Genomic DNA, 60948 nt, shown 5'->3' on the forward strand with positions numbered 1-60948 from the left:
AGCACCACAGGGAGTGTGGCGAAGCCAGGTAGGAGACCTGCGCCAACTCCCCGGAGAGCGAGAGGGACCGGGCAGGCACCGTGTTATGCTGTGGAGCGCACTGTGTCCCCGGTGCGGGTGCATAGCCCGGTGAGGTACATTCCAGCTCCTCGTATCGGCCCGGCTAGAGTGTGCATCGAGACAGGTGCCATAAAGCCGGCTCTACGCATCTGGTCCCCGGTGGGCCGGCGTACATGGTCCCCTTGGGCCGGCGTACATGGCACCAGCCTTACGCATGGTGTCCCCGGTTCACCAGCACAGCCCAGTGCGGGCTATTCCACCTCGCCGCACTGGCCTGGCTACCGGGAGCATGCAACCAGGTAAGGTTGGGCAGGCTCCGTGCTTAAGAGCTCCAGTGCGCCTGCACGGTCCGGTCTATCCAGTGCCACCTCCACGTACCAGCCCTCCTATGGCAGCCCCCCGCACCAGGCTGTCTCTCCGTCTTCTGCCTACAAGTGCTTCCTCCTCTCCAGTGCTGCCAGAGCCTTCCTCCTGTCCTGAGCCGCCAGAGCGTTCCTCCTGTCCTGAGCCACCAGAGCCTTCCTCCTCTCCAGCGCTGCCAGAGCCATCCTCCTCTCCAGAGCTGCCAGTCTCCCGTCTGTCCAGAGCTGCCAGTCTCCCGTCTGTCCAGAGCTGCTAGAGTCTCCCGTCTGTCCAGAGCTGCTAGAGTCTCCCGTCTGTCCAGAGCTGCTAGAGTCTCCTGTCTGTCCAGAGCTGCTAGAGTCTCCCGTCTGTCCTGAGCTGCTAGAGCCGCCAGTCTGTCCTGAGCCGTCAGTCAGCTAGGAGCTTCCAGAGCCGTCAGTCAGCCAGGAGCTGCCAGAGCCGTCAGTCAGCCAGGACCTGCCAGAGCCGTCAGTCAGCCAGGACCTGCCAGAGCCGTCAGCCAGCCAGGAGCTGCCAGATCCGCCAGCCAGCCAGGAGCTGCCAGAGCCGCCAGCCAGCCAGGAGCTGCCAGAGCCGCCAGCCAGTCCCGAGCTGCCCCTCAGTCCGAGCTGCCCCTCAGTCCCGAGCTGCCCCTCAGTCCCGAGCTGCCCCTCAGTCCAGTGGGGCCCTTTAGTAGGGTTGCCAGTCCTAGGTTGGCGGCGAGGGTCGCCGTTCCTAAGGGGCCACAGAAGCGGACTAAGACTATGGTGGAGTGGGGTCCACGTCCAGCGCCAGAGCCGCCACCGCGGACAGATGCCCACCCAGACCCGCCCCTATAGGTTCAGGTTTTGCGGCCGGAGTCCGCACCTTGGGGGTGGGGGGGTACTGTCACGCCCTGACCATAGTTTGCTTTGTGTGTTTATATGTTTTGTCATTGTGGGTTGAGGGTGATTGTCTATGTTATGTTGCTTGTTAGCACTGTGTTTCAGTAGCGTCACGGTTGTCACTTTGTTGTTTTGTTTTTTAAAGTGTTCAGCTTTTCTATTAAAAAATGACGAACACTTACCACGCCGCATCTTGATCCTCCTCTCTATCTCCAGACGACAACCGTGACAGACAGGCTCATGGTCAAGACAGGCAGAATGGTCAGGCAGGTGGGTACAGAGTCCAGAAACAGGCAAGGGTCAAAACCGGGAGGACTAGAAAAAGGAGAATAGCAAAAAGCAGGAGAACGGGGAAAACCGCTGGTTGACTTGGAACATACAAGACAAACTGGCACAGAAGGACAGGAAACACAGGGATAAATATACTGGGGAAAACAAGTGACACCTGGAGGGGTTGGAGACAATAACGAGAACAGGTGAAACAGATCAGGGTGTGACGAAAGAGATCAATTTTATATTAGGGACCCCCTGTACTTAGGTTACGCAGGGCTCTGGTACTTGGAGTACTGTTATCCTGTTTATTCCAATGGCACCTAACAGAAATATAGTAGGGTGAATTCAGAAGAAGTGGAACTTCTTAAATCCTCAATATTATCATCTATATTATTATCATATAACAAAGTGTAAATTACATTTTCAATTAGGTACAATTAGGACTATTTAGTATTTTGTTATTTTATTAGGATCCCTTTTAGCTGTTGCGAAAGCAGCAGCTACTCTGCACGCCCAATTTTTCAGTTTTTGATTTGTTAAAAAAGTTTGAAATATCCAATAAATGTCGTTCCACTTCATGATTGTGTCCCACTTGTTGTTAATTCTTCACAAAAAAATACAGTTTTATATCTTTATGTTTGAAGCCTGAAATGTGGCAAAAGGTCGCAAAGTTCAAGGGGGCCGAATACTTTCGCAAGGCACTGTATATAACTTGATAACCCTTCAGAAGGTAGATGATTTACCATAAACTAATGAACAATGTGACCACAGCGAGTCAGGATTTCAGGAGACATTAAACTCTTATTTACAATATGTTTGCCTTTTCTTTGCTTTCTCAGTGAAGTGGTGCACCAACATCAGTTATGTCTCTTACTCTCTAGGCTAGTTACCTCACACAACTTAACTGTAAATCAGACACAATGTCAAGTAAAATGGCAACCACTATCTTAGTGGAACAGGACCTCTTCAACTGTCCCATCTGTCTAGACATGAAGGATCCGGTGACTATGCCCTGTGGACAAAGACACTGTATGGGCCGTATCCAGGGATTATGGGAGAAGGAGGACCTTAGGGGAGGTCAGATCTGCCCCCATTGCAAAGAAAGCGTTACAAAACCTTGGCCCATTCTGAACCAAAATTATCTTGTGGTGGAAATGGTGGCCAAACTGAATAAGACAGAACTCTAAGCTGCTCCTCTTATGGAAGATATGGTTGCATGTGACTTCTCCTTTAGAGGAGAGAACAAAGCTGTCATCCTGCCTGGTGTGTCTGGCCTCTTACTGTGAGACTCACCTAAAGCCCCACTATGAAAACCCGTCAGTTGGTAGGCACAAGCTGTTGGATACCACCAAAATCACATTTTATTGGTCACATACACATGGTTAGCAGATGTTAATGCGAGTGTAGCGAAATGCTTGTGCTTCTAGTTTTGACACTGCAGTAATATCTAACAAGTAATCTAACAATTTCCCAACAACCTAATAAACACATCTAAAGGGATGAATGAGAATATGTACATATAAATATGGATGAATGATGGCCGAGCGGCATAGGCAAGGTGCAATAGATAGTATAAAATAAAGCATATACATATGAGTATGAGTAATGTCAGATATGATTAAAGTGGCATTATTTAAAGTGACTAGTGATTGGGTCTCAGTGTAGGCAGCAGCCTCTCTGAGTTAGTGATTGCTGTTTAGCAGTCTGATGGCCTTGAGATAGAAGCTGTTTTTCAGTCTCCCGGTCCCAGCTTTGATGCACCTGTACTGACCTCGCCTTCTGGATGGTAGCAGTGTGAACAGGCAGTGGCTCGGGTGGTTGGTGTCTTTGATCTTTTTGGCCTTCCTGTGACATTGGGTGCTGTAGGTGTCATGGAGGGCAGGTAGTTTGCCCCCGGTGATGCGTTGTGCAGACCGCACCACTCTCTGGAGAGCCCTGGGGTGCAGTTGCCGTACCAGGCGGTGGTATAGCTCAACAGGATACTCTCAATTGTGCATCTGTAAAAGTTTGTGAGGGTTTTGGGTGACAAGACAAATTTCTTCAGCATCCTGAGGTTGAAGAGGCGCTGTTGCGCCTTCTTTACAACACTGTCTGTGTGGGTGGACCATTTCAGGTTGTCAGTGATATGTACGCTGAGGGACTTAACTTTCCACCTTCTCCACTGCTGTCCCGTCGATGTGGATAGGGGATTGCTCCCTCTGCTGTTTCCTGAAGTCCACGATCATCTCCTTTGTTTTGTTGCCACACTCCAAGAGCCCTCACCTCCTCCCTGTAGGCTGTCTCGTCGTTGTTGGTAATCAAACCTACTACTGTTGTGTTGTCTGCAAACTTGATGATTGAGTTGGAGGCGTGCATGGCCACGCAGACATGGGTGAACAGGGAGTACAGGAGGGGGCTGAGCATGCACCATTGTGGGGCCCCAGTGTTGAGGATCAGTGAAGTGGAGATGTTGTTTTCCACCTTCTCCACCTGGGGGTGGCCCGTCAGGAAGTCTAGGACAAAATTGCACAGGGCGGGTTTCAGACCCAGGGCCTCAAGGTTAATGATGAGCTTGGAGTGCACTGTATATATACAAAAATACAACCAAGTATTAGACAAATCATTTTTCAAAGAAGAAGCAGGAAGGGTAATAGGAATATATACACATTAGGAATATGTTGAATATTTAAGTGGTAATGCCCTCGAAGGCGGTGTTTGGAGGATATAATTGGCACAGGTGTTGTTAGGCCCGAGACAAAGTTGGCGGCAAACCGTGCCAATATATCCTCCAAACACAGGCTTGTATTCATACTATTTCATCCTTCCACAAGATATAGTCCCGACACATCTAATGTTGCTACCCAAGCAGGCTGGTTGTTCGTTCTATCGGTTTGGTTGCTTGAGACATGACCTAGTCGTTCAGTCTTTTTCTTCTGTATCTATGGACGCGACCCTGTCATTTGTTCTAAATGTTCCATTGCCATACTGACTGGCAACATTCTTATCCCTTGCTTGCTAACTAGCCAACTACGGCTAACTTACAGTCACGTCAAAAAGTGCATCCAGAATAACAGCAAAGTAGCTACGTTTGCATTTGTTTAAGCTATTTTCTAGTGAGATTTATTTGGATACATCAATAACAATTAGCTAACGAGGTGCGATTTTGCTTGGCATAGAAAATGTGCTCACTCGTCAGAACACTGTTGTTCAGAGGAGCTAGCCAAAAACACATCTAATGCAATCACTTCAAACTGAAGATGGAAAGACTGCAAAACATTCACCTTATTCTAATTTAAATTTCTTTGTACATATGCATAAAAATTATGCCAGCTGATTCATGTTTTCGACTTGCTGAGAAACGCTGCCTGCCTGTCTGTCTCGTCCTGACTCCCGACACGTTCATTACTATGGGACAGCTGGAGATCGAATTTGAGTATTGAAACAATGTTGCAAATGTCGGAGAGACAGACAGCAAGGTTTATACAAATCCGTTGTTGAAAACTAAATGTTAGTCTAAAAGTAATGTGTGATAATGTCTAGATGCTTTTTATAGTAGAGATCAAGTTTATAAATTGCTGGGCTGATGAGACAGTGGATTGCGCAATCAGATGGAACAGAGTAAATAGGCATTTTATCAGATTAAGCCTGTGGTAACTTGTGGAATAGACACCTGCTGGAATGCAGTTTTAACCAATCAACATTCAGGATTAGACCCACCCGTTGTATAATCTTTGTATGAAATATACTATGACTACTACAGAAAATGCTGGGATGTGCAATAAAGTAAATAGTATTGACCGCGTGTGTGTGTCAGTGAGTGTGTCTCTCTCTCTCCGTGTTGTTGTCTTCCTACCTCCACTGCACTCTGCTGCAGCAGCTGAGCTGTCTGTACTACGTCTAGCATCACTGGGACCAGAAGATGAGGGGACCACACTGCCTGTACTGGGCCCAGCAACATCCTAGTTGTGAATGAATAAACACATACAGATTAGACAAATAAGAAAATTGCTGAAGGCATTTAGCCTTATAGATCAGTGGTTCTCACATGTGAAACTCAGCAGCATTGCTTAACACAAACCATTTTTTAACTTACCCTTTATTTAACTAGGCAAATCAGTTAGGAACAAATTCTTATTTTCAATGACAGCCTAGGCATAGTGGGTTCTATGGCCTTGTTCAGGGGTAGAACGACAGATTTTTTTAACCTTGTCAGCTCGGGGATTCGATCTTGCAACCTTTTGGCTACTGGTCCAACGCTCTAACCACTAGGCTACCTGTCACCAGCGTACCTGGCACCTACTAACATACCTCTTCAAAGACACTTAACCCTCCTGCTGTACTCTGGTCAAATTGGTCCGATTTTCAAGTTCTCTCTCTGAAAAATATAGTTAATTTATTCTGATTGTCATAAGGTTCCATGACTTTGTCCACACAGGGCATCTGAACACACAAAATACATTTGGATGATTTGCATTACATTTTGGGTGTTGTATTTAACTTTTGTACACCTGTGGTGTTCCTGGTCAAAAACGACCGGTCACTAGAAATGAATGGTTGAGACTACAATTAGTGTAGAAAATTGAGTTCAGGCACATGCCCATTCATCAGATGGACACACTTCCTCTCCCAGACCCCCACATGCAGGTGTGTTTGAACACACACACACACACACACACACACCTCACTCGCCTTCTTGGCTTCCATGGCAACCCCCACAGGAACCTTTCCCCAATAGAATCTTTCCCCCACGGGAACCACACCTGTCGGCATTCTCACAAGCAATCGCAACATTGTTTCAATAATATATATAACTTTTCTTGCATATAGAGCTTTTTTGGTATATAGAGCTTTTTTGAGGCCTTGCTCACAATTCATTCTGTGGCAGCACAATGACCAAATGATATACTGTATGTGAGGCTCTTGATCATATCTTTGATCATGATACTGGTGAGGAGAGAGGCCAGGAAACTGACAGTGAAGACGCATTAGAGGAGGAAGTGTCAGAAGTTGAAGATAACACAGAATATGATCCAGACCAAGAGACAACTGATATGGAACAATCCAGTAATGAGGAAGAGGGCCCTGCTGAGGTTGTTGTTACATTCCGGTCAAAGAATGGGAATTTGTCCTGGTCTTCATCCCCACCTGAGAGGAGAGGTCGGTTGTCGGCTGGAAATGTTATCAGGATGATCCCAGGGCTAACGAGATACCCCATATCCTGAGTTGATGACATAAAATCCTGCCACTATTTAAGCATTAGAAATGGTTTCAAAACGAACGTCCTTGTTAAACTTTGACACAAATTAGTCTGTGATAAATAACATATGTTTCATCTGAGTATTTGTTATAGTCAAAATAATCCATACATTATGCTTTTTTTACTCAAAAGCGAGTTGTATGAGCTCAGTTCAATGAGGCCTACAGGCCATAAATAGCAAATAAAGGTTCAGAACTTGTAATGTTCACAAGAAGTTAAGTTGATAAAAAGATCTAACACAACATTAGGTGATAATATATGTATTATTTTCGATTTATAATTTATAATGAATTAACATGAAACGAACACAACAGGAGAGTTAAATATTTTGTCTTGCCCATTCACCCTCTGAATGGCACACACACAATCCATGTCTCAATTGTCTCAAGGCTTAAAAACCTTCTTTAACCTGTTTCCTCCCCTTCATCTACGCTCATTGAAGTGGACATCGATAAGGGGTCATAGCTCTCACATGGATTCACCTGGTCGGTCTATGTCATGGAAAGAGCTGTTCCTAATGTTTTGTACACTCAGTGTTTATCTACTATATACTGTATATACTGCTGTTTTGGAGTTTGACTGACGGGGATGGAGTGCATATATATGTTCAGCTTACATTGAGGAACCCTATTGCGCTTGCCTGAGGGGAGAAGCTGAAGCTCTGGGTGGAGTACATGGGAGGGTTATGACATTATTTTCTTGGCCAGTCTCATGATTGTTTGTTCATAAGCACAGTCTGCAATGTAGAGCTACCTCACACCTACTGTATCACATTCATGGCAGTCTGGACCAGGTGATTGATTTGTTATTTTAAGGTAACTGACAAGTTGCCAAACCAGGCTGAAATGCCATAGGATAGAATGCTCTCTATGACAGCCTGGTAGAATAGGATCATGCCCTTCTGTTTGACTCCACAAACCCTGAACCTAGGCAGAAAATAAAGGTGTTTTTGGACACTAGAGCATTTGTAAGCGTGGAGTACTGAGTATTGTCCACATTATGGGGCGGCAGGGTAGCCTAGTGGTTAGAGCGTTGGACTAGTAACCGAAAGGTTGCAAGTTAGAATCCCTGAGCTGACAAGGTACAAATCTGTCGTTCTGCCCCTGAACAGGCAGTTAACCCACTGTTCTTAACTGACTTGCCTAGTAAAATAAAGGTGAAATTAAAAGTTGTCCACATTGTGGACCACCACAGGTGAGTGGTCACCAACAGATTTGCGGTCAAAAAAAGATTTACGCAGTTTGCTGGACATTTAGGATGAGGTGGTGTTCATCACATCACTACACAAACCTTTGTATCTCTGACATATACGTGTCAGTGTCTGTAAATTAGACAAAGAATGGCAATATTATCAGAAAACTGGACAATATAGTTATCAGGGTGTCTACTTGTACATTCATTTGTATACTGTGTGAATAGGATGGGTGAACTCTCAGCCTTGGGGGGCACCTCAATGACCTTGGGCTCCAGTTGGTCAGAAATGAGTGATACCACCTGATGGTATAGAGTTTGACTGACATCTGTCTGAGTTTACTGAAGAGGATGTGTGACTGCAAGATGTTAAATGCTGAACTAAAATTCACAAATAGCAGCCTTGGGGTTCTCCAGATGTTGCAGGATGAGATGCACTATGCTGAAAATTGCATCATCAGTGCCACGCTTGTATTTGTAAGAAAACTGATACAGGTCCAACAGTGTGTTTAGTCTGAGTGAAGCTTACACACCATGATCTTTTCAAGACAATTCATTACAATGGAGGACAGAGCAACAGGTAAACAGTCTTTGTTTTCTTTGGGAGAAGGCTTTTGGGAAAGAGGGGTGATGATTGTTTTCTTTCACAGAGGAGGAACCGTGTGGGAATGTACAGACCTCTGAAAGAGGTCTCAACTTTTTTTGTACATAATGCTTCTGTCATCATTTCCTATGACCGAAAAGAGCTCCTGGACATCAGAACAATGATCACTAACCTCGGCAGCGAAGGACATACTACTCAACCGGGACCAGGCCCTAATCCCTGACACTGAGAAGAGGAAAAGACGAGCTCCGTTCGAGATTATTCTATTAATGGGACCTGGATTACCATAACTCATGCGCTGACCAGCTGGCAAGTGTCTTCACTGGCATTTTCAAAGGATTATTCCACCAACTCCATGGGCCTTTTCTACAGACAGCATAGGTGTAATTTCCGCAGCCCCATCATTGGGCTCCTGAGTGACGCAGCGGTCTAAGACACTGCATCTCAGTGCTAGAGGTGTCACTACAGACCCTGGTCTGTACAGACCCTGATTCCAGGCTGTATCACAACCGGCCGTGATTGGGAGTCCCATAGGGCGGCGCACAATTGGCCAAAGCGTTGTTAGGTTTTGGCTGGGGTAGGCCGTTGGTTTAAATTTGAATTTGTTCTTAACTGACTTGCTTAGTTCAATAAAGGTTAAATACATTTACCTTATTGTAAACAAGGTGGAAGGAATGCTGAAATTACAGATTGTGCCTTTAAATGAACAAGATAACCTGAAAATACAAGGGGGCTGTCATTCATGGCATCGACAATATGTCTTCACATTAGGCTACTCATACAGCAGATAAACTCATACTCAGGGTTGTTGTTACTTGTGGCATCAAGTCAACAAGGTGAAAAGTTTATACACCAATAGATGTAGTCGGCCATAAAACTTTGAAGAAGAAAATTATTAATGGGAAACATGGGAAATGCAGTTTAGACGCGGAGTCTGGGGTCGCCATCATCATGCGTGGTTTCCCCCCGATGTTCAGCCAGTGACGATATCAGCAGGCATTAGGTGTTTGTTTTACGAATAAGTACTTGAAGTAGATTTCTTTTTGTTTCTGTTGTCGTTTTATTTAGGCTTTTGCCAGTGTATTTGCTTCCCTTCATCGTCTCCGTTCGCGGGGATCTCAGAGGTAACGTTCGCTATTTGGTTAAGTATGCTAAATTGGCTTAATAGTTATTGCCAGCTACCATGCGGGGATAACATATTTCGATGTCTAACGTTAGCTAGCTGACAAAAAAAGATACAATGACCTGACTGCTGTCCAAATAAAGTTAGATAACGTTACCTATATTGTTTTTGATGCATTCCACAAGTGTACAGCGCACGGTAGCTAGCTACGCTAGTTGCTAACTAGCCTATATAGAAGGCCGATTTGGGCCAAAGTTTGGCCCGTAAGGCAGGGGGCTCGTTAAGCCTCGGGTTCGATCACTGAGGGGTAGGGCTCGCACAAGAAGTGTGTGTCAACGTCGTCATCTTTATAAGTGCAGTAACAAGCTAGTCAGGTAACGTTAACAGTTTAATTTCGACGTAATGCCCGCTGACGTTAATTATTTCGCTAGATATTTCATTGTAGACGAACTACCGTAGCCGGTCATTTGTCCCTACTAATAGTTTAGTGCGTAGCTAAAGAAGCTAGCTAGCTATCTCCGTTTCTGACACATCTCATACTACTAACGTTAGCTAGCTAGGCTTGTTTCTCTTTCCTGCTGCGAAGTGTTGTGGGGTGGTACGTTATAGTAGCTAACTAGTTAGTTGGTTACCTAGAAATTGTTGGGTTCAAAGGCAGGTCACTTTTTTTTACCTTAGCTAGCTATCGGTGACTATATTCTGTTCTACTAAGGTAGCTGTTGCAACGTTAGCTAGCAATCTGTTTTATTTAAGAAGTAAACACAATTTCAAATCCCAAATGTTTATCATAGATAAGCATTTGGGAGAATTGAAATTGTCATTGTCGTTTACTTCCTGAATTAAAACATTATTGACCCCAACCTTGCCAACTAGTTTATTTATTTATAAGCTGTGTTTGACAGTGTGGCCTAGTTTGGAATCTCTTCTATATCATCAATATGGTTTATAGGGGAGGGTTATTATAATTACCTATTTGTGCATTGTACCTACCCAATACACTCCCATTTTAGTATTTATTGGCATGCCTAACTCCATAGTGCATGGCTTAAGATACTATGACCAACATTTTTTTACAACAGCGTCGTGGTCAATTCATATTTTCAGTTTACTTCCTAAATTGACCCCAACCCTGGTCTGCCAGCCTAACGTGGTTGATTTTTGTGACCTGGTTGTAGGCTATGTTTGTTTTGTTCGGGTCTGACTAATAGGCCTACTACCCTCAACCATTCCAGTTCCAATCATTTTAATACTCACACTTATCTGACCTTTGTCCTTTTCCCTCCCGGTCCACAGAGGAGCTATGTACAACGGCATTGGCCTGACCACGCCGCGAGGCAGCGGCACTAACGGCTATGTGCAGCGTAACCTGTCGAGCGTGCGTGCAAAGCGTCCACGGGACGAGCGCGGTGGCGAGCGGGACGAGAAGGACCGTGAGAGGCTGGAGAGCCAGCTGAACCGTCAGCCCAACGCAGAGATCTTGGAGCACCAGAGAAAGAGGCAGCTGGAAGTCAAGTGTGCAGAGCTGCAGGACATGATGGAAGAGCAGGGGTGAGAGAGAGCGAGGGATGGGTGGATAGGTGTAGGAGGGAGGGATGGGCAGGCAGGGGGTGGGGTGGAAAGGAGAGAGGGGATTTAATTAAGCTGGCCCGGGTTGCACTGGGCTATGGCCCGTCACGTGACCGGACAAAGCCGGTGAGGTAGGTGTGCCCTGCCCAAATTGAATGGTAATCTGCACCACTCTGTCATATTGTCAACAATGCAGCATGTTGAGTTGTTTATAAATATAAAATATATGTTCACATTTTCAAACTAGCTTCCATTGGGAAGGCAGATGAAGCAATCACTTTCGTATGCGAACACAGAATCCTAAACATTACTCCACATGCTTAACCAACGTCACTTTTTTTGGGGAGGCGATGTTGGCCAGAGCGGGGCCCCTGGTTCAAGCCCGGGAAGCAGCCCGGTTCCAAAACGAATGCAATCACTTTTCGCCTAGTGCAAACTCCAGGCAGGTGGGCCATTTTAATCAAATCCCCTCAGAAGGGGATGTGAGGGACAGAGATTTGGAGAGAAAGGGTGAAGATATTGGGTGCTGAAGGAGAGCGTTCGGTGTCTTAACTGCTGAGCCGTGTGTGTGTGTTGACAGGTACTCAGCTGAGGAGATTGAAGAGAAGGTGAACAGCTTCCGCATGATGCTGCAGGAGAAGCAGGAGCCGCCTTCAGCCCCTACCGAGAGACCATCGTAAGTACACACCACCACAGATCACTATAGAGTAGTGTGATCACTACGGACTAGTGACATTTCTACTGCAGACCACCACATGGCTGCACAAACTTTTAAATTAACTACAATCAAGCTTTATTTATACGGAACATTTCAGACAAGGGAAAAAAAACTAAGAAAATCAATGAAAATAAAAACGGAAATATTTACTAAACAAAGTAAAATGATTAAAAAACAAAAGAATAACAAATAAATATAAACTGAATGACTAAAAAGCACCCTAAGGAAAGTAAAGCTAAACATTTTTTTTAAAAGATCTATTTTTAAAATGTCAAACGTTTCGACCGCCTCAGGTTCTCATGCAGGCTATTCTAATGGCTGGTGGCATAGTAACTAAAGGCTGCCTGGTCATGCCTCTTGGTCCTAGGCTTTGGGATTGTTAAAGAGTCAGTGCCAGAGGACCTACTGGGTACCTAACTTAAAAGCATGTCTGACATGTATTGGGGTGCACAGTCATGGATTGATTAAAAAAATCTTAATCTTAAAATGTGTTTTAAAACTCACAGGCAGTCATAGCAGAGACCTTAAAACCGGTGTAATGTGTGCTCTCCATTTGGTCTTGGTCAGTACCCGTGCTGCAGCATTCTGTGTGTTTTGCAGTTGACCAATGGCTTTCTTGGGTAGACCAGACATTACAGTTGTCAAGACTGCTTGTAATAAAAGCATGAATGTGTCTCTGTATCAGCCTGAAAGAGAAATAGCCTCTGTCTTGTCTTGGAGCTAAAATCCTCGGGTGACACAAATGGAAAGTAGTCTAGTCTGCGTAGCAGTGGAAATCAATGCTGTGCTTTCTGATAATGCTGCCAAGGGGTTATAGATAGATAGACGGACCGGACCCAAAATCAAACCTTGTGGAATACTATCAAGTGATATGTAACCTCGGCAATAACTAAGACATAAACTGAAAAAGTTCCACGGAAATTGAATAATGTGTCCCTGAACAGGGGGGGGGGGTCCAGCTGCATTAAGTACTGCAGTCCATCTCCTCCTCATGGACTGCACCAGATTTTCCAGTCCTTGCTGTGAGATGTTAGCCCACTCTTCCATCAAGGCACCTGCAAGTTCCCGGACATTTCTGGGGGGAAGGGCCCAAGCCCTCACCCTCCGATCCAACAGGTCCCAGATGTGCTCAATGGGATTGAGATCCGGGCTCTTCGCTGGCCATGGCAGAACACTGGCATTCCTGTCTTGCAGGAAATCGCGCACAGAACGAGCAGTATGGCTGGTGGCATTGTCATGCTGGAGGGTCATGTCAGGATGAGCCTGCAGGAAGGGTACCACATGAGGGAGGATGTCTTCCCTGTAACGCACAGCATTGAGATTGCCTGCAATGATAACAAGCTCAGCCCGATGATGCTCTGACACACCAGACATTGACAGACCCTCCACCTCCAAATCGATCCCGCTCCAGAGTACAGGCCTCACTCAGTGTAACTCTCATTCCTTTGACGATAAATGCGAATCCGACCATCACCCCTGGTGAGACAAAACCGTGACTCGTCAGTGAAGAGCCATTTTTGCCAGTCCTGTCTGGTCCAGCGACAGTGGGTTTGTGCCCATGGGTGATGTTTTTGCCGGTGATGTCTGGTTAGGACCTGCCTTACAACAGGCCTACAAGCCCTCAGTCCAGCCTCTCAGCCTATTGCGGACAGTCAGCACTGATGGAGGGATTGTGCGTTCCTGGTGTAACTCGGGCAGTTGTTGTTGCAATCCTGTACCTTTCCCGCAGGTGTGATGTTCGGATGTACCAATCCTGTGCAGGTGTTTTTACATGTGGTCTGCCACTGTGAGGACGATCAGCTGTCCGTCCTGTCTCCCTGTAGCTCTGTCTTAGGCGTCTCACAGTACGGACGTTGCAATTTATTGCCCTGGCCACATCTGCAGTCCTCATGCCTCCTTGCAGCATGCCTAAGGCACGTTCACGTAGATGAGCAGGGACCCTGGGCATCTTTCTTTTGGTGTTTTTCAGAGTCAGTAGAAAGACCTCTTTAGTGTCCTACGTTTTCATAACTGTGACCTTAATTGCCTACTGTCTGTAAGCTGTTAGTGTCTTAACGACCGTTCCACAGGTGCATGTTCATTAACCTCTCTGGGATATGTGGGACGGTAGCGTTCCACCTGGCCAACATCCAGTGAAAATTCAGAGCGCCAAATTCAAATAAATTACTATAAAAATTAAACTTTGATGAAATCACACATTCAATATACCAAATTAAAGCTGAACTTGTGAATCCAGCCAACGTGTCAGATTTAAAAAATGCTTTACGGCAAAAGCAAACGATGCTATTATCTGAGGATAGCACCCCAGTAAACAGAGAGAGAAAATCATATTTCAACCCTGCAGGCACGACACAAAACGCAGAAATAAAAATATAATTCATGCCTTAACTTTGACGATCTTCTTCTGTTGGCACTCCAATATGTGCCATAAACATCAACGTGACTACAAAATATCTCAAAAGTTACCTGCAAGCATTGTCCAAAATACTTTAGTAATACAACTTTAGGTATTTTTTTTTTACGTAAATAATTTATAAAATTGAAGACTGGATATACTGTGTTCAATACCGAAGGAAAACAAAGTGAAGCGTTCTTTCAGGTCACGCGCCTCTAACAAAGAGTGCACATCCCTCGAGCCTCATTCTGAACATTGTTACTTCATTTCTCAAAGGAAAAACCTCAACCAATTTCTAAAGACTGTTGACATCCAGTGAAAGCGATAGGAACTGCAGGGAAGTCGATTAGAAATGTATTCCCAATGAAAACACATTGAAAAGAGAGTGACCTCAAAAACAAAAAAAATCTGAGTGATTTTTTTTAAATTATTATTATTTTTTTCTTCTTCTTTCCTCCTCTGGGTTTCGCCTGCCAAATAAGTTGTGTTATACTCACAGACATGATTCAAACAGTTTTAGAAACTTCAGAGTGTTCTCTATACAAATCTAGTAATAATATGCATATCTTAGCTTCTGGGTCTGAGTAGCAGACCGTTTACTTTGGACACGCTTTTCATCCGGATGTGAAAATACTGTCCCCTGTCCCAAATAAGTTAATTGTTTATGGTTCATTGAACAAGCATGGGAAACGGTGTTTAAACCCCCTTACAATGAAGATCTGTGAAGTTAATTTGTAAACATCCCAATATCTTTGAACGACACGGTCCAGAAAAAGGAATGTTTATTATCAAACTTCTTGGGATGGACTTCTTGCCTGACTGATACCCAGACTGTTTATCTTATCTCTTAAATATGCCGCAAACTCATCACATTTCGATGTGGAAGAAACTTCATATAGGATTTATCAGGCCACCTGGTCGAGAAGAGCAGTCTCAAATTTATTCTGATTCAGTGATCAAGTTAGAAAAGTTTCCTCAACTGGCATTGCTAATTGCCTTGTTATATATGCCAAGTTGCTCTCTCAGAATATCATAATGGACCTGCAACTTTGACTTTCTCCAGTTCTGCTCTGCCTTTCTGCAAATTCTCTTAAATGTATTAGTTTCCATAGTCATCCAGGGGGCTCTCCAGTTGGATGTGACCTTTTTCAACTTTACTGGAGCTATGGCATCAATGGTTGCCCTTTAATTGCTATTAAAGTTGTCAACTAAATCATCACAAGAGGAAGGTAGAATAGGTGGAGTATTGTTCATACACTCAATAAAATCTTAAAGCGTTTCTTAATAATGCATTCAGCATTACTCTGTTATGGGCAACAAGGTAGTCAGCTGAAGCAACGTCAACAATCGAGGATATGTCAATAGAATGCTCCTTGGTAATAATCAGGTCCAGAGTATGGCTGCGGTTATCGGTCGGCCCAGTAACATGTTGGATGAAGTCCATAAAGCTCAAAAGATTCAGAAATTCAATATCCTTGGAGTCACTCTTTGTCAACATGATTATTCAAAAGGCACTCGCACATCTGAGCTATCTATTTTGCAGGTGCATGGTAACAGTTGAATAAAATGAGAGAAAAGAAGAAACTCAAACACTGCTGGAAAAATCCACAATGGATTTTTCTCAGGTTTTTGCCTGCCAAATCAGTTCTGTTATACTCACATTATTTTAACAGTTTTGAAAACTGTTAGTGTTTTCTATCCAAATCTACTAATTATATGCATATCCTATCTTCTGGGCCTGAGTAGAAGGCAGTTTAATTTGGGCATGCCTTTCATCCAAAATTCCAAATGCTGCCCCCTACTCTAGGAGAAGTTAAGATGTATGGGTCACTCTTCACCTGGGCCGTCTGCCTAGAGGTAACCAATGGAGTAACAACCAAATTATCGTTACAGCCATGTTTTCTGACAGTCTCCAATCTATCAGACTGGTAGGAGATGAGTTTGTATAAACTCACTAGAAAGCAGATAAAGGAACATAAATTAGGTTGCTCGCAATAACCAAAGTGGCCATTTCTATAGGAGTTGATATGGTTTCCAAGTCCTTTATTGCTTCTAACAGGGAGAACTGGAGTACTACCAGACCCTGTCTGTCAGTCTCTAAAACAGTTTGCGATGTTGCTGGAAATTGGAACCCCTGCGCTTAGGGGTAATCATATCTCTTTTAAAAAGTGCTGGTTGCGCCCACAAAAATACATTCTTGTCATTGGAAAGTTTCTTCAGGTGCTCGTTTAGGGCAAAGAGTCGGCTGAAAAGTTCCAAACCCCTTCGGTAGCTCGGGAGGGGGCCAGAGAATTATCTAACCTGTGCCAGCGAGGGTCGTAAAAATAAACTCCTAAAATGAAGGTTGTTTAAACTAGAGGTTGACCGATTATGATTTTTCAACGCCGATACCAATTATTGGAGGAGCAAAAAAAGCCAATACCGATTTTTTTTTTATATATTTTTATATATATATATATTTTTTGTAATAATGACAATTACAATGATACTGAATGAACACTTATTTTAACTTAATATAATACATCAATAAAATCAATTTAGCCTCAAATAAATTAAACATGTTCAATTTGGTTTAAGTAATGCAAAAACAAAGTGTTGGAGAAGAAAGGAAAAGTGCAATATGTGCCATGTAAGAAAGCTAACGCTTAAGTTCCTTGCTCAGAACATGAGAACATATGAAAGCTGGTGGTTCTTTTTAACATGAGTCTTCAATATTCCCAGGTAAGAAGTTTTAGGTTGTAGTTATTATAGGAATTATAGGACTATTTCTCTCTATACCATTTGTATTTCATATACCTTTTGACTATTGGATGTTCTAATAGGCACTATAGTATTGCCAGTGTAACAGTATAGCTTCCGCCCCTCTCTTCGCCCCTACCTGGGCTCGAATCAGGAACATATCGACAAAAGCCACCCTCGAAGCAGCGTTACCCATGCAGAGCAAGGGGAACAACTACTCCAAGTCTCAGAGCGAGTGATGTTTGAAACGCTGTTAGCGCTCACCCCGCTAACCCGCTAGCCATTTCACATCGGTTACGCCAGCCTAATCTCGGGAGTTGATAGGCTTGAAGTCATAAACAGCGCTGTGATTCAAGAGCTGCTGGCAAAACGCACGAAAGTGCTATTTGAATCAATGCTTACGAGCCTGCTGGTGCCTACCATCGCTCAGTCAGACTGCGCTATCAAATCATAGACTTAATTATAACATAATAACACACAAATACGAGCCTTAGGTCATTAATATGGTCGAATCCGGAAACTATCATTTCGAAAACAAAACGTTTATTCTTTCAGTGAAATACAGAACTGTTCCGTATTTTATCTAACGGATGGCATCCCTAAGTCTAAATACTGCTGTTACATTGCACAACCTTCAATGTTATGTCATAATTACGTAAAATTCTGGCAAATTAGTTCGCAATGAGCCAGGTGGCCCAAACTGTTGCATATACCTTGACTCTGCGTGCAAAGAACGCAAGAGCAGTGACACAATTTCACCTGGTTAATATTGCCTGCTAACCTGGATTTATTTTAGCTAAATATGCAGGTTTAAAAATATACTTCTATGTATTGATTTTAAAAAAGGCATTGATGTTTATGGTTAGTTACATGTTGGAGCAACGACAGTCCTTTTTCGCGAATGTGCACCGCATCGATTATATGCAACTCAGGACACGATAGATACACTAGTAATATCATCAACCATGTAGTGATTATGATTGTTTTGTTGATTGTTTTTTATAAGATAAGTTTAATGCTAGCTAGCAACTTACCGTGGCTTCTTACTGCATTCGCGTAACAGGCAGGCTCCTCATGAGGAGCATTGGACTAGTTAACCGTAAAGTTGCAAGATTGAATCCCTGAACTGACAAGATAAAAATCTGTCGTTCTGCCCCTGAACAAGGCAGTTAACCCACCGTTCCTAGGCCGTCATTGAAAATAAGAATGTGTTCTTAACTTCTTATAGCTGCAATCCCGTTAACGGGAGCAATTTGACAAGAGCCAGTCAAAGTGTAGGGCGCCATTTTCAAAACATCAAAAATCTCATAATTAACATTCATTAAACATACATGTGTCTCATACATGTGTCTCATACCATCCCACCAAAGTGTGAACGCGCATAGTGAAAGCATGGTCAACTCGTGGCAGTGGTGACTATTTCCTGTCTCATTCGACCCCCCCTTCACATTAGTCATCAGACAAAGTTCTATTGACTGTTGACAGGAAGAGGAATTTCTCAGGTTTTTGCCTGCAATATGAGTTCTATTATACTCACAGACATAATTCAAACAGTTTTAGAAACTTCTGAGTGTTTTCTATCCAATACTAATAATACTATGCATATATTAGCAACTGAGACTGAGGAGCTGGCTGTTTACAATGGGCACCTTTTCATCCAAGCTACTCAATACTGCCCCTGCAGCCATAAAAAGTTAACTGACTTGCCTAGTTAAATAAAGATGTAAAGATGTAAAAAATAAAATAAATAAATTGGCAAATATACAGATTTCCGATTGTTATGAAAACTTTAAATCGGCCCTAATTAATCGGCCTTTCCGGTTAATCGGTCGATCTCTAGTTTAAACCTACGTGAGTGACGATGGTGTCAATATTGGAGTAGTTGACCAGAACTGTAGGCAGGAGAGTTGATGTCATGGACACAGGCTCCTGGGTGACAGTGAACCTTAGTCGGTCCACAGGCCGTAGGCAGGCCAAAATCTCTCACCATCGAGCTGCCCACAATGATTGTGAATCCGATAGGGAAACAACCTGCTGAACTGTGATGGCTGTGGGGGAGGGTGCCACTGGGCCCAGCATGCTTTTGGTATACACCCATGGTCCGTGCTGACTGCTAGGTCCGTCTCAAGTGGGGAAAAGCTGTTTGCTAGCTGGATTGGATCTTCTCAGATAGTTGGGTGGCCAGACTTCGTCCCCGATCTCCTCCGCCTGTGTACAGTCTCCCATGGGCCGCGGAGTTGAGCTTCACATCTGTCCGTTGGATTGGGACAGATCAACGCTGCCCGACTCATCATTAGCTTTGCTATAGGAGGCATTTAAAACATATTTGGTTTGCCTGGGTTACAGCAAGGTTGGTGTACTTAGAAAGTAGATGTTTATTTTCTCGCAGCCGAGCTAACAGCCGGAGGATCTCTTCCCTAAGATGTTTGATGGTGGTGCATTTAGGGCAGACAAATCCCTGTCCATTTTCCAGTTCCACCTTATTTTCATCTTGTGATTGTGTGGAAATCATCTCACACCTGAAGCATTTGCGCCCAGCCATGAATGGAAACACTGGTGGGCTAGCACGGCCAACGGATACTAGGACCTATTGAACTATGGTCCCCCCCCCCCTCCTTCAGGGCGACAGAGACTCACGCCCTGGCTGCAGCCAATCAGCAGAAGAACGACCGGCTAAAGGCGGCGTTCGGTATCGCCACTGACTACGTAGACGGCTCCTCCTTCCACCCGGAACGCAAGGAGCGAGAGAAGGAGAAGAGGGAGCAGGAGAGGCTGGAGAAAGAGAAGCAGCAGAAATACGTGTGAGTCGAGGGGAGGGGAGGGGAGGGGGGGTTCTCCTAGCTAGACTTACTCGTGTAACTCTGATTTTCCTTTGTTTATCTGTTACTTACCATCTCTTTCTCTCCCCCTCCGTCTCTCTCAGGCTGGTAGAAGAGTCAGAGGACTCGGACTCACCAGCCCGAAAGCAGAGCCGTAAGAAGAAGAAAAGGAAGAAAAACAAGAACAGAGACAGGTGAGGGAAGGGAGAAAGTCCTATTTTGTGTGCATGCGTAAAAATAATGCATAGCTTGTTTGATTGACAGATAACTTTACTCTCTTCTTCAGCTCAGAGAGTCCCTCCCCCTCTCCTACACGGGTGAAAACTAAAAAGAGGAAAAAGAAAAGGTTTCCATTCATTTTTTTCCATTTTGCAGACAGTGAATGGATTTCATGTCCAGCGTAGTTTCATAACATTGGTATTGTTATTTCAGAACATCTAAATTGAAGTGGATCAGAACCTCTTGTGTAAGGGATGTGCTAGCTTTTAGTTTGCTAGTGAGGACTCATACTTAGCACCTCTGAATGTAATTTGCCTACCGATGTTTACGTGGAGAATCACGTGAAGAAATGACATCTCCAGCGGGCGTTCCCCCCCAAAACAAAGCATGCTGAACGATCAACAGACAAACACTAGATTCACGTTCGATGTGATGTGTGTGAGCCTTTTACCTTTTTCAGCTTAATGAACAAAGACTTTGTTCTCTGTTCTAGGGACAGGCTAGAAAAAAAGGGTGACACAGACAGGTGGGTCCTACAGAAAGTGGTTCATAGTGTGTGTGTGTACTAAAATACTTTGTTTGTTTTCCCTCTCAGCTCCTCAGACGAGAAGCAGGCGTCCAAGAAAAAACGCAAGAGAAGTGAAAATGAGACTCCGCCCCAGGGTAAGACACGGCGCCATAGGAGTGGGTCCTCAAGCTCTGCTCACAGGTACTTCCGGGTCACCAGAGGTCATGACTCACAATTTGGGGTTGTAACTTCCCCTAAAATTCCCAGGTTTTCCACAAATCCTCGTTGAAGTTACCGAAAATGTGCAACCCTACTCATAGTTACTCAATTTCTAGTCATTCAATAACTTAAAAGTCAAGGCAGAGTTTTGAGTTGCACCCCATGCTGTTATTCCATCTCTCATGCCTTGTCTCCATCAGCCAATCCCCTCCCCTGCTGAGAGAGAGGCAGCAGAACCAGCCAGTCAAGAGAGCAGAAGAGGGGAGAAGGGGGCTGGCTCCTGACAGGAGGGGTTGTAGTCGTGAGGACGGGAGTCCACGGCGTCCGGGAGGCAGAGTGGTAAGACCACCTGTGATTGGTCCGGTGATCAGATCTCTACTATTTCAAAACCTTCTCTCCTGTTTTGTGACAATTCGGCATAATCAATGGCCTTCAGCACTCTCACTCATTCTCCTTTTTCCTCTCACCTCACTCCTTACCTCCTTCTCTCCCTCTCAGAGATCTCCCAGGTATCACAGCTCCCCTGAACGCCGACCGAGGGCAAACAAGGAAAAGGAGAAGGAGCGACTGAAGGACAAAGAGAAAAAGAGAGAGAAGGAGCGTGAGAAAGTGAAGCCTACAAGAAAGAGACACGACTCCTCTTCCCCCTCTCCTCCTCGACTGGAACGAGAGAAAGCCAGGCGCTCCAGAAGTGGAGAGCGAGAGAAGGATAGAGGAAATCAGAGAACAATGCTGCAGAGGAGCAGAGACGACTCTTCATCCCCCTCTCCACCCCCGAAACAACCGGACACCAGGAAACAGAGGAGCGGAAAGGAGGACAAACCACAAAGACGAGACTCCTCTGTGTCTCCATCACGAGAAAAAGAGGGAGCAAGGAGTGGAGAGGGGGAGCGAGGAAAGGAAAGAAATGTCCCCCCCCGAGCCCCAGCTGACAGAGAGAGGGGGAGAGGGAATGAGAAAGGACCTCTCCCTAGTCGGAAAAGCGATGGAGGGAGGGGTAGAAACTCATCCCGCGACTCCACATCCCCTGTCCCTCAATCACCTCTCGCCAATGGACGACAGAAAGAGAGGGAGCGTGAGGGAAGGACAGAGAACGAGTGGAAACCGGAGGAGAGGGGTAAAGGGAGGGAGAGGGAATTGAACGAAGAGAGGCAGAAACAAGATGAGCGGAGGAAGCAGGAGAGTGAAAGGGAAAAAGAGAGGGAGCGAGACCGAGATGGAGGGAGAGAGCGCGAGAGATCTGGCAGATTGTCTTCTACTCAACAACATCCGTCTATCTGTTTGTCTGAAGACCTCCCCGTGGAGCGAGTTGGGGAGAGGGGGACAGTCGAGAGGGAGCGAAAAAGACAAACTGAGGAGGACACCAGGCGGGAGAACAGAGACCAAAGCCTGTCGGAAAAGGAGCAAGACAAGGAGAAGCCGAAAGCGAAGGAAAGCAGCAGCAGTAGCAGCGGGAGTGACAGCGACAGTTCTTCCTCATCCTCCTCTGGCTCATCATCTTCTTCATCCTCCGACGAGGAAGAGAAGAAAAAGGGAACCATGGCGAAGAGCAGCCCGGTGAAGAAAGCCCTCCCCTCCCTCATCGCTCCTCCCGCCCTAGGTGCCGCCTTCCAGAGGTATCTGGCCAATGGGGACAGAGGGAGCGCTTCGGAGAGTGACGAACAGAGAGCTATAGGGAGAGAGAAGGAATGTGAGAGAATGGGAGGAGAGGACAGGGTCATGCTCTCTGAAAGGGAGCACCCACCCCCTGCCGCCCAACGCCCCCCTGCTGCCGAACGTTCCCCCCCCACAGACAGAGAGAAGGAGCGAGGGAGGGGACAGGAGAGGTACAGCCCAACGGAGGTAGAGAGCTCCAGCCCTCCACCCTCTCCTCCCAGAAGAGGAGCCCCCCAAGGCAGAGGCGAGAGGTACGCCCCCACTGAAGTGGAAAGAGAAAAGGAGCGGGAGAAGGAGAAAGAGGGAGGGGTGAAGAGCCAGGCCAGGAGGGCAGAGAGGCACAGCCCCTATGAGCAGGAGTGGGAGAGGAAGAGGGCGCCCTCCCCAAAAGCCCCCGCAATAGCAGTTGTCCCGCGGCCCTTCCCCCCTCGCCGCACCCCACCACGGCAGTACCAGGACCCCCCCAATCACTCCCCCAGCCCTCGACGACAAGCCAGCACCCGGAGAGCCTCGCCTCCTACCCGCTCCCCGACTCGCGCCTACGCACCACGGCGGAGCCGCAGCCGGGAGCTAGAGCACAACCTAGAGAGGCAGAGAGCGAGGGATAGAGGGGGGAGGGATTGCTCCAGAGACAGAGGAGCCAGGAGGAGCAGGTCGAGGAGCCCCAGAAGACGCAGTCCCCTCTACAGGTACGACCAGGACCTATTCACAACAAATCAAACACAACTCAACTATACACACATCAAACATCACACAGTGGGGCAACTTCCTGCGTACATAAATCAATAATAACTCAATTCAAAATCTGCCAAGACCTCAGAAAATTGTTTATTTAATTTGTGTATTTATTTTCTCGCCCCTCAGGTCTCGGCGATCCCCCTCTCCCATTCGAGGAAGTAGAAGCAGCCTCTCGCTATCCAGAGAAAGGCGGAGAGACCAGGAGAGAGAGAAGAATAGAGAGCTGGAGAGAGCGAGGGAAAAAGAGCGGCAACGTGAAAAAGAGCAAGAGAGGCGAGAGCGTCAACCTATTAAAGAAGTCCCCCCACCCCGTCGCTCTTCCTCTTCTGGTTCTTCTTCCTCATCCCCCTCTCCGGCCCGAGAGAGGAAGGAGCTGCCTGTAGAAAAAGTGATGAAACCAACGGTGGAGAAAGACCGAAGAAGTGATAGAGACGAACGAGAGAAAGGGGGAGACAGAGGAAGGAAGGCTCGTTCCATACCCTCACCGCTCCACTCCAAGGAGACCAGTCCCCTTCCCAGCCGATCAGAAATCATAGCCCACCCCAAAGAAACACGTCACTCTGACCCACCCCACTTCAGGTCACCACAGGCCCTCAGCCATTCAGAGACCAGAGTATCTCTACGAGACACCTCGAGGACCCAATCTCCTCTCCCCTCACGCGGCGCTACTGATCCCTCAGACCGACCAGTCAGGACTGAAAACGGTGTGAGTGAGAAGGGGGCCAAAGAGAAAAGGAAAGGAAAGTTAGGCAGCCCCAGCTCTTCATCTTCTTCCTCATCTTCCTCTTCATCAGACAGTTCTGACTCTGATGCAGAGCAAGGAAAAGCGTAAGGAGGGGTGTTAAATGATTTACATGTTTTACATTTGGATCACATTGTGGATAGAAATGCCGTAAATGGAGCTGACATAATTCCTCTCTTTACAATATCTCCCTCTCTCTCTCCCAGAGGTGACAGGATAACGGCTGCCCATAGCTCCTCCTCCTCCTCCTCCTCTTCTGAAAGTGAGAAGGAAGACAAGAAAAAGTGGTAACCAAAAAGACTAGGACCACCAGAATTGTTGTTAATGTTAACTATTTGTTAACTATTTGTCATAGATCTATTATTTCCATTGGTTCTTGACCCAGAACTCTAGTTATGGAAATTACAATATTATTTATTACCTAATGTTATTCAAAAAGTCTGGAATATTTCTGTAACATACAGGAACCAGTTGATATTTGACACCTCTGTCATCTTTTCCAGCCCAGCGCAACCTCAAAGAGTGCCAGCTGATTCGCTGAGAGACTCTCGCTCCCTCAGCTACTCTCCACCCAGACAGAGGCGACCTGCACATTCTCCACCCACCCGCAGGTCAGTAGTCAACTAGCCAATTTGAAGGCAAACATATTTTTCTGTGTTCCTATAGGACAAAACAGACTAATCTTTAAAATGATTGACTCCAACAGAAGGTATAGGTTTTGAGAAATAAAGTAAATGTACTTGCTACAACAGGTGATTTTCACCTTGCCATCTTAAGATGTATGCACTAATTGTCCGTCGCTCTGTATAAGAAGTCTGCTTAAATGACTAAAATGTAAACAAACTATTCTAGCAACTACTGTATGTAAATAATTATTGTGGAGTTATCAGTACTGATTGTATTGGGTTATTCTCCCCCTCTTTTCTAGGAGTGGCAGCAGACAGTCCCCAAGCCGATCGCCAAGCAGTAGGAGAAGAAAATGATCCTTCGCTCTGAAGTGTAACTGCCACTTTCCCTCCCCCTTCCTCCATCCAAACACTTCTGGGCTGGATTGAACTGGACTGTATCATTTGTATATTAAAGGGAGGGGAAGTTAAGGACATTTGATCTGTGAATGACTGAGTGAATTAAGCTTTGTTGTTGATTCTGTGGCATGAGGATAGCACCACAGGAAGAAAACGTTGGCAGAATTTGAATCCCAACAGAGACCAAGAGGTCTGCTTTTAGTCAAGGGGTTTTGTACATTTTGTTTTATGCTGTACTGTAAGGAAGAAATGGTAGGAAAGTTAAGCACAGAAGCTTTCCAGACTCAAAACACTGTGTGCACACCCACACAGTCCTATTCAATCATCTCAAAACAACAAAGTAACATTCACTGTGCATTTTCTTCCCCTCTGTATTTGTGTTGATCAACATGTAGATATGACCCATCTGTGTTTTGGTTATCGCTGAATTATGTGATGTTTCCATGTTGATTAGAAACTGCAACTCATGGTTTGTTTCTCTTTGAAAATAATGAATAATAATAAAAAAGTTGTATCATTTGTGTTGGCAGTGATTCATTTTCAACCATTCAATTGTTTGTAAGTAATCTCTGCAACATTGAACTAAAATTGTGCCATTAAATGCGGATTTATTTGTAAGTAAAAACAAGTGCAATCACTAACCAGGTTTCCATCCAACCTTTTTATGCGAGGAGTTAAGTACATGACAGGCCTGATGGAAACAACATTTGTTGGTAAACTTTCCAAGTGTAGTGGGAACGCTTTTATGCACAAATATCGATATATCTAAGTAAACTTGGGAGTCAGGCGAACGTGTTGTCGGCTCGCTACGACTAGTCGCGATCATCGCGCAGGGTGTAATTGCGGCATGCAATTCTGGGCATGTACAGGAAACCCTCTATATTTAGGTTTGTCCATTTTTAATATTGGACAGGCGGGGGCAGTACAGTAGGTGGCGTTAATGCACAATAACGTTGGATGCCAGCCACCGCTAAACTCCATAGGAGTGCACTGTTTTCCCGCAGCAGTATGGGGGGTGATGAAGGTCATAAATAATACTCGTGAAGCTACTGATACCTCTCACGAAGTCACCTAAAGTACCGCAATGAATTAACATCGACTGTCAAAGGAGAAAACTTTTTTTTTCTAAGGCGTCAAACTTCCGACACGTTCACGTCCTGTAGACGTAGCGTTCACGTCGCATAACGTGGCAATGGCACGTCACGTGTCAGTTTGGGTGTAAGTTCATGGACGATCTTACCGTGAACGCCTTAACGTCTACATATGTTCTTGGTCACGTGTTAGTTTAGTTTATTATTAAAGATCTCACCATTAACCATGTACATGATTTTGCACAAAATATATATTAATTGCCAGAGTAATCTAATCAATTTCATTAGCAATTTCCTCATTAGCAATTATATTATTTTAGCTAAATCGACAATCACCTCAATACAAAAATGATTAGGCTAGTTGATATCACAGCCAGCCACCATTACTGTGTAGATATGCCTATTTCTCACATCAATACAGACACAAGGGCTCCTTTGTTGGAGGTAGCCCTAATCAGAAACAAGAGGTAGCCTTGGTCTTTAGTGGTGCATTAAAAACAACTTGGAAGTCAGCAATCTCTGACTTCCGACTTCAGTGCGTTCAAGACAACTGGGAACTCTGGAGAAAAAGGAAAAACGAGCTACCTGGGATTTTCAAATATTTTTTAACAGTCATCCAACTCGGAATTCCAATTCAGAAACTCTAGCATCTTTCTCTGATTTGACCTCTTTTTCCCCACTTCCCAGTTTACCGGATTAACTGTCACCATGCAATCCTTAGGCTATACATATATGTGGAGATGTCTTATGGTTAAAAGCAGGGTTCGAATTGAGGGAGTATGTGATACTGTTTATGATATCTGAAAATGTGCATGTACATCCTGGCTTATCTACAGTTGCTAGCCCCAATTCTGACTTGTGCTCTGATATCTGCTTCACTGATTTCTGCTCTCTTAAAAGCCTGGGTTTTCTGCACGTTAACACTAGAAGCTTTTTACATAAAATTGATCAATTGAAAGTGTGGGTTCAGATGTTCCAGATGTGTTGGTCATTACTGAGACGTGGTTAAGAAATAGTTTCTGGTTATACCTTTTTTTCGGAAAGACAGATCTTCCAAAGGTGGGGGAGTGGCAATCTTTACCAAGGACCACCTTCAGTGACTTTCAAATAGCTCTTTGTTGACTGTTGCTGGGTGCTACCGTCCTCCATCAGCACCGGTGGTGGGAGATGAAGAAATGTTGGACAGGCAAGACTGGCTGAGTCAAATAGGAATCCATGTGCTTCTTGTCAGTAACAACCACATTATCAACATCAAGAGACATGGGTAGTTGTGAGGAGGGTTTATTCTCCAGGTCTTTAACCGTTTTTAACCGACTGTCCCTTCTTTTACCCCGCTACAAAGTCATGTCATGCGTCCTCCGATACACAACCCAACCAGCCGCACTGCTTCGTAACACAGCACGCATCCAACCCGGAATCCAACCCGGAAGCTACACCGTGCACCTGGCAACCTTGGTTAGCGCGCACTGCGCCCGGCCCGCCGGTGCGCGATGAGACAAGGACATCCCTACCGACCAAGCCCTCCCTAACCCGGACAACGCTAGGCCAATTGTGCGTCGCCCCACAGACCTCCGGTCGCGGCCGGTTACAACAGAGCCTGGGCGCGAACCCAGGGACTCTGATGGCACAGCGCCCTTAACCACTGCGCCACCCGGGAGGCCCCATCTGAGATTTCTACTGCAGCCCTCATCCTCCAAAACGCCTGTTTTGCCAGTCACATTCTGTCACATCCCTGGGTCGCTCGTCTTTTCAGTTCGCTGCAGCTAACGACTGGAACGAGCTGCAACAAACATTCAAACTGGACAGTTTTATCTCAATCTCTTCATTCAAATACTCAATCATGGACACTCTTACTGACAGTTGTGGCTGCTTTGTGTGATGTATTGTTGTCTCGACCTTCTTGACCTTTGTGCTGTTTGACTGTGCCCAATAATGTTTGGTGCTGTTACCATGTTGTTAAGTTGTATTGCTACCTACCATGCTGTGTTGTCATGTGTTGCTGCCTTGCTATGCTGTTGTCTTAGGTCTCTCTTTATGTAGTGTTGTGTTATCTCGTGATGTGTTTTGTCCTATATTTATATATTTTTTAAAACCCCAGGCCCCCGTACCCGCAGGAGGCCTTTTGGTAGGCCGTCATTGTAAATAAGAATTTGTTCCTAACTGACTTTCTTAAAGGTTAAATAAAAAATAAATACAAAATAAAATGTGAGGATATTGGCCTATCCCTTGTTATGGAGACGGGCAAAATGCATATGCATTTTGCTTAGCCATGGGAAAAGCAACGGTCCAGATTATATTAAGTGATCTAGGCAATAACAATGATTAATTCCACGATTATTTCCGCAGTCTGTTAGCCTATCGAAGGTCTTGCTCAGCCTCAACATCACAAGAAAACGTGGTTGGTTTATTAAATGCCTACCGCAAAATAACAAAAAGTTAGAATCAGTATTGGTATATGCATAGACCGAACAGTTTAACAGATTCAGGAGAATCCCATAGAATCAGGATATTAATTTCAGTGCAGTTGCAGTTTTACGCATATCCTTTGATCACAGATCATGAAGCCTGAACATGTCAACTGTTTGTCATTGATTTAGCCCACAGATTTGATACGCATCTTTTTAAAAATCTGGATTTGACAAACGCTTGACTAGGATCCACACATTGTTACTTACCTTACAGATCACAAAGTCAGCTAAGTTCCACTCCATTCATATGCAAATACATGTGCATATACACTGGCTGGTCTGGCTGGCATGTTTTCATTTTAAACAGGCCCTCACTTATCTACACTGAAATAATATTAGTCCTCAAAATGATTTTTAAAATCATACCTCATTAGTACACCCTTGTGGTTGAACATATATATTGTATGTCTTCAACATTATTAATTGTTGTAATTAACAAATACCATCAAGGGATACCTTACAATTGACAATAATGAACATCCTATGAAACAGCTATAAAAAAAACAATCTGGCAATATTTTATTGGTACATGTGTCAATTTACTTTTATATTTTTTTTGTACATTCACATAGCAATCATAGACTGAAATACTGAATTCTGGTGTGTGGAATAGAGAGGAGGTGGGTATTGTGTGGATGGGAGGTTCTGCCTGTCACTTGTTTTCAACAGGTCGTCAGTCTTGGAAGGTGGACTCAAAGAAGGAGACTGCAAAGTCCAGGCGCTGCTCCCCTCTTTGTTCTGAGTGTTTGCAGTGCTAGTGTTTTAAGCTAATCTGTGTATCTCACATAATGAGCCCAGTATGATAGTTGACTTGCTTTTTCTTAGCAGATAATGACAATAACAGTAGCTGATGTAATGGAAAGTTGGAGGGTGGTTGGTAATGGAGAACATCAGGTGGATCCATGTCTGGGTGTTGGGCATAACCCCTAGGTCCTGGAGAACAGGAGCAGAGTAAAGGGAAAGGGTAGGAGACACGTAAACAAGCAAACACACAGGTTAAAGGATTATCAGGCATGTAAAAAAAACAGTTATTGAATTGTTTAAATGTTTGATTAGACATGCAATAATGTTAATGGCAGACAGAAAAGAAAACATCTCTTTTTTTTTATGTCAGTGGGTTTGATAACGGAGGTAAGAGATGGTCCCTGAAAAAGACAGAGATGTCATGACCACTGAAGTCATACACCTTAACAGTACCTACCTGGATGTAGTTGAGGACTTTACGTAGCACAGGTGCTTCTAAGGGCACAGATGATAGGCCAGTTGAGGTTGTTTAATGACGCTTATTAAACAGAGCAAAAACAGCACAGTATGGCTTGACAACTGTGTTAACTAAGAGTTTGTGTGGTTCTGAAAAGGGGAAAATTAAATACAACAGTAAATGGCAGGTTATAGGCTTAATACAACCTACAATTACATAAGCTATAAATAATATGGCTACAATTGGTTATCTGCTGGCTAACATGGCTGTGACTTCACTAATGAATGATCAGAAGAGTGTAACTACACAGTACTACTGATCAGCACCATCATCCTCACACAACTTGAATGTATAATGCATCCACAAGGCTCATTGCTAAAACAAATACCCACATAATCAGTAAACAGTATACATCAATATAACCACAGGGCATATAAGACTAGACACTGAAATGCTAAATGTCTGAAATGAGATGACAGAAACAACAGCAACAGTTGCTAGCTCACGGTAAAAACGCTAATTAGCATAACAAACACATGAATTGTAAGAAACATGAACTCACATTTCTGAAGGACACCCACTGGCCTTGGCTAAAACAAAGAATGCTAACTGGAGGTAATCACATGAGATGGCTGGAATTCATCACGGCTTGTGTACTCTCTCTAGTTACTTCCTACTCCTCAGTTTGAGATCGCCCAGCATGCTCTGCTCCACATCACCGGTGGCCGGAGCTACAGCTCTCCTATAATGAACTAATATTTACTCTCATCAGTCTTTCGTACACTGGAAGTGGCGGTTACTCAGCGTGACCCAGTAGTTAGCCTTGAGATTGACTATTTGGAGAAACCCCTGGGCCAGTGTTGGTACTGCTGACAACATGGCGATGCCGCACACCACGAGATGGCAAGTGAAAATAGTTATCTGAGATTTGTATATTCACCTTAACGGATGGTGACCCCAGCTAGAAGCACCAAGCTTTCCCGGGTCTCGTCTTCCTTTCAAGCTAAGTCATTTGCCCAGATGTCGAACCTCTTGGTCCCCTTGATTCTACTCCGGTGGCTCTCCGTTTTCTCATGTACCCTGTCCATGTTCAGTCTCACCTTGATTGATAGAAATGCAATAATATTTAATATTTCTACAAATTTATAACTCATATCTCTCTTGGAAGGCCAGAAAATAAATTAACAATGGACAATCATTTTTACCTGGTAAAAGGATGTGGAAGTTGTTTAAGTCCGCGCCTGAAGGTGGTCTTCGAAGGCGTTCTGATCTGGTTCGACACTTCCACCACATCAGGTGGAGTTTCAGTGACCTCAAAGTACGTTATACAAAAACAGCAATAGAAAAACCCGAAGTCAATCACACTTTTCTTATACTACAGTATATGCAATCATTTCATATACACGTGCATTGTTTACGTGAGTAAACTGCTGCGACTCTCCTCCATACAGCAGGCGATAGGGTGAGTACTCTGGAGGCCTGGACACTGCTGTGTTGTGTGCAAAGATAATTTACCTTCAGATTGTCCTTCCATCTTTCCTGGTACCCGTCTTTGCACATGGCAGTCTCGTTGGTCCGTTCATCCAAACGTGGAGTCACTATACATCTACACATTCACATGATATAACTCACATTTTTATATATATATATATATATATATATATATAAAATAGATATCAGTGGCAATTTCGAAAAAGCTCATTTAAAAATATATTAAAAATATATATATATATATATATATATTTTAAAAAGTAAACCATTAGCAACCTAGCCTAACTACATTACTTACAATGGGGAAAATACCAACTAGTTTTTCACATATTCCTTGAACACCATCAAACTCATGAACTATGTAATTAACCATGTTACATCAATAATTTGAGTCATATTGCAATTTTGCACATTACATACCTGAATTTATAGGGTTAATTGATGAGACGGGGGAAACGTTAGTTTTCAGAACTAGTCATTCTCCAAGAATGAAGAAGAAATGTCCAAGATCTCACAAATGCACTCCATTGACGTCACAGCTTCCTCTAGCGGCAGTAATTATATAAATCAATTAAATGCAAATACCAGGGAGGCCTAGAAATGGCTCCATAAAATAACAAAATAAAATGACCTTACATATACACATGGCATATGTTTGGGTACCACCTTAACATCTCTGATCTGCTTGCCTCAATAAATGAATGCTAGAACATTGGTAGCCAGGATTAGCTATTTGTGTCTAGTCTCTTAATAATTGCACAATGGTGCAAGTTAGACATGTTATCATTTATTTGCATGTGAGCATGTCTTTTTTGTTGGTCCTGTCAATGTTGAGTGATCACACAGGCCTCAGTTTAAAGTGGGGATGTTTCATAGTATTTCTGATCATCTTAACTCACCACCAATTAATTATTATTTTTTTTACAGAAAACCACTGAACCACCACTGCAATATAGGCCTACACTCAGATAAAAAAAGGTGCTGTCTGCAAACTAACAGGATTCTTCTTCTATCCCCATAGAACACTTTTTGGTTCCAGATAGAACCCCTTCTGTGTCTTGGTAGAACCCTTTTGGGCTCCATTCCACAGAGGGTTCTACATGGAACCAAAAATACTTCTCCTTTGTTAACAGCCAAAGAACCCTGTTGGAACCCCTTTCTCAAACAGCGTGCTCAACAAGTTTAGCCTTTTAAGTTTACACCATTTCATTCTGTACTCAAACATCAGCCTGTTTAAAATAACACGCAACAAAGCACCACCACCTTTTGAATGTTTTCGTCAACATCTGCTCAGACTTAAATCTCAGTGTTCCAAGAACCTCCACCAGGGGTGACTGTAGTATCCTCAGACAAAAAGGAGACAAGAGGCACCTAGCACTCATTTTAGATCCCAAGGAGTCTTTATTTTCATACTGTATGCTCTCACTCTCATCGCCATCTCCTCATGTCTTTACTTAGAACTCCATCCATCCACACACATACACAAACTACACTATAGCATCTTGCTTACATGTATCACATTTTAGGCATCCAGCTGAGGCCTTGGATGGATCATGTTGCACTGAGATGGACACAGGAGAAAATGTACAGTCATTTTTAGTGTCGTGGCAAAGTAATTGAACAGGAGAAGAGGATGTGGTTACTTGTGGAGGGAGAACAGTGAGGGTGGTGGGTTTAGCAGCTGATTGGTTGCTCTCGCTACTAAAAGTAGGAGATTTAGAAAGAGATTTAGAAATTAGTTCGACATTGCCATAGTTCAACAGCCGTCATTAACACACTCCCAGAGATTGCAATACATTCAGTATTCACTGAATTATGTAGCCTACCCATCCCCATTTACAATTGTATTCATCAATGATAAAAATTATACTAGAGCACATTCAATTACATTATTATTGTAGACTATAGACTACTCTTGTATCTACCTTGTACAATACTGTAATCATTGAATGAAGTAGCTTACCCATCCACATAATACTAGCACATACAGTTACACTGTTGTAGAATAGGCTACTTCTGTATCCGCACTATATTAGGGTACCGTTGTGATTTTGTCAGGCATGATTTTAGGTCTTCGATCAAAGTTGCATGTTGTACCTCGTTTCCCTTCTTTAGTGAAAAGTAGTTGTGTCCCCCATTCAATTCAGTTCGTGTGAATGTGTAGTAGAGGTCGACCGATTATGATTTTTCAACGCTGATACCAGATAATTGGAGGACCAAAAAAATCTGATACCGATTAATCTGACAATTTTTTATTTGTAATAATGAAAATAACAACAATACTGAATGAACATTTATTAACTTAATATAATACATCAATAAAAATCCATTTAGCCTCAAATAAATAATGGAACATGTTCAATTTGGTTTAAATAATGCAAAAACAAAGTGTTGGTGAAGTAGAAGTGCAATATGTGCCATGTAAAAAAGCTAACGTTTGAGATCTTTGCTCAGAACATATGAAAGTTGGTGGTTCCTTTTAACATGAGACTTCAATATTCCAAGGTAAGAGGTTTTAGGTTGTAGTTAATATAGTATTTATAGGACTATTTCTCTATATACCATTTGTATTTCATACACCTTTGGCTATTGGATGTTCTTATAGGCACTTTAGTATTGCCTGTAACAGTATAGCTTCCGTCCCTCTCCTCATCCCTACCTGGGCTCAAACCAGCAACACATCGACAACAGCCACACTCGAAGCAGCGTTACCCATCGCTCCAGAAATGCCACAGCCCTAGGGGAATAACTACTCCAAGTCTCAGAGCGAGTGACATTTGAAACGCTATTAGCGTGCACCCCGCTAACTAGCTAGCCATTACACCAGCCATTAGGCTGATAGGCTTGAAGTCATAAACAACGCTGTGCTTGCGAAGAGCTGCTGGCAAAACACAAGAAAGTGCTGTTTGAATGAATGCTTACGAGCCAGCTGCATACCATCGCTCAGTCAGACTGCTCTATCAAATCATAGACTTAATTATAAAATAACACACAGAAATACACGCCTTTGGTCATTAATATGGTCGAATCCGGAAACTCTGTCACGTTCGCCGTAACGATGAGACCAAGGCGCAGTGTGATTTGAATACATTCCTCTTTATTTACGAAGAACACTAAACAAACTAACAAAACACACGTGAATCTAATAATAACAAGTGCTGACAATAACCCACCAAACCAAAATGGAAAATGGCAACCTAAATAGGATCCCCAATCAGAGACAACAATAAACAGCTGTCTCTGATTGGGAACCAATTCAGGCCACCATAGACCTACATTTACCAAGGCAATACCAAAACCCCATAGATATACAAAAAACCCTAGACAAGACAAAAACGCACATACCACCCTGTCACACCCTGACCTAACCAAAATAATAAAGAATACAAAGATAACTAAGGTCAGGGCATGATACTATCATCTCGAAAACAAAAAGTTTATTATTTCAGTGAAATACAGAATTGTTCGGTATTTTATCTAATGGGTGGCATCCCTAAGTCTAAATATTATTGTTGCATTGCACAACCTTCAATGTTATGTCATAATTACGTACAATTCTGACAAATTAGTTCGCAATGAGCCAGGCTGCCCAAACTGTGGCGTATACCCTGACTCTGCGTGCAATGAACGCAAGAGAAGTGACACAATTTCACCTGGTTAATATTGCCTACATGATAGTGTGTTCCAACCTCCATGATTGATGACATCCCCACCTCTCTCTCTCTCTCTCTCTCTCTCTCTCTCTCTCTCTCTCTCTCTCTCTCTCTCTCTCTCTCTCTCTCTCTCTCTCTCTCTCTCTCTCTCTCTCTCTCTCTCTCTCTCTCTCTCTCTCTCTCTCTCTCTCTCTCTCTCTCTCTCTCTCTCTCTCTCTCTCTCTCTCTCTCTCTCATTTTGAGAAAGGTGTGAATGACATTGTTGCTGGGGTACAGCAGTATCAATCACCACTATTGGACAACCTCAGGAAGCAGATGGAAGCAGTGCTAAAGAAGCATTCAGGAAGCACATCAGGTCAACTTGAAAAAGATGCAATGAATATATTTGACAATTTCAATGACCCTTTTGCTGGCGTTGCAACAACATTTAGACAGGACAGTGGTATTAAGAAGCTGTTTGGATGCAGAGGAAATTCCAATTGCTCGAACCATATGCAGGATGAAATGTGGAGGATCAAAAGACATTTTCATCAAAGATAAATTATTTTATTATGTACCATTAGTCAAAAGTCTAGAACAGTTCTTATCACTCCCAAGGATTTTGTCTATGGTTGAAAAGGGACCCCAGATGTGCAGGGAAAGTTTTTTCATGACATGGTTGATGGTGCTCTTCTAAAATCACATCCCTTATTTTCAGAGAAACCAAAGGCATTGCAGATTGTTCTGTACACGGATGAAATAGAAATCTGTAATCCACTAGGTCCTTTGCATCAAAAAACAAGTTAATTGTGTACTACACCCTAGGAAATATAAATCCAAAATACAGGTCTAAACTGGCTGCTATCAGGCTACTTGCCATGGCTAGATCAGCAGTCCTCCGTCAATCTGGTGTAGATGTAATATTGAATAGAATCAAGGAAGACATGGATGCATTGTACAGTGGGTTAAAATGCTAACTATTAACGGAGAGAAAATTATATATGGTGCCATGGTTTCTCTGTGGAGACACCCTGGCACAACAGGGTTCAAAGAGGGTGTGGGCTTTGCCTACAGTAAGTGCAGACACTGTGAGTGTTCTTTTGAGGGCATGCAGTCACTCTTCAATGAGAATGTATATACTAAAAAGACATTGGAGAAGCATGTCAGTGTGATGAAATAGAAAAGGCACAGACGGACTTGCTTCGCAACAGCCTGAGAACAACATATGGGATCAATAGAAGGAGCAAGTTAGTTGAATTCCCAGCCTTTGATATCATACAAACTCCGCAAGACATTATACATGTCATTCTGGAGGGCATAGCCCCATTGGAAGTCAAATGTGTTTTGAATCATCTCGTTGTGTCAGGACAGATTGATCTGGACTCAGTGAATTCTGCTATTCTTGGTTTCCCTTATTCCCCTCTAGATGTTAGAGATCGGCCATCCCCAATTTCTGTTTGTACATTAAAGTCAAGTGATGGTAAACTAAAACAGTCATCTGGGCAAATGCTTGTCCTGCTAAGGATAATGCCATTTATTTTTGGAGAGTTTGGAAGTCAATGCATATATACAACTGATAATTGAGCTAATAGAGATAGTACAGATAGTATTTGTACAGATAGTATTTGCGCCTGTTCTTTCCATTGTGACTGTGTCTAGGTTGAAGTTACTCATTGAAAATCATTTGAAGCATTGGAAGGCGCTTTTTCCAGACCGCAATGTTACACCTAAACAGCATTATATGATACATTTGCCATCACAGATAAAGTCATTGGGTCCAATGGTTAGACATATGTGTATGCGGTTTGAGTCTAAAAATTGTTTCTTTAAACAATGGGCTTCCAATGGGCTTGGGCTTTGCAAGTCTTTGATCAATCAGAATCAAATATATGAAAGCTGCCAAAATGTTGACAGTTCAATGCACCCAATTTTTTCAAATGAAAGGGAGATGGGACCTGTATCAGAGGTTAAAGATCTACAATATTTACGTGGAAAATTGTGGGACTTCCTAGGTTTCAATGAAGTAAACCATGCTGTATCAGGCAAAAGGCTTGTAATAAATTCTAATAAATACATAACTCAGAAGTCCATGATCTTTGCCAATGTACTGAATGGTAATATGCCAGAATTTGGACTGGTCAAAAACATATGTTTCTTCTTGATTCTAGGCTTTATTGTTTGGAATATCAACCATTTCAAACTATACGCTTTGATAGAAACGTCATGGCTTATCAAGTTGAGGTCCCACACCTTGCACAGGCCACTGAGTTAGTAGGATGCTGAAAAGCTGGTTGATTTTACATCTTATTACACAGTTAGCAACAAGAGCCAAACTTATGTACAAGTCAAATACCATCTTGGGGATGTAATAGAATTGTACAACAGTTCAAATGCCTCATAGTGTGTTCCCCAGTACTGTATTTTGTCTACACGATTGCTGTGTGTAAGATTGACAATAAAACAGTGAATTCCATTTGGTCATTATCTGTTCTTAATATGTGAAGAGATGAAAAGGATAAGATGCTTGAAATAAGAAATTCTGACTTTGACAAAGCAGTTTTGTACTTGTCAGTGTTGATCAAACAGCTTTATAATTCTGGTAATTCTAGTTTTGAGTATTAAGTTACTTATTAAGTTACTTACTTGTGTCACGCCCTGGTCTAAGTAGTTTGTGTTTTTCTTCATGTATTGGGTCAGGCCAGGGTGTGGCATGGGGTTTTTGTATTGTGGTGTGTTTTGTCTTGGGGTGTTGGTGTGTATGTATTGGGATTGTAGCTAGTGGGGTTATCTAGCAAAGTCTATGGCTGTCTGGAGTGGTTCTCAATCAGAGGCAGGTGTTTATCGTTGTCTCTGATTGGGAACCATATTTAGGCAGCCATATTCTTTGAGTTTGTCGTGGGTGATTGTCCTTAGTGTCCTGATGTCCTTAGTGTCCTAGTTCCTGTCTTTGTTAGTTTACACAAGTATAGGCTGTTTCGGTTTTCGTTACGTTTATTGTTTTTGTAGTGTTTGTATTTAGATTCGTGTTTCTTCAGTTTAATAAACATGGATCGCAATCTACACGCCGCATTTTGGTCCGACTCTCCTTCTCACCAAGAAAACCGTTACAACTTGACTATAAACTTTTATACTAACGTCACCAACCTGAGTTAAAACGATATGTAATCCCCCCCCCCAATTCGATGTGGTCAAAACATTAGCTTGTATAGTTGGGTAATATACATTTTAATTAGATATGGCAAAATAATTATCTTAATTTAGGATGATAGTAAATCAAGCAAACAAAATTATTTTTTTCAACTATCACAGATTTCTCACTAGTTTAATGATTTTGTGTTGACAAAATGTTAAGGGAATTTTTATCAATGATGACTAATTATGTATACATTTCAATCAGGACTGACTAGTCCAAATGCTATTATGTACTGTACATATATGAATTTTCTCTCTTGCTCCCATTCCCAATTGTATATAATATAGTCAGGAGTTTAGTAACAATGACGGTCTGTTCCTTTGTACAAATGAATGAACTATCTCCAGATGGCAGGGACGGACTATCTCCAGACTGTCTAGAATGCTGATTTACAGTGACTGACCTTGGCTTTAGGAGAGGAGGGAAGGCTCGAGAACTATAGGGCCTCTCTACCGGTGTCATGAAAGAGATAGAACATTTAGAAAACGCTGACGTCATTTTCAGTTTATAACCTGTGGTAAAATGTGTATGTACCCAGTACTCTCTTGAATTAAACGCTATTACCTGACTTTTAAGACTGGTCTCGATCTATTTCATGCATAATATGATAAACTTACAACTTATCACGAAATAGAGAGAGTGTTAATTTGGTTTTGGCTACAAAACATATAGGAATTTAGAATTCCTCTAACACAAAACACTCCTTAACATAATTTAACCCGAAAGGCGGTCTACACTAGAACCTGCATAGGGCCTGTGCAGCGGGCTGAATGTTTGACATCCCTGTCAAATCAAATTGAATTAGTCACATGCGCCAAATACAAAAGGTGTAGACCATACAGTGAAATGCTTACTTACGAGAGCCCCTAACCAACAATGGAGTTTAAAACAAAATACAGATAAGAATAAGAAATAAAAGTAACAAGTAATTAAAGAGCAGCAGTAAAATAACAATAGCGAGACCTATGTACAGAGTCAATGTGCAGGAGGCACCGGTTAGTTGAGGTAATATGTACATGTAGGTAGAGTTATTAAAGTGACTATGCATAGATGATAATAACAGAGAGTAGCAGCTGTGTAAAAGAGGGGGGGGGGGGGGGGGGGGACAATGCAAATAGTCTGGGTAGCCATTTGATTAGATGTTCAGGAGTCTTTGACAATTTTTAGGGCCTTTCTCTGACACCGCCTGCTATAGAGGTCGTGGATGGCAGGAAGCTTGGCCCCGGTGATGTACTGGACCGTTCACACTACTCTCTGTAGTGCCTTGCGGTCGGAGGCCGAGCAATTGCCATACCATGCTGTGATGCAACCGTGCCTGGCCGTGCAGTGCTCTCAATGGTGCAGCTGTAGAACCTTTTGAGAATCTGAGGACCCATGCCAAATCTTTTCAGTCTCCTATTCCCCGAATAGGCTTTGTTGTGCCTTCTTCACAACTGTCTTAGTATGTTTGGACCATGATAGTTTGTTGTTGATGTGGACACTAAGGAACTTGAAGCTCTCAACCTGCTCCACTGCAGCCTCGTCGATGAGAATGGGGGCCTGCTCGGTCCTCTTTTTCCTGTAGTCCACAATCATCTCGTTTGTCTTGATCACGTTGAGGGAGAGGTTGTTGTCCTGGCACCACACGGCCAGGTCTCTGACCTCCTCCCTATAGGCTGTCTCGTCATTGTCGGTGACCATCGGTGTCATTGGCGAACTTAATGATGGTGTTGGAGCCGTGCCTGGCCGTGCAGTCATGAGTGAACAGGGAGTGCAGGAGGGGACTAAGCATGCAACCCTGAGGGGCCCCTGTGTTGAGGATCAGCGTGGTGGATGAGTTGTTACCTACCCTTACTGCACGGCCAGGCACGGTTGCATCACAGCATGGTATGGCAATTGCTCGGCCTCCGACCGCAAGGCACTACAGAGAGTAGTGCGAACGGTCCAGTACATCACCGGGGCCAAGCTTCCTACCATCCACGACCTCTATAGCAGGCTGAGGGGCCCCTGTGTTGAGGATCAGCGTGGTGGATGTGTTGTTACCTACCCTTACCACCTGGGGGCAGCCCGTCAGGAAGTCCAGTTGCAGAAGGAGGTGTTTAGTCCCAGGGTCCTTAGCTTATTGATGAGCTTTGAGGGCACTATGGTGTTGAACGCCGAGCTGTAGTCAATTAATAGCATTCTCACATAGGTGTTCCTTTAGGTGAGAAAGGGCAGTGTTGCGTGCAATAGAGATTGCATCATCTGTGGATCTGTTGGGGTGGTATGCAAATTGGACTGGGTCTAGGGTTTCTGGGCTAATGGTGTTGATGTGATCCATGACCAGCCTTTCAAAGCACTTTATGGCTACAGGTGAGTGTTACGGGTCAGTAGTTGTTTAGGCAGGTTACCTTAGTGTTCTTGGGCACAGGCACTTTCGTGGTCTGCTTAAAACATGTTGGTATTACAGACTCGGACAGGGAGAGGTTGAAAATGTCAGTGAAGACACTTGCCAGTTGGTCAGCGCATGCTCGCAGTACACGTCCTGGTAATCCATCTGGCCCTGCAGCCTTGTGAATGTTGACCTGTTTAAAGGTCTTACTCACATCAGCTGCAGAGAGCGTGATCCAGAACAGCTGGTGCTCTCATGCATGTTTCAATGTTATTTGCCTCGAAGCGAGCATAAAAGTAGTTTAGGTCGTCTGGTAGGCTCGTGTCACTGGGCAGCTCTTGGCTATGCTTACCTTTGTAAGGGGGAGCATAGCCGGTTTGTTGGAGTGCATAGCGGGATTTCGTATAAGCTTCCGGGTTAGAGTCCCGCTCCTTGAAGGTGGCAGCTCTAGCCTTTAGCTAGCTGATAGAAATTTGGTAAAACGGATTTAAATTGCCCTGCGTAAAATTTTCCGGCTACTAGGAGCGCCGCCCCTGAGTGAGCGTTTTCCTGTTTGCTTATGGCGGAATACAGCTCATTCATTGCTGTCTTAGTGCCAGCCTCTGACTGTGGTCAGAGCTATGAATAAACAGCTATGAATAATACAGATGAAAACTCTAGGTAGGTAGTGTGGTCTACAGTTTATCATGAGATACTCTACCTCGGGCGAGCAATAGCTCGAGACCTCCTTAGATGTTGTGCACCAGCTGTTATTTATGAAAATACATAGTCCGCCGCCCCTTTCTGCAGATTGCGTAACAAAATACACATCATAATTCAAACAATCATAATGCTTCTACTCTTTCTCTCTTCTCTCACTCCCTCTCTTTCTAGGAATGCCCATGCCCTCAAAATGGCAAGTGGATCAGCTGCCTGATGACCGACTCTGATTGGATGGTGAGGAAGGGCAGCCCTTGCAATTTAGTTTTTTCCCATAAGTCAACGGTCACTTCCCCCATAGGATGAGCACTCTCTTTCTAGAAATTGTCCTGACTTGTTCAGTACCTCAGTCTGAAATGCGGCACTTATGTTGTTATCAGTGTGGTTGCCATGGCGATACATTAGAACAGTCGCGAAGGTCGACTCCACCTGTGGAATGTCTCGCGCTGTTATCTTTTAGTCCTTCAGGATGAAAAGTTGAGATGCCTGAAATGTTTTTTTGCAATGCCGATACTGTAACATTACTCAGTGTTTCCTCCTACAATTTGATCTCCTTTTAATGTAGTTAAATAATTCTGTGCCTTATTTTTCCCCACCAGCTCTGTGGAGGAGGCCCATCCCTTTCCCTCTGGCACCTCCGCTCCATGTCACCCACCTCCATCTTCTCTCTCTCCGGATGCCAGCGACAAGCCAACTTTTACCAGGACATGGTGAGACGTGTGTGTGGGTCAGACTGTGTGTGGGAAGGGAGAAATAAAGTTTGTGTTTGTCTTTCTCTAACTGCAGACAGTGTGTGTGTGTGTGACCCCTCCCCCACCTGTAGATCTTGTCGGTGGGTGAGGGCCAGTGTGTGTCCCACTGTCTCCTCAGGGGAGAGGTAAAGGCTCAGATCCCCTGCACCCCCCACTCCCTCAACACGCTGGCACTGAACCTCAACAGCACTGTCATTAGACAGACCATCTGAACACTCCACATTACTCATCCAACCCCTCAGGTTAAATTTCCTTCTTCGATCATCCCGCTTGTTTTCTTCCTGTTCTTGTTCATAAGTCCTGTGTGGCTCAGTTGGTAGAGCATGTCGCTTGCAACGCCATGGTTGTAGGTTCAATTCCCATGGGGTACCAGTACGGGAAAAAAAGTTAAGTAATTATGCACTCACTACTGTAAGTTGCTGTGGATAAGAGCATTACTAATGATTACATTTTTGTCCACATCAAAGCTTCAGTACATTTAAAAACATTTTTTTATTAAACCTTTATTTAATTAGTCAAGTCAGTTAAGAACAAATTCTTATTTACAATGACGCCCTACCCTGGCCAAACCCGGACGACGCTGGGCCTATCGCCGCCCTATGGGACTCAGTGATACAGCCTGGATGATATTATTGATATTCAGTTTAGATATGGTTTCAGTTTTGATATGGTCTCAGTGTTGATATGGTTGAGTTTTGTTGAGCAGGGACTGTGGTGGTTTTTGGTGTATGAAGGAAGTGGTTGTGATGTCTTTGCTTTTCCAGGTGCTGACAGTAGGTGGAAGCAGTCACCAGATGGACATATTCACCAACCTGTCACACAGAACCTTCTCGGTGTCTTTCTGAGGACACACACATAACCCGATTTGAGCTCATAATGTGCTATTCCTTGATTAATTGTACTATACTATTGTGTACATAACTCATGCCTCTCTTGTCCAAAGGACTTCCATTCCAGGATTCATCCTGATGTGTTTTATGATAATAAAATATTTTGATCACTTTTCCATATCTGTGCATCAGTCTTGATGAAAAATTAACCCCAGCCTTATGCTCTGAAGGAATACATTGTTTGAAAAATCTCTATATCTTGTCTACATAAAGCCTTGGATTATTCCATTTAGATTTCGAGAATATTGCTTTCCCTCCCCAGTGTTTATATTTCATATTTGTAGAGATAGTGTAAGTAACCCAGCCTACTACTATAATCACATTAAACAAGTATAGTACAAACAAACCTATTTTTTTGTATGTATTGATGAGACAAGATAAAGCACACTGAGCAAGATGGGATGAACAGAGAGGAGGGAGAAGCACATGATTTGGATGTGAGTGACTCAACAACACTCATGTGTGGCCTGAAGACGTCAGGCCGTTGACTAGTCTAAGGCTCCGACCTTTCCTGAGTCATACCCCCCCGGAACGGTCAACAGATCCTCGTATTTCTCCTTCCGACTGACCTGCACAAGTCATCGCTATTGATCATTTTGTAGCACGACGCGTTTGTAATGCGCATAGAAATGTAGTTACTCTCGAGGAATTAGTCCTATACCGTTATCTAGCCGAGTTGTTTTGCGCTCATTACATTTTTATGACAAAGTAACTTTTAACTTCGTCTGTGGGTGAGCGGCTAGCAAATAGCAATTCCCAAAGATCCCGGATACAAACGAATCTAGCCTCAGCTCAGGCAGTCACTGCTGATCCTAGCGGTTGATAATGTCCTCTGGTTACATGGTAGGTAAGTGTGTTAAACCCACATGTCTATGGTTTAAATTAAATCAAACATTGTGGTTTGTCATCAACTGTTTTTGAGTAGTTTGCGATTGTAGCTAATTTACGAAGTGTGTTATTGTTGAGACCTAGCCAGCTTGTTTTTCCTCAGACAGCAGACGATTGTGGGTTTGGGTAGGGACTAGGGAGGGACACTTTCCCAGGGTTTTCAGTAATGTTTTCATTGATAATCACGATGAAGAAGAAGAAGCCATAGAAAATATTGTAACTTTGTACGAATGTGTCAGGATTTATTTTCAAGAACTAACTTTCGCCCCATGTACTCTTTAAAAAAAAAAAAAGTGTTTTATTATGGGGAAAAACTGTCCTCAGTTCTTGCCATTCTTTCGCCCTAAAATCGGCGACGCGGACAGACATGAGGGATTCTTTTGCTGTCCCTAAAAATACTTTGGTCACTTAGTTAGTGAATATCAAAGAAAAAGTATGTTTCTATGATACACACTTTCTACTATTTAACATTATAACCTTTCCCCAAACATTTAGTTTTAACCTCTTCCCAATCCATTACGCATTCAACCATATATGCAGGCTGTTTCATATAGGTGTGGTTCATATAGGTCAATTTTTAATGTGTGTGGAGAGAGGGAAAACGGTTGGAAACGTTACAGTTAGAGGCACAGCTGTGTTAGTGAACAGGGAAGGGAGGGTGCGGTGCATACAGGGACTGGGTTGGCATGTGGTCACAGGGAATTGACAGACTACAGGTTGTCTCATCACTCTGTCCCTGTATATTGTCATTGATAAATGTGCCATAGGTGTTATTTTTCAGGGTATGGGCCAAACAAGGGAGCTGAGGAAAGCCTGAAACAAACCAAATACTGTGAAGGTGTCCAACATTTATTTTCCCATAGCTCAGAGAGGAAGTGTAACCAAGGGATTGAGACCGAAGCAGTTCAATGGATGAAAACGTTGCATGGACTGTAGATTGAAAGAGGAAGTACTTCACCCTCTCAGATTTTTGCTTTCCGTCTCTGCTTGTCCAGCCTTTCAGGCCCCTCTGCCTGTTATTTTGTTTCTTGTAAGAGGTGCGTGATAACTTGATGCAGAGATGACAGCAAGACTGTGGAATAAGCAAGAGTGGTAACTGAGAAGAGCAGTGACGTGAATTCTTACATCCGTAGGCTACCCACTGGAATATCTAAGTATTAGCTAATCAAGCAACAACAATCCATCTACCTTGGACACAGACTAACAACTATGAGCACTTTCAGACGCTCATGGAGGAAGTGACTGACTCTGCCAGACCGCAATTTGACGAGGATAGTCTCTTTGCCCTTGTGTAGAGTTTAAAGTGTCAGAAGTCCTTCAACATCTGTCACTACAGCCCAACTAAGGGGGAAAAACACATTTCTGCACTGGACTGGTAGAAAGAAAACTTAGGTGAACCTGTGAGTCGGAATATGGTGCTGCAATGAACTAGGAATCCCCTACTGGAGTTAGTGGGAGGAACTGGAACTGAGGTGAAACCCAGAACTAACCGAGGCCTTAGCACGACAACGGAATGCCATGTACTAAACTGGAAATGCGCTTGATTTAACTGGTAATTATTGCACTTTGGAGGTAACAGAAATAGTTTGTAATATTGGAACTGATCTGGGAAATCAGTAGGAAATTAAATTGCAATGGAAGTGTTTTGAGGATGTTTTCTGTACATCTTCCATTCTGAACTGGTAGCATTTGGGAAGACTGGAAACTGTTCCTGTGGAACGGCATTTATTGGGAGAGGATTACTGAAACCAACAGCACTGTCTGCAGAAATGGCGGGCCCGGGAAAGGACTACAACCATCTCTTCAAACTGCTCATCATTGGAGACTCCAGTCAGTGCATCTTAACTTCCATCTTCATACAAAGTTCCTGTGGTCCCTTAGTGCTTACTTTGTCTGTGTTAAAATAGTAGTGTAATTCAAGTGTAGCTGTGCTGTGACACTGATGTTTAGCGGGCAGGTCATATTTTGTGAGTTGTGATTTAAAGGATTAGGTTACTGTTTAATCTCCTTAGTAACACAGAAAATATCAGTCAGTCTGCTTAATCATTGGGTGATTATGATGAACATGCCTCACTTACTCACCAAGCTTACAGCTCTGATGATTGACAAAGTAGACTTATTTGTCGCCAACTCTTCAGACAATATGATAGATTTTAAAACATTTACCCATGATGTAGTGATGGCTACTTGTAATAGGACAATAACTAGCCTGACACTGTGTACTCAGAAGTGAATGAAGAAAGGCCTAATCACCTAACCTCTCATACCTGTCTAACCTCTCTGCTCAAGATGTAGGGAAAAGCAGTCTACTACTACGATTTGCAGATAACTCCTTCTCTGGTGAGTTGCTGTTCTCTATCTGGTCAGTGTATATACTATTAAACGATGTGAATGTGTGAGTGGTTAGGAACAGTGTTTTCTATATTTTCTTCAAGATTGTGAATGTGTGCATAGCATGTGGTGTGTGTGTGTGTGTTTCTAACCTCTCTGCTTTGGCCTGCAGGCAGCTACATCACTACAATTGGTGTGGACTTTAAGATCCGTACGGTAGACATAGACGGGGAGCGAGTCAAACTGCAGATCTGGGACACGGCGGGCCAGGAACGCTTCAGGACCATCACTTCAACGTAATCTATCATCTATATCAATGATCTATCTACACGTATAGAAGCTATACAGTCGTGGCCAAAAGTTTTGAGAATGACACATATTAATTTCCACAAAGTTTGCTGTTTCGGTGTCTATTTTTGTCCATGTTACTATGGAGTACTGAAGTATAATTACAAGCATTTCATAAGTGTCAAAAGCTTTTATTGACAATTACATGAAGTTGATGCAAAGAGTCAATATTTGCGGTGTTGACCCTTCTTTTTCAAGACCTCTGCAATCCACCCTGGCATGCTGTCAATTAACTTCTGGGCCACATCCTGACTGATGGCAGCCCATTCTTGCATAATCAATGCTTGGAGTTTGTCAGAATTTGTGGGGTTTTGTTTGTCCACCTGCCTCTTGAGGATTGACCACAAGTTCTCAATGGGATTAAAGTCTGGGGAGTTTCCTGGCCATGGACCCAAAATATCAATGTTTTGTTCCCTGAGCCACTTAGTTATCACTTTTTCATTATGGCAAGGTTCTCCATCATGTTGGAAAAGGCATTGTTCGTCACCAAACTGTTCCTGGATGGTTGGGAGAAGTTGCTCTCGGAGGATGTGTTGGTACCATTCTTTATTCATGGCTGTGTTCTTAGGCAAAATTGTGAGTGAGCCCACTCCCTTGGCCGAGAAGCAACCCCGCAAATGAATGGTCTCCGGATGCTTTACTGTTGACATGATACAGGACTGATGGTAGCGCTCACCTTGTCTTCTCCGTACAAGCTTTTTTTCCAGATGCCCCAAACAATCGGAAAGGGGATTCATCACAGAAAATGACTTTACCCCAGTCCTCCGCAGTCCTGTCCCTGTAATTTTGCAGAATATCAGTCTGTCCCTGATGTTTTTCCTGAAGAAAAGTGGCTTCTTTGCTGCCCTTCTTGACACCAGGCCATCCTCCAAAAGTCTTCGCCTCACTGTGCGTACAGATTAGAGGTCGACCGATTAATCGGAATGGCCGGTTAATTAGGGCCGATTTCAAGTTTTCATAACAATCGGAAATCTCTATTTTTGGGGCGCCGATTTAAAAAAAAAATATATATATATATTTTTATACCTTTATTTAACTAGGCAAGTCAGTTAAGAACACATTCTTATTTTCAATGACGGCCTAGGAACGGTGGGTTAACTGCCTTGTTCAGGGGTAGAACGACAGATTTTCACATTGGGATCCAATCTTGCAACCTTACAGTAAACTAGTCCAACGCTATAACCACCTGCCTCTCGTTGCACTCCACAAGGAGACCGCCAGTTACGCGGTTTAGCTAGCATTAAACTTATCTTATAAAAAAACAATCAATCAATAATAATCACTAGTTATAACTACACATGGTTGATGATATTACTAGTTTATCTAGCGTGTCCTGCGTTGCATATAATCGATGCAACGCTGGGGGATGATTTAACAAAAGCGCATTTGCAAAAATAGCACAATCGTTGGACGACTGTAACTAACCATAAACACCAATGCCTTTCTTAATATCAATACACAGAAGTATATATTTTTAAACCTGCATATTTAGCTGAAATAAATCCAGGTTAGCAGGCAATATAAACCAGGTGAAATTGTGTCACTTTTCTTGCGTTCATTGCACGCAGAGTCAGGGTATATGCAACAGTTTGGACCGCCTGGCTTTTTGCGAACTAATTTGCCAGAATTATATGTAATTATGACATAATATTGAAGGTTGTGCAATGCTGTTTTGCCAGCAGCTCTTCGCAAGCACAGCGCTGTTTATGACTTCAAGCCTATCAGCCGAATGGCTGGTGTAACCGATGTGAAATGGCTAGCTAGTTAGCGGGGTGCACGCTAATAGCGTTTCAAATGTCACTCGCTCTGAGACTTGGAGTAGTTATTCCCCTAGGGCCGCGGCTTAATTGGTATTGGCGTTGAAAAATCATAGTCGGTCGACCTCTAGTGCAGATGTACTCACACCTGCCTGCTGCCATTCCTGAGCAAGCTCTGTACTGGTGGTGCCCCGATCCCGCAGCTGAATCAACTTTAGGAGACGGTCCTTGCTGGACTTTCTTAGGCGCCCTGAAGCCTTCTTCACGACAATTAAACCGCTCTCTTTGAAGTTCTTATGATCCGATAAATGGTTGATTTAGGTGCAATCTTACTGGCAGCAATATCCTTGCCTGTGAAGCCCTTTATGTGCAAAGCAATGATAACGGCACGTGTTTCCTTGAGGTAACCATGGTTAACAGAGGAAGAACAATGATTCCAATGATCGCCACCCTCAATGATCACCACCCTCCTTTTGAAGTTTCCAGTCTGTTATTCGAACTTAATCAGCATGACAGAGTGATCTCCAGCCTTGTCCTCGTCAACACTCACACCTGTGTTAACGAGAGAATCACTGACATTATGTCAGCTGGTCCTTTTGTGGCAGGGCTGAAATGCATTGGAAATGTTTTTTTGGGGATTCAGTTAATTTGCATGGCAAAGAGGAACTTTGCAATTAATTGCAATTCATCTGATCAATATTTTTTCTTCATAACATTCTGGAGTATATGCAAATTGTATGATGGCACACTGAGGCAGCAGACTTTGTGAAAATTAATATTTGTGTATTCTCAACGTTTGGCCACGACTGTACATCAATATATCAATACAAACGCTGTTTATCACCACAGTTGGTTCTGAAACCCACTGTAAGATTTATGCTCAATTTCATATTTGTTCAGTTTTATAGTCAAATCAATGAGACTTTATTTGTCACATGCCGAATACAACCAGTTAAGACCTTACCGTGAAATGCTTACTTACAAGCCCTTATTAACCAACAGTGCAGTTCAAGAAGAGTTAAGAAAATATTTACCAAATAAACTGAAGTAACAATAACGAGGCTATATACAAGGGGGTACCGGTACAGAGTCAATGTGCGAGGGCACAGGTTGGTTGAGGTAATTTGTACATGTAGGTAGGGGTGAAGTGACTATGAATAGACAATAAACAGTGAGTAGCAGCAGTGTACAAAACAAATGGGGGGGGTCAATATAAATAGTCCGGTGGCCATTTGATTAATTATTCAGCAGTCTTATGGCTTGGGGGTAAAAGCTGTTAAGGAGCTTTGTGGTCCTAGATTTGGCTCTCCGGTACCACTTTCTGTGCCGTAGCAGAGAGAACAGTCCATGACTTGAGTGACTGGAGTCTCTGACAATTTTATGGGCTTTCCTCTGACACCGCCTATTATAAAGGTCCTGGATGGCAGGAAGCTTGGTCCCAGTGATGTACTGAGTCGTACGCACTACACTCTGTAGCGCCTTACTGTCAGATGCCGAGCAGTTGCCATACCAGGCGGTTATGCAAACAGTGCTCTCGAGGGTGTAGTTGTATAACTTTTTGAGGATCTGGGGACCCATGCCGAATGTTTTCAGTCTCCTGAGGGGGAAAAGGTTTTGTTGTGCCCTCTTCGTGACTGTCTTGGTGTGTTTGGACCATGATAGTTCTTTGGTGATATGGACACCAAGGAACTTGAAACTTTCGACCTGCTCTACTACAGCCCAGTTGATGAGAATGGGGGCCTGTTTGGTCCGCCATTTCCTGTAGTCCACGATCAGCTCCTTCGTCTTGCTCACATTGAGGGAGAGGAGGTTGTCTTTGCACCTATTGGCTGTCTCATCGTTGTCGGGGATCAGGCCTACCACTGTTGGCATGGCCTATTTATTTATTTATTTATTTATTATTATTATTATTATTATTATTATTATTATTATTATTTTTTTTTTTTTAAATATTTTTTTACATTTATTTAATTTAATTTTTTAATTAGGGCCAATTTCAAGTTTTCATAACAATAGGTAATCGGCATTTTTGTACCCTGATTACATTGCATTCCACGAGGAAACTGCGTGGCAGGCTGATCACCTGTTACGCGAGTGCAGCTAGGAGCCAAGGTAAGATACTATCTAGCATTAAACTTATCTTATAAAAGACCAATCAATCTTAACATAATCACTAGTTAACTACACATGGTTGATGATATTACTAGGTTAACTAGCTTGTCCTGTGTTGCATATCATCGAATCATGGCCTACGAATCACGGCCAAACAGGTTATGTTTAACAAAAGCGCATTCGCAAAAAAAGCACAATCGTTGCACGAATGTACCTAACCATAAACATCAATGCCTTAAAATCGATACACAGAAGTATATATTTTTAAACCTTCATATTTAGTTAATAGAAAATCATGTTACTTCTCTTGTGTTCATTGCACGCAGTCAGGGTAAATGCAACAGTTTGGACCGCCTGGCTTTTTGCGAAATAATTTGCCAGAATTTTACATAAATTACATAACATTGAAGGTTGTGCAATGTAACAGCAATATTTAGACTTAAGGTTGCCACCCATTCGATAAAATACGTAATGGTTCCATATTTCACTGAAAGAATAAACGTTTTGTTTTTGAAATGATAGTTCTGGATTTGACCATATTAATGGCCTAAGGCTCGTATTTCTGTGTTTATTTTTTATAATTAAGTCTATGATTTCATATTTGATTGAGTGGTGGTAGGCAGCAGCAGGCTCGTAAGCATTCTTTCAAACTTTCCTGCATTTGACAGCAGCTCTTAGCAATGCTTGAATCACAGCGCTGTTTATGACTTCAAGCCTATCAACTCCTGAGATTATGTTGGCAATACTAAAGTGCCTATTAGAACATCCAATAGTCAAAGGTATATGAAATACAAATGGTATAGAGAGAAATAGTTGACGCGTCATATTTCCTATAATGACTACAACCTAAAACTTCTTAACTGGGAATATTGAAGAACTGGGAATATTGAACCACCAGCTTTCATATGTTCTGAGCAAGGAACTTAAACATTAGCTTTTTTACATGGCACATACTGCGCTTTTACTTTCTTCTCCAACACTGTATTTGCATTATTTATACCAAATTGAGCATGTTTCATTATATATTTGAGACTAAATAGATTTTATGTATTAAGTTAAAATAAGTGTTCATTGTTCGTTCAGTATTGTTGTAATTGTCATTATTACAAATATATATATATATATATAAATAAATATTTTAAAAATGGCCGATTTAATTGGTATCGGCTTTTTTTGGTCCTCCAATAATCGGTATCGTCATTGAAAAATCATAATCGGTCGACCTCTAATTGATACCAGCCTGGGCAAAGTGCCAGCCAACAATAACTATCCCCTGAAAAACAATGTAACGATTTCCCCTTTTTTTTGTGCATTTTCCAATTAAGAACATTCAAAACAAAAGTGAAAAGATATTAGACAACGATAGGACATAGTGACAGTAACAGACGAGCGTAACAAAAATAAATAATAATAATTAATAATAATAATAATTATATAAACAAACATAAAATAAGAAAAAATATAAAAAATAACGAGACATTGGATCACCTGCCGTAGGCTACATATTATACATTACGTGTGAAACATTGTGAGGATTATATATAGATGAAATCAATGAGATGTGGGGGGAGATTCTCCGTATAGTCAAAAGGTTGCCAAATTCTGTAAAATGTCTTTAACTTATTCCTCAAGCAGTAAGTGATTTTCTCCAAAGGGATACAACTATTAACTTCCGATAGCCACATTGCAACTAGCAGGGAGGAATCCAATTTCCATTTCAAGGCAATACATTTCTTGGCGATCGCTAGCAATATTTCTGTTAGCTTTATAGTATGGCTTTGCCTAGATTGGTGTTAGTAAAGTTACCCAGTAGACAGACCTCCGGGTCTAAAGGGAATGCAACCCCGTGAATTGAGGATATGGTATCGCATACCCCCTGCCAGAAACCGTGTCGTTTTGAACACTGCCAAGTGGAATGGAGGAATGTTCCTTCATCTGAGCCACATCTAAAACATAGGGAGTAGATATCTGGGTTGAACTTGTGCAGTCTAGATGGGGTGATATAGAGCTGATGGAGAAAATTAAACTGGATCAGTCTGTATCTGGAGTTCAATGTGGATGTAACACCATCCCTGCATAGGTCACTCCATAGATCCTCATCAATATCAATACCCAGATCTTTTTCCCATCTAAGTCGGGGTTTATCTAGCCCAGGCAGTGTTAGTCCTGACATAAGAGCATCGTATACACGGGAAATGGTCTTGAACAGTGGTTGGTCTGCGTGGCAGAGTTGTTCAATAGGTGACATCTTAGGTAGGTTCCATTGTCCCTTGAGAGTCACCCTAATAAAGTTTCGTAGTTGTAGGTAGATAAAGAAGTCCCTGTTAGGCAAGTGGTATTTCTGTTTCAGCTGATCAAAAGACATAAGAACTCCCTCCTCATAACAATGTTCCAGAAGAGTGATCCCCTTATCAGACCATGGTCTAAAGTTACTATTCTGGAAAAACATAGGGATCAATCTATTGTTCCATAAAGGGGTTTTAGGGGAAAGGAATCCCCCTTGTCCGAACAGCTCATGCAGTTTGCACCATGCCAGGACAGAATGTATGATTAAAGGGTTGTCTGTGATGGTTTTTATAGATTTTCTGTCCCATTTGTAAAACAAATCTGCCCCAGTGTCATCATTTACCTCAAGCTTTTCAATGTTCAACCATGAGGGAGAGGGACCATTGTCAAACCTCTGAGCCAGAAACCTAGACTGTGCAGCCCAGTAGTACATTCTAAAATTGGGGAGGTTTAAGCCCCCTTGACTGTAATCAAGGGTCAGTTTATCCAGGCCAACCCTAGGGGTTTTGCCGTGCCAGATAAACCGTCTGGTCAGCTTGTCGAGAGAGGAAAAAAATGCTGCGGGAACAGGGATAGGGAGAGATTGAAACACATATAGAAATCTGGGCAGGACATTCATTTTAATTACATTGATTCTACCCAGTAGAGTGAGAGGTAAGTCCATCCATTTACAAAGGTCAACCTCCACCTTTTGCAACAAACTGGCCAGATTGAGTTTTATAGAGGTTGTTCAGATTACCATCCACCATTATGCCCAAATATGTGAAGCCCATAGGCGACCATCTAAAAGGAAACTTGTGCTTGATGGTATGATGGTCAAAGACAGACAACGGTAAGATTTTGCTTTTATCAAAATTGACCTTATATCCAGAGAAAGAACTATAACACTGTAGTAGGATCTGCAAGTGAGAGAGGGAGTGTTCTGGGTTTGTTAGAAATAAGATAAGGTCGTCCGCAAAGAGTGATAATTTATGGTTATGGGGGCCCACCTCAAAGCCATGTATGTCGGGGCACGTTCTAATAGCCTCAGCCAACGGTTCGATGGCGAGGGCAAAGAGGTGGGGGCTAATTGGGCAACCTTGTCTGTTCCCCCTATAAAGAGGGAAAGAGGAGGAAGTAATCCCATTGGTAGCAATCCTAGCTTTAGGAGATCTGTAGAGTGATTTTATAAAATTTACAAACACGGTATCTAAACCGAACTTTTCCAAGACGCGAAAGAGGTATGGCCATTCAACCCTATCAAAGGCCTTTTCAGCGTCGAGGGAGACTGCGACACTAGGTATTTTGTTTTTGTTAGCAAGGTGAATTATATCAAAGAACCTTCTGAGATTATTGGAGGACAATCTATTAATTATGAAGCCAGTCTGATCTGGGTTGACCAACAGGGGAAGACATGACTCCAGTCTCTTAGATAGCATCTTGGTGACCAGTTTACAATCTGTGTTAAGGAGAGAGATTGGTCTATAGGAGGCGCACTTTAGCGGGTTTTTCCCTTTCTTGTGGATTACAGTAATCACTGCTTGAGAGAAGGACTCTGGAAAGCAGTTGTCTTCTCTGGCTTTTTTAAGTACCTCCATAAGGTAGGGGACCAACAGCTCCCTAAATTCTTTATAGAACTCTGGAGGGAAGCCATCCTCCCCAGGAGATTTATTAGAAGGTAAGGATTTAATGGCCTCCAACAATTCAGGAACTGAAAAGTGTTCACTCAGGCGCTCGCTGTCTTCCCCTGACAGGCATGGGAGGTTGAGAGAGGAGAGAAAGGAGTCGATCTCTGATAGATCATCGCTTGATTGGGAAGTGTAGAGGTCTTCATAGTATTTCTTAAAAGTATTATTAATTTCAGTAGGGTCGAAAGATATCTCATTAAGAGTTTCTATGGCATTAATTGTCCTCTTACTTTCCTCTGCTTTCAGTTGCCATGCCAATACTTTGTGAGCTTTCTCTCCAAGCTTGTAATAATGCTGTTTTGATTTAGTGATGGACCTCTCAGCTTGATATGTGTTCAGAATATTATATTTAAGTTTTTTATTTACCAAAAGCCTGTATAGATCTTTAGTCGGGCCTCTTTGGTAGGTTTTCTCTAGCTCTGAGATTTCAGAGTCAAGGGCACTCAGTTCCGCACCGTCTTTTTTCTTCAGCCCTTTAGTAAAGGAAATAATCTGTCCCCTCAGATAGGCCTTCAATGTGTCCCAAAGAATGAAGCTGTCAGGAGCAGAGGGTTTGTTTGTCAAAGTAAAAATATTGATCTGCTCTTTGATGAATGCACAAAATTCAGGTTGCTTTAAGAGTGTAGAATTTAGTTTCCATCTATATGCTCCATTTACCTTGGTAGGAATGGAGATTAATAATACCAGAGGAGAATGGTCACTAAGCAATCTGGGGAGATACTCGACATCTAACACTCTATGAAACAGTTGTGCCGAAAGTAAAAAGTTATCTATGCGTGTGTGTGTCTTGTGTGGGTGTGAATAAAAAGAGTAGTCCCTATCCTGTGGGTGCAACTGTCTCCAGATGTCTAGTAAATTGAGATCTTTCATGAATGACATGGTGAGCTTGCCGGCTTTGGTAAGAAGTGAGGGTTTATCAGAAGACCTATCAAGAACTGTATCTAAGCAAAAATTAAAATCTCCTCCAACCAGTAGCCATCCTGGTGGTGCTTGAGCAACCTGAAGGAAGACATTCTGAATAAACATATGGTCATCGAAGTTAGGAGCATAAATATTCAATAGGGTCCAAGACTCTGAAAACATATGCCCCTGCACCAAAACAAACCTACCAGAGGGATCAGATATGGTGTTGTTGACACAGAAGGGGATGTGTCTACTTATCAAAATTGCAGTTCCTCTTGCTTTGGAGTTAAAAGAGGATGCAAAAACTTGTCCTACCCATTCCCTCTTCAATTTCTTGTGTTCACTGGCTGTAAGATGTGTTTCTTGTAAAAACACAATGTCAGCCTTTAATTTCTTACGGTATGTATAGACTCTTTTCCTTTTAATCGGGCTGTTAAGACCTTTTACGTTGAATGTGACATATTTTAGTGGATTAAGCATAGGTTGGGTTTCAAATATGTAACTGAATAAAAATCTATCATATGCAGATAATTAGGAAATGTTTCAACTTTGGTTTGAGCACAAAAGTGACCTGTGTGTCTCTTTAGGAGGGAAACAATAAACATAGAAAAATGGAAGAAAAAAAGAATAAAAATCACACCCACCCCGATTGTCAGACTAAAACAACAATCCCAACAATCAAACATGAATACACTTGTAGAGATACGTTGCTGCTCGCTTTTCATCTTGCTCTTACTAGCTAAAACTTGGCGTAAACTAAAACCTGCGAGCTCTCTAAATTGAAAACAAACGTTGTGAATAGATATTTATGGCTGAATATTTACTGCACACGATAAGGGATGCTTGAGTCTCTTTTCGAAAGATTAACATAAATGAGGGGGAAAGCCCACTTATTGCTTCGCCCAGTAGATAACGATTTCCTCTTTTATACAGTAGTCTTTACAATCCTTTGCTATTTTCCCCTTTCTTCCTGTTCCCCTACCAGGTATTACAGAAATACCCACGGTGTGATTATTGTTTATGACGTCACCAACCCAGAGTCGTTTGTGAACGTGAAGAGGTGGCTTAATGAGATCACTCAGAACTGTGACAACGTCTGTAAGATCCTAGGTGAGTTTGGTGTGCTGAGGTGATGTGATGGAGGAAGATTAAAGTAGATGGCAAGATAGAGTAGATTGGATGAATGGATATTCACTAAAAATGACTTGACTTCCAGTCCAATGTGTTAATGTTATGGCTGATTGTGAACTGATAGACACACATCATATATTCCAAAAGTATGTGGACACCCTTTCAAATTAGTGGATTCGGCTATTTCAGCCACACCGTTGCTGACAGGTGTATAAAATCGAGCACACAGTCATGCAATCTCCATAGACAAACATTGTCAGTAGAATGGCCTTACTGAAGTGCTCTGTGACTTTCAATGTGGCACCGTCATTGGATGCCACCTATCCAACAAGTCAGTTCGTCAAATTTCTGCCCTGCTAGAGCTTCCCCAGTCAACTCAAAGTGCTGTTATTGTGAAGTGGAAACGTCTAGGAGCAACAACGGCTCAGCTGCGAAGTGGTAGGCCACACAAGCTCACAGAATGGGACCGCCGAGTTCTGGATGCGCAATGCCAAGTGGTGTAAAGCTCGCCACCATTGGACTCTGGAGCAGTTGAAACTCGTTCTCTGGAGTTCTGAATCCCGCTTCAACATCTGGCAGTCCGACAGACAAATCTGGGTTTGGGGGATGTCAGGATAACTCTACCTGCCCCAATACATAGTGCCAAATAAAGTTAGGTGGAGGAGGAATAATGGTCTGGGACTGTTTTTCATGGTTTGGGCTAGGCCCCTTAGCTCCAGTGTAATGAAATCTTAATGCTACAGCATACAATGACATTCTAGACGATTCTATGCTTCCAACTTTGTGGCAACAGTTTGGGGTAGGCCCTTTCCTGTTTCATCATGACAATTACCCCGTGCACAAAGCGAGGTAAATACAGAAAGGGTTTGTCGAGATTGGTGTGGAAGAACTTGATTGGCCTGCACAGAGCCCTGACCTCAACCCCATAGAACACCTTTGGGATGAATTGGAACACCAACTGCGAGCCATGCCTAATCGCTCAACATCAGTGCCCGACCTCACTAATGCTATTGTGGCTGAATGGAAGCAAGTCCCCGCAACAATGTTCCATCATCTAGTGGAAAGACTTCCCAGAAGAGTGGAGGCTGTTATAGCAGATTTGGCATGATTTTGTAATGAGATGTTTGATGTGCAGGTGTCCACATACTTTTGGTCATGTAGTGTACTGTGCTGTCCAAAACAACATCTTTCATTCATCCCCACTTCTCTCTCTCGCCCTCTCTCAGTGGGGAACAAGAATGACGACCCCTCCAAGAAGCAGGTGGACTCCCAGGATGCAATGCATTTCGGGGAGTCGGTGGGCGTCCGGGTATTTGAGACGAGTGCCAAAGAAAATATCAACGTTGAAGAGGTGAGCCAGGCAGCCATGTTCCAAACCCAGGGTGTACCTCATTCACTTCCTCCTAGTAATAATAATAAAATCAAATTAGTCAGCTCCGTCAAAATAAAAATAAGCCTCAAATATCCAGGATGTCTTTGGGAAAGCTGAGCTTGAGACCTGATATGTCTCTCACAGGGAATTTTCAGTTTATTTAGCTTTTTTTTATGGAAAAAAAAAGTACACTGCTATCAGAAGCCATGACATCATTTTCTGGACTTTTCCATACTGTTTAAAGGCAGAGTCAACTTAGTGTATGTAAACTTCTGACCCACTGGAATTGTGATACAGTGAATTATAAGTGAAATAATCTGTCTGTAAACAATTGTTGGGAAAATGACTTGTCATGCACAAAGTAGACGTCCTAACCATCTTGCAAAAACTAGTTTGTTAACAAGACATTTGTGGAGTGGTTCAAAAACTAGTTTTAATGACTCCAACTTTATGTATCGTGGTGTGTATGTATTTTACAGTCATTGCCCTGTTTTGCTCCTTTGTCTTCTACCTCTCCTGATCCTCCCCTCTTTCTCCCCCTCTCCTTCCCTCTCTCAGATGTTTATGGCTTTCACTCACATGGTCCTTCGGACAAAGAAGCAGAGTCAGAGTCGTGCAGAGAGAGAGCGGGAACGAGAGAAGGAAACGGTTGACATCAACTCTCACAGACACAGAGAGAGGAGGAAGAGGGGGAAGAAGTGTTGCTGAGGGAGAAAGAGAGGAGATTTTCTAAGAACAGGACAGACCAATGGAGAGTCGAGCATCCAAAGTCTGTCTGCGCTCATGTGGAAAGAGCCAGGACATTACATGTTGACATTGCACTGAGTCAAGATTACAAGAAGTTAAGGACAGAGAACCACTGTTACGTGCCGAATTTTTACCCTAGCAGTTATTTTTTATGAATGTATATTAATGTCATTTTATCATTAAAAAGGAAACTGGATCCCCAAAGTGTCAAACTGTTATTAAAACCCGTAATTTAGGAAATACACTAATGACTTCAAGTGACTAGAGTGATGCATCTGTCTTATTTGTAATGAAAAAGACTGTCGTGACAAATATAACGTCTAAATAAACTGAGCAATAAAGTCAATCTGTGTGCTTTTTATATGCAATATACCATTCCTAAAACCTATTCAGTATTTCAATGCTGAACCCCATTACACTCTTGTTTACCTTTTTTTTTTTTTTTTTGTCTGGTAAAATAAAACAAGATTCCCAGGTGTGTATGATACACATTGTCTAGTATATCCATCCCTTAAAGTCAGTTTGTGCCAGTGCTTCAATGTTGACAATTAGGGCACTTGCCTACTTACGGGAAAAAAAGTAAAAGGCATAAAACCACGTGAAGACAAACTTGGGTTATGTCCAATATCACAACACTTTGAATTTGTTTTTAAAAGGCCCATATATTGAAAATTCCATGGGAGAGGCTTAGCTCCAGAAAGATACATGTATTATTACTTTGGTATCTCCAAACTTAATGTATTTAAGACATCAACATTCACTATTCCAGGCCGGCAGATGCTGATATTGAGTCGTTTCATCTCACTGTCCAAAGGGTATGTATGAAGCCGACTCTACACTTGTCTCCCCCGTGAATCGGTTCATATATAAAACATTCTGCATTCAGGCTGCAAAAGCGTTGATTTCTTCCTTAACTCAATGTAATGGCAACACAGGAAATATGCATACTTTATGAAACACCATTTCCCACCAACATATTAGACTGGCTAAATGCTAGTCCCGGATGTTGCGTATCACGTTCAGCCAATCAAGTTGCAGCAGTCTGTTATTTACTCTTGGTCTGAATGCTGTACACAATGTCAGGAAGTAGCATTAGTCACCCTTGAATGGAGGTGGAAAATTCTGTTTCATGAAGAAAGTATGCATATTTTCCCTGTTTTTCCCCCCCGACTTATCACCATTAAATTGAGTTATGGAGGGTAGTCGACACTTTTGCAGCCTGAATACATTCCCTATGGACGGTAAGATGAAACGACTCAATATCACCATCTGCAGGCCTTTGGGCTACTATACCATTAGTTTATTTGCAAAGCCATGGGTGATACAAAATAGACAGATCTATTGTAATGCAAGACTATGGTAATTGGTTTCTTTTTTTACACAACTATGCATTTTGTGCCTCTGTAACACCAATGCTCAGTAACTATTTACTCAATTATCTTGAATGCACCCCTGGTTGCTCAAGCGGTTTGAGAAACACTCTTTTCACTCCACTTTGGTACGGAATTACTTTTATGTAGCAGGTTAGGATAATTATCATGCAGGTTTGGAGACAGAGGTTAAGGTTAGGAAAAGGGTTTGGGTAAGTGAAAATGCTCTCCTAACCTGCTATGGTTTAGCGAGCATGGAGAGGCCAGAGATAGCCATACTAGTAAATTGAGCTGGGGCGGACTTGCATTTTACCCACACCAGCCCACATCACTGCAAGTGCCGCCAACTCACACCCCATATACACCCTCCTTAGACACAGGCAGTAGTGCTGACACAACATTGGCAGTACAGTACAGAGTTTCTCAACCATTTCTGTACCAGTGACTGACGAGACATGGTCCTCCTCTTTTTTAACCAGCCCATGTTTAAAACAAATACAATACGTAAAAGCACCACTGGAAATGCAACTCACCACTTTAACTGTGCCTTTGCTCTAGCCATTTTGTTGTGCTGTCGATCTGTCTCAGCATCTTCTCTGCTGTCACTCTGTGCTTCTTCTTGTTCTCTGTCTGTCTGCTTAAGCCTTCTACGTTATAAAAGCCAAGCTAATGACTTAGGCTATATTGCAAATTAGTGCCTGTCATATGTGTTCTCCTGAATCAACACCTACTATAAGTGTTCATTACTATTACAGGGCTCTACATTTTCCCCTGGTGTCACTGGTGCCACTAACTTTTACAGTTGGTTGCACCAGCCCATGATTTAGTCAGACTCAAATCATAAGTTATTATCTTAGAAAGTAATTGTGGATTGACAATTAGACTATAGTTGCTAATTTACTGTCAAAATAGGACCAGAATTTCCAGATGTATATTTTTTGAATGAAGATGAATTACATACATCTTTATATGGATCTAATATCATAGGCTAATTAATTTGGGGAAGAGGATGTGGAAAACTCAAAACACATTAACTAGATCGTTAACTGTAAAATATAAATGCAACATGCAACAATTTCAAAGATTTTACTGAGTTACAGTTCATATAAGGAAATCAGTCAATTGAAATAATTGCATTAGGCCATAATCTATGGATTTCACATGACTGAGAATATAGATATGCATCTGTTGGTCACAGATACCTTTAAAAAA

General features: G+C 42.9%; 2 protein-coding genes across 11 annotated transcripts; both read left to right on the forward strand.

Annotated features, from left to right (window-relative positions):
- The first annotated feature begins 9332 nt into the window (after nt 1-9332).
- Nucleotides 9333-25576, forward strand: LOC139406863 (serine/arginine repetitive matrix protein 2-like). Of its 3 annotated transcripts, none has more exons than XM_071149965.1 (13): nt 9333-9714; nt 11007-11261; nt 11860-11955; nt 19753-19932; nt 20055-20144; nt 20237-20296; nt 20765-20878; nt 21097-21235; nt 21395-23241; nt 23417-24118; nt 24239-24319; nt 24536-24643; nt 24961-25576. In XM_071149965.1, the coding sequence occupies exons 2-13, from the start codon at nt 11014-11016 to the stop codon at nt 25013-25015; spliced, it is 3720 nt and encodes a 1239-aa protein (XP_071006066.1). In that variant the 5' UTR covers nt 9333-9714; nt 11007-11013; the 3' UTR covers nt 25016-25576. The 3 variants fall into 3 exon arrangements, with proteins under 3 accessions (XP_071006066.1, XP_071006068.1, XP_071006067.1); XM_071149966.1 differs by lacking the exon at nt 9333-9714 and adding an exon at nt 9972-10087; XM_071149967.1 differs by lacking the exon at nt 20237-20296.
- Nucleotides 25577-43248: 17672 nt separating this feature from the next.
- Nucleotides 43249-58712, forward strand: LOC139406864 (ras-related protein Rab-35-like). Of its 8 annotated transcripts, none has more exons than XM_071149971.1 (9): nt 43276-43671; nt 44480-45137; nt 45170-45264; nt 45399-45542; nt 46002-46052; nt 46216-46339; nt 56102-56226; nt 57474-57598; nt 58178-58712. In XM_071149971.1, the coding sequence occupies exons 4-9, from the start codon at nt 45482-45484 to the stop codon at nt 58325-58327; spliced, it is 636 nt and encodes a 211-aa protein (XP_071006072.1). In that variant the 5' UTR covers nt 43276-43671; nt 44480-45137; nt 45170-45264; nt 45399-45481; the 3' UTR covers nt 58328-58712. The 8 variants fall into 8 exon arrangements, with proteins under 8 accessions (XP_071006076.1, XP_071006072.1, XP_071006071.1 ...); XM_071149970.1 differs by having other exon boundaries at nt 44494-45137; XM_071149974.1 differs by having other exon boundaries at nt 44576-45137.
- The last annotated feature ends 2236 nt before the right edge of the window (nt 58713-60948 follow it).

The sequence above is a fragment of the Oncorhynchus clarkii genome, chromosome 4, assembly GCF_045791955.1.
Source record: "Oncorhynchus clarkii lewisi isolate Uvic-CL-2024 chromosome 4, UVic_Ocla_1.0, whole genome shotgun sequence".
NCBI lineage: Eukaryota > Metazoa > Chordata > Actinopteri > Salmoniformes > Salmonidae > Oncorhynchus > Oncorhynchus clarkii.

What these genes read in the sequence shown, in the direction of transcription:
- LOC139406864 (XM_071149975.1), top strand. Translation starts at nt 45,482, where the DNA reads ATGGCGGGCCCGGGAAAGGACTACAACCATCTCTTCAAACTGCTCATC. An exon ending in TGCAGATAACTCCTTCTCTG is followed by an intron (nt 46,053 to 46,215) that starts GTGAGTTGCTGT and finishes TTTGGCCTGCAG; the next exon opens with GCAGCTACATCACTACAATT. An exon ending in CAACGTCTGTAAGATCCTAG is followed by an intron (nt 56,227 to 57,473) that starts GTGAGTTTGGTG and finishes GCCCTCTCTCAG; the next exon opens with TGGGGAACAAGAATGACGAC.
- LOC139406863 (XM_071149965.1), top strand. Translation starts at nt 11,014, where the DNA reads ATGTACAACGGCATTGGCCTGACCACGCCGCGAGGCAGCGGCACTAAC. An exon ending in GACATGATGGAAGAGCAGGG is followed by an intron (nt 11,262 to 11,859) that starts GTGAGAGAGAGC and finishes GTGTGTTGACAG; the next exon opens with GTACTCAGCTGAGGAGATTG. An exon ending in AAAAACAAGAACAGAGACAG is followed by an intron (nt 20,145 to 20,236) that starts GTGAGGGAAGGG and finishes TCTCTTCTTCAG; the next exon opens with CTCAGAGAGTCCCTCCCCCT.